Here is a 72,089-nt window from a genome sequence, read left to right as displayed (position 1 = left end):
TTGGAAGGAACCCTTCTCTTGATTTGTCTATGCAAGCAATGCCCTTCCCCCATTGAAGATTCCTTCTCTCCCAAGATTGAATTCATCTCTTCTTGACGGAGCAAAACCATTTAAGAGCTATAGAGCATGCGGGATCAAATTGGAGGTCTCATGAAGAACTGGAGTGGCATTAGTGGCTGCAATCTTCATCAAACAACACAAGGTAACCAAATCTTGGCTCTCATTGTCTCCCATTAAGCCTCTTGCTGAATCCTATCCACTTGTTTGAGAGGATGCATGAGTCCAAGTAGGTAATAGGAGTCCCAAATATTATATGCATGCTGAATATTAATCTCAGTCATTCTCATTTGATCCTATGGCATTGGAATGAATTTTATTCATACTGAAGCTTCATTGAGATTATATTTTTTCTTACCCATAACCCGTTTGGCTTCTTGTGAATTGGCTGAGCCAAGAATTGATTAATAAATCCATTGTATAAGGGTGAGTTGGCAGTGAGTCACTGCCGGTAAGCTCTCTATCCCTATTCCCAATTCTAATTCCATGCACTTCATGAAAAGCCAAAATTTCCATTCCTAAAATGCATCTCCTGCTAGGAACACAATATTAGTGAGTTTGGGAATCTCCCAATTCCCATTTTTTGAATACTAAAAAGGTGGCACCCGCATAACATTCCCATAAGTTTCTCGAAATCTTATGATGTGACCTATCATTGGAAAGCACTTGAAAAATGGAATCTAATAAGCTATAGAGCGCTCGATTTGGAGTTATAGTGTTCAAGTTATGACAAATCCAAAGATTTGACCACGTGTCCCAAACTTATGGAAAATTCCCATATTCCCCAATATGGTGTTTAGGTGTTTAATTAATAAATGTGTGCCATGTATATTCGGGGTGAGGAAAAGCCTGATGCCAGGCAAGGTGGCAAGACAAAAGAGGGGTGACCCCCCCTTGCCATCAAAGACCCTGAAGGGGTGCACAACCCGACCCGGGGGGAACTTTTCCCACCTCCCCGTGATCCGAAGCCCAAAACTCATTTGCAAGTGTAGGTATTTCTTGGGAAATTGAGAAATTGACTTGGCATGATGGAAATTTTGATGGCTATGGCATGACACACTCTTGTGTGCATGGGGTGTATGATTGTACTTCAGCAAATGTATCAGCAAATGTATCTTTAGATACACATGCAGCTATGTGTGCAATGATTTATGGGAATGTACTGCTTCACTTGGATTGAAGATGGATATATGTATCATGGGATACACCTATGCAGTCAATATATGCAGTAAGGGCAGTGGTTATGCATGTATGAGAGCCTATCTTGTTGGATATGGTCATGGGAATGCTTACTCTTATGCTCAGTAATGCTGAAGTAATGCCAAAAATGCTAAGGGATACTAAAGTGATGTATGATGCCAAGCAAATAGTGAATCCCACAGTGCAATAGAAGGGGAACCCAATTTCAACCCTCTTGTGACTATTTCAAGGTGCTGTAGAGAAATTGCTTGCATTTGCAGAGGTATTGCCACTCCCAAGAATTGAGGTGCTGACCTTGGAGAGTACCTTCAGGCCTTGCTAAGAACCCTACTTAGTTTTGGATACCCACTTGGAGCATACCATATACCTACAGCCCAAAACAGGCCTTTCCTGGGTGTACACAGGGTGTTGGACTACACAGAATAGTCCCACATTTCTGATTACAGAATTTTTTGTATAAAACATGGGAACATGTGCCTATCCTCATATCAAAGAGGGCATTGCTGCCTCCATTTTGAATAAAAAAGTAGGTCAATTGGAGTTGTACAGCTCTAGTTATAGCCAAAACAGTGGCAGGTGGTCTCACGGGACTGCACCTAGACATGACGGGTAATAGGAGGAAAAACAAAGCAAATGAAGATGTTCAGCAATAGATAAGGGATGCGCGCACCCGAAGGGATGACACCAACTTTGAGGTTGAAGAGGAAGACCTCTCTCATACCATGAGAAGTCTTAGTGCACTCAATCATACCCTCAGTTCGCACGAGAGTAGACATGTAGAGAGGCATAGGGAAATAATGGTAGGTCAAGCTCAAATGGTGACGGAGATGCGCCAAATAACCTCTACCATGGAAGTACTTACAGCCAAGTTCTCAATGTAGATGGATTACCAAATGAAAGGCAAGGAAAAAGAGGATAGACCAAGCATGCAAGCTAAAAGAGTGACCATCCCATACATGAATGCAGCCTATGCAAGTACCCAAGGTATTTTGGGAAGAACGGGCATTCCCAACATCAGCTTTGAGCAAGGAGAGCCCTCACAAAGGCATGAGAATCCCATAAACAATGGGACGAGGAGTAACTCTCAGCCACCACCTGTGCCCATGCCAGCTATGTGTGCTCAGCCATCTTTTGGAAGGAATCACTCAAACAATGGGTCATTTCTTGGCAGCCCAATGGATCAGCACCACTTTGGGTATATGGGACAGCCCCCCAATCATGAAAGGGAGTTGAGAGACAAAATCATTTTCTCAAAGTTCAATGGCTAGTCATCCTCCCCGGCTGGATTAGAAGAATGGCTCTCGAAGATTGAAGACTACTTTGACATAATGCTAAGAAATGACGATCAAAAGATACACTTTGCCAAGATACACTTAGAGGGCTTTGCCCACACGTGGTGGCGGTACATAAAGAGGGAAAATCAGCAGCTTGTTGACTTTGTGGTGGTGGTATTTACATAAAGAGGGGGCTGATTCAAAGCTCTTATGATTCAAGTCTTTGTATCTTCGGTTGAGAAGGAGAAGCTTGCAAGGCAATGGTATGGCTTAGAGCAACGTGAGATGACAGTGTGTGACTACACAAACCAATTCCTGAATCTCACAATGTATGTTGAGTCCATTAGTGACGATGCAAAGCTTGACCAGTACATTTATGGTTTGGATTCCCAACTCTTGGCTGATGTTTTAGCCCAAAGTCCACAGATTTGTTCAAGTTGGCTGAGAGGTACTCTCATAAGTACCGCCAAGATACTTCATTTTAGCATGGATACCAAAGAGGGGCATCTGAGCCACTATTTGGGTAGCAAAGAGGACCTATGCAATCACATTTTGAGCAGCAAAGAAGTGTTGTAAGGCCTGGGCAGTTTGGGGCAGGTTATGTTGGTGGAAATATGCCATTCAGCATACCAAAGATCCCCACATACCCTACCTTTAATGCCTGTAGGAAAAACAGTAATTTTAGGACTGCAAATCAAGGAAGAGCTAAAAATAGACAAGGGGACAACAAGGATAAAAATGCTTCAGCTTTTGGTGGTCAACACTCTATCCCGATGGAACTCTACAAAGAGAGGAAAGAAAAAGGACTTTGCTTTAAATGCAGGGAAAAGTATATAGTCGAGCATGCATCTAAATGTGCTTATAGGAATGCAAAAGCAAGGGTATGCTAGTCTTCGATGAATCTGATAAGGATCACGAGGATGCAAGTGCCTTTGCAATCACTGTCGAAAATGATGAGGTTGAAGAGGAATGTGGGCAAGAAGAACTCTTTGACCCGACTGACACCTTTCCATTTGACCCCGACGATCATGTAGATGTAAATATGGGTGATAAGAATGGTTCACATGCTACTGCCATTGTTTGTACTATCTCCCTCAATGCTTGGACAGGATCTAAGAGCCCCAACACTCTTTGTCTTCAAGGCAAGATTCTCAATAAATATATATTTGTCTTGGTAGATAGTGGTAGCACACACAGTTTCATAAATAGAGCAGTCATGGATAGGCTGAAATGTTTTGTCTCTGATTTATAGCAACCAATGAGGGTGCAAGTGGCCAATGGGAGTGAGTAAATTAGTAGTCATGTATGCCCAGCTATACTTATTAAGCTTGCTAAAAATTATGAGCAGAAAGTGGATTTGATTGCACTCAATATGGGACCGATAGACATTGTTTGGGCTACGATTGGCTGAAAACTTTGGGTACCATTTCCATGGATTTTTCATTGCTTTATATGTAGTTTTTCAGTGTTGGATAGCTTGTTCACCTACAGGGAATTAAAAACAACAGTGAATTTCAGCTTATTACAACCAAATAGCTCAAGAAAGAGTTCAAGAAATACTCCCAAATTTTTGTGCTGCAATTAAACAAGGAAAATGCAGATTAGTCCCAAAAAATGCATGATAATTCAGCCCTTAAGGCTCTACTTGCAAAGTTTGGTGACTTGTTTCAGTTACCTACAGCATTACCTCCCAAGAGGGCAGTGATCATCCCATTGATTTGGAGCCCCACTCCAAACCGGTCAATAACCCCCTTACAGGTTATTAAATGTGAAAGAGAAGAAGTGGCCAAGTAGGTTAAGGAATTAGTAGATATGGGATTCATTGAGCCTAGCTCATCCCCTTTTGCATCACCTGTCTTGTTGGTCAAAAAGAAAGATGGCACTTTCGGGATGTGCATAAATTACAAAGATCTAAATAAGATCACTATCAAGAATAGATACCCTATTCCTAGGGTGGATGACCTGTTAGATGTTTTGAATGGAGCTAAGTATTTCACAAAGATTGATTTGAGATCTGGCTACCATCAGATATGCATGCGTGAAGGGGATGAGATAAAGACTCCATTCAGGACTGATCGTGGGCTCTATCACTTCTTGGTCTAGAGCCCCAAGAGGAACACCAAGGAAAAGGGAATTCTCTTACAATAAAATCTATCTTGTAATATCAACAAGCTTTGAATTCATTCTTTTGATCATCAAAACAAAGAAAACAGCAATTCTTCACGCAGCATCATAGTAGATATCTCCCACGAATTTGATAGAATCAACCATAATCTTCAACATCTTCATAAAATTCTTCAATAGAACAAAGAACACAAAGGAATACACCATTTGTTAATGGAAATCAATCACATATTATTCATCTTCAATGTCTCCATAGTTCTCTCTCTTGATCTCTCATATACAGTTACACTGTTTTGATAGAATTAGCTATCTCTGACTCTCTCTCTCTCTCTCTCTCTCTCTCTCTCTCTCTCTCTCTATAGTACATCATCTCCTCACTACAATACTCTCATAATAACTCTCAATAATCCTTCTTAGGTTGTGGATGCACCTCCCAAGAGGTATGTCTGATATGAAGAGTCACCAGAGCCGCTACAGTGTCTTTTCACAACTCACTACTGTCATTGTTACTCAGTCTTCTCTTCAATCTTCAGCCACTGCTTTTTCCACTTGTTTTAGCTCTTTTGAACTTAGATTCATCCTTTCCAAATATTAAAAAACTTTCCCAAAGTCACACATACATTTTACAGAACACTTTCAGAAGGTCTACAGAATAATTACAATACAGCACCAGAGCAACTACAGTAGAGTTACAATACAAAGATAGAGCAGAGATAGAGGCTCTACAGAGGGTTATAGAAGGTCATCGGAACCTCATAACTCATACTCAAACCATTCCAAACTATCAAAAACTATTCAATAAGCTTCCAAAATATCTCAATCTTCATCAATCATCAATCCATGCTTCATACAGAAGACAATCAAAACAAAACAGATACAATATAGAAGGTATACAAAACCAATCAGAACCTCAATAGAGCTTCATATCTCCACTAAAAATCATCATGAACTTCCAAAACATAATCAATATCATCCAAAACACTCTCAAATACTTCCATTAACAACCATACATCACTCTAAATCCATCAAAAATCAATCATTCAGTCCTCAAAAACAACAAAATAGTCAAAAATTCAGTCTTTTTCCACTCTCAATATATCTCCACACTTAAAAAGGAAGTGTCCTCGTGACCTAAGGAAAAGAAGAATATAATTTCATTAAAGAGCTCAATTTGGATCTTCCGTCGGATCTTCAATAATCTCTTCAAAACACGACCCCAACTTATTACCTATATCTAAGAGAAAAATACTACTAAAGGAAAACTTCCGTTATTCATTAACTCATATAATTAATAATTTAAAAAGCCATAACAAATTTTTAAAGGATATAAGAGGTTATCTTCAGATTTCCACCATAGGCTTTCCATCCACCATAAATATTTTGAAAAGAGCTCTCGAACAGATGATGTTTAATCAACACGAACTCATCACATATAATTATTACAACACACACAAATACACGCACAACCATCTGAATGAAACCTCCAAAAAGAGATATATATCATTAAGAATCATCCAAGATACATTGCAAAGGCATCAATGAAGATGATCCCTTTTGAAGGCTTGGTGGTTTTGAAAACGATCCACGGAGAAGGATCCATCTACAAATGTCTTTGGAGGTTTTTGAAAGAACTACAAGCAGCACATCCTTTCTAGCAAAACAAGATATCTACTAGGTAGACATAGGGCATGAAAATACAGGACATCCAACTGGTGGGAGTCAATGTTCACATTGACATTCATACAAATTTTGGTAATGGCCTTTTGATCATTATGGGAATGCCTATGCATGTATTCTAGATACCAAGTAAAATGAGCTGTCAATCTCACTGGAGGATCTAGAGATTGTGAATATTGGTGAGCAAAATGAAGGTAGTTCTAGTATGCTTGACTCGCAGTTGTCCAATCTCTTGGAATTATTGGCCAGTTAATCTAAGGTCTTGTAAGAGAATCAGTCAAGCTCCATCCTCATCTTCTGGGAATCTGCTGATCAAACCCTTCATATTCACTAACCAATTGAGAGGGTTGAGAAATAGAAGTAGCAAGAGATGGAGATGAAAATGGAATAAGTAAAAGTGGATGAAGAGATGGGTAGGCAAAATCATAAAAGGAGGAATAAGTTAAAGAAGGAGTGTCTGAAAATTTTAGGGAATCAGTTAGGAAGGGTATCAATTGATAAACAAGAAAGGTAGAAGGTCATGGATGGATGGAGAAGGGCATGGTGGAGAAGGGGAAAATACTCTATCTTCAATTAAAGAACAATAGGTAAATATGAAAATTTGAGGAAAAGATTGAGGTTGGAAAAGAAGAGGTAAGATTGCTATTGAATTGGTTTTATAAAGGGAAAAATAGGTATCATAATGGTGAGCCATTTGTTGGTAGTACAATAGGCTAGGAACAGAGGGACCTAAGATAGATCTTCTTTGATAAGCATAAAAAAAGGTTGAATCAAATGGATGGGTTTTGGAAAGGTGAGCTGAGAGATCCACCCTCAATTCGTTAGTACTCTATACATAGGTAGAAGCTGTGTTCTAAAGTTGATTCAGGACCACAAAATCAATCATTGAGCACCAGGAATTGTCAGAGCAAGTAGCGACTTTTGAAGAGTAACTCTGAAACATGTCATCTATTTGCAACTCCAAATAGTTGACTTACAAAACAGCTTGCAAAACCACATCTCCCACATACTAGGCCATATCTACTTCATCTGGAATCAACAGATCACCTCGTAGATACATATATGACAACAACATGGTATGCGTCATCACAGAATCTTCAAACACCATACGGACCACTTTTGTTAGTAACTCAAGAGACCAAGACCCACTCCAACCATCCTCTAGAAGAGGAAGATCCATCGTTGAAAGCTTCATGTAAAAGGACCAACTTCTGCAATTGATAGTGGACAAAGAAAGAATGGTCCAGAGGAACATATTCTTAAAAATGCTCAAATGTAGACCATAGCAGATCCATCCTAGATTGCAATCTTTCCACTTTATCTTGGAATAAAGGACACAAGGTAGCCTGTCTCGGGAGAACTGCCAAGTCTTGCATTGAGAGAGAAGGAATTAGTAAACATTAGGGCTTGGAGGAACAGATCATGACTGCGTCAGTTGGTCTTGCAACTGCTTGATCTGGGAGGCTTGTGATTCCACTGTGTCTTGAGCAGTCTGTAAGGCTGAGAGTTTTGCATCTAAAAGAGTTTGAAACTCTTGTGCTTCTTTGGACATCCTCTCCTTCTCCTCTGAGATTTTAGTGACCTCTGATTGAGCTTCTGTCATAACTGAATCTTCAAAGAAAATATCTCTTCTCTTTGGGTCTCAATCATTTGGGTTTGTTGCTCCATCTGCTTAAACGGAATCTGCTAGTGTGTCTTTAGCAGAGGCTAACTCTGATGTTGCCTTATGCAACTTGTCTTTGGACTGCATCAGTTCCTCATAAAAGGAAGCATACAGCTGTTGAACATAGGCTATCATTGAAAGTCCAATTGAACTCTGGATGTCTTTACAGAGGAATGGAATGGCATCTTTCAACACTAGACTGTTCAATGAAGGGATTGATATGTCCAAGGAACCCTCTCTATGTGCTCTGAACATGTTGTTACATGTGAGGTAAGCAGGAAGGTCACTGCCACATGTAGCAGGAATTGTAACTGAAGGAGCTTTATCTGCCACACGCTTCAAGAATTTTTGCTGAATGACCAGTGGAGGAGGAGAATCCAAATCTTGTATATCAATAGGTTCCGACTCTTCTGAAGGTGGAGGGGGAGGTACTGAATCAGATGGAGGAGGTGGTAGCACACCCTTCTTTAAGCCAGAGTAGGTCAAGAAAGCATACAGGTAGGACCCATATGTGACGTTTGTGACATTTCCCCTTGTTACTTTGACAAAATGTTGATCCATCTTTGTGAGTAAGTAAGTGCTCCAATCAATAGCCACTCCTTTTAACACTATCCTGGAAGCTGTAAAGAGCTCTTTGGACAAGTAATGGGGTGGTGTTTTGGTAGGCATAAACTTGTCTTGGAGGAACTGGCAGACCAACTTCCACACACGATCACTGATCATGGAAAAAGAGACTCCTAAAGTGTTGATCACTTTCTTGACATCCAGAATTTCCTTGGTCTGCTTCTGTAACAGCTTGAAAATCTCATCGTTGGAGAATAGTTTCTAGCTGTAACAAAGGGCTCTCCTTTGTAGGAAAGAGACAAAGCCTTCCCTAACCATCGGGGTGTCAATGTCATGGAAGTACCATGGACCAGTCCGACTTCTTGTTGTATGAGGCAAGGAACTCATCACACATGGAGGGATCTCCTGGAATCAAGGGGAATGAAATACCCACAAAAGTCGTGAGTCCTGCTTTCACTATAGGCTTAGAAGTTGGTAGGGAAGAGTAATCCGTACTGACCAGGGGGACATACTAGATAGGTGGAGGAGCATGAGGCGCCATTCAGATGGAAAACACACACACCACAACACAAACAATCACAAAGAATGCCTGCAAAACAACCAAAGGGCTATAAAAAAGAAATCAATCAAAAATAAGGACACACATACATAGACGTAACTAACCCGTTGACCACCCCAAACAATACACATCCTAGAAAAAATTCGACATGACCTCTACACATATGCGACCGAAAACTTCATGTGATGCAATAAACAGGCACCCAAATCCCTGTATCAGGCAAGAAAGAAAGAACACACACCGTACCCATAATCGTAACACATAAACAAATCAGACTACCATAAAAATGTATAACCTTGACCATCAGGTTAAACTTAAAAGACTTTTACGTGCACATCCCATGAAGCATGTTTATTAAAAAGGAGGAAAAAGTGCAATGAGGGGGAATTATTTTTAATAAAGGTTTCATTTTAAGAAATTATTAACAATGGGTGTCATTTTATTAGGTTATAAACCTTAATAAGAAAACAGTGGTTCCTTTTTAAAATTTTAATTACAAATTATTAGGGTGAAACGGTGCTTTATCGCAACTCGGACTACGATTCCCAGACTGGGTTTCTAAATGCAAATTCCTTAATTAAAAATTAATAGTGATGTGGAGCACTTTTTTGCCAGTGCATTCTTTTTGTGACGGCTGGTTCATTTTTATTTAAAATTAAGGTGCCTCTGAAGCGCACGTAGCGCGTGCAAAGTGAATGGCTGGTTAAGTTTGAAATTATTATATTGTGTGTTTAGCACGAATGCGCGTGGAAAAGGTGGGTGAATAAATAGTTTATTTTAACAATTAATTATGGTTAAGGGGGTCATGAAAATAAATAAAGCTCACAAAATAAATACCTGGTAGGGGTGTGTATGCAATGGACTAAAGGCGCATGGAGTAGTCCCCCAAAAGTAATGAATCCAGTCAAACAAAGTCAAAGATCATTAACTGAACAAAAACTAAAACACCTTAATGTTTGTGTTGATTTTATTTTATTTTTATTTTTTGATTTTTTATTTTGTTGGTTTTGTATTTTAGATGTGTTTGTTTGGTGGATATTGTTTGGTTTGGGTAATTTGTTTTGTTCTTTTTTTTTCGATTCTGTGTGTATGTGTGTTTTTTTTAAAGAACAATTAAATCAAGATATATAACATATGAATATATGATGAAGTGGAAAAATGAATTTCCAACCATTTAGCAAGTGTCCACAATGGACGTTAATGCAGTCATGATTTTCAGCTAATTGTTTCTAGGATGTAAAATGAATTGTTATGAAGTGTAGTATTAAAATTAGGGTTTTGTGGCTTCAAAGAATATGTTGTGCCTTTTATGGAAATATTTTTAAGTGGGAAATTAGTGGAAAAAGGGCAAGGGGTTTGTCAAATTTTTTGAGATTTTTTTGAATTTAGTTCTGTATTTTTACTAAAAAACACGAAAAATGCATCCGAAAACACTCGGAAAAATTAATAACTAAAAATCCAGCAGGCGGAAGAGGGGGAAGGTAAAAGGAAAAACTGGGGGAAAGACTGGCAGGACACGGTTGTCAAGTTAAACTGGAACTCCGTGCTGAACAATGCACGAGGGAGACGAGGAACGAAGGAAGAGAGAGGAGAAGAGAGACACGAGACACCAGAAGTGGAACCCCAGAAGTGCATCAAGTAAGCACACATAGTTGGAATATATAGAGGGGACCAGGGATGTTATATATAGACAAACTAGGGATGCTATATATAGACAAACTATATATAACTAATACCCCCGCTCAAATAAAGGTCCCTTACTGTGGATGAAAAAAACCCTTGGGGACTCAAGGGAAAAACCCACAGCTCTATATAGCCCTACTGCTATATTAATATTGAAAAGATATTATTACAAAGTTAAAAGGAGCTAAATCACTCCTAAATATACAAGTGCTCATTTGTAGGCATCGAAGGAGCTACATCACTCCTGAATTACTATAGATAAATGAAGGAGCTACATCAAACTTGAATTACAATAGATGAAGGAATCGAAGGAGATAAAGGCCATGAAATTGCTTTATCTTGAGTATGGATACAATCAGCTATGCAACATAATCTGTGACATCAAAAACTTAATAGAAAATGTTATATCAACATTAGAACACAATCACAATGTCATAAATCAACTCAGCAGCTAGAATATATGATAAAAATGTCATCAGCTCATCAGCTAGAATATACAAAATAGCAGCTGGCATACCACCAGTAAATGGAAAGAAGAATGGACGAGATGAGCATTATCAAGATGAAAACATTAACTGCAACATCAGCTCCTTAGCTAGAATAGATAAAATATCAAGTAGAATAAACATAAGCTTGAACAGACGAATCAGCTGAAAATAGATAAACAACAGCTGGAAACAATGAAACATCAGCAGGAAAGAACAAAACACAACTGGGAACAACGAAACATCAACTGGAATAGATGAACAACAGCTGGAAACAATGAAACATCAGCTCATATATCATAAGCTAGAATAGACAAACATTGGAATAGAAAATGAAAAGAATGAAGCATTAGCTGGAACAACTCAAGAGCTAGAATAAAGAAGAATAAAGAACGAAACATGGTTTGGAACAACTCAACAACCAGCTACAATAAAGAATGAAACATCAGTTGGAACAACTCAACAGCTGGAATAATAAGGAATGAAACATTAGCTGGAATAACTCAACAGCTAGAATAAGGAATGAAACATCAGCTAGAACAACTCAACAGCTGGAATAATAATGAAACATCATCCCATCAACTCGAAACATTTCTTATTGAGGAGGGAATCTTGTTGGCTTTCCCCAACAAGATCTCCTTCCAATTGACGTGGTACGGGTGGCAATGAAAGACAACTTTATACAACCAACTCATGGTGTTCTTTTTTTAAGGGTAGGCCATGAAAAGAATTCAAAGAGTTTCAGCTCCTTTTCCACATCGAGAAAAAATTCTTGTCCCTAGTACCATGCCATTTCTATTTAGCATAAAATTCACATAAAAGTATATATTGCTTGGCCTTCCAACATTGGTTGGATTAGTATATAGCTCTCACTAGAAGCTTTATTGATCACATGCACAATATCTATCATTCTAGTTCATTAATCACGTCTAATATTGCAATATCTATCACAGTTAGGTTTAGCCTGTAAGACAAATGACTAGTATGCCTCTCTATTGGCTTCTCTCTTGGTAGATTAGCACCTTCCTGATTTCTACTCTATCCAATTCATCAACCAAAGATCATCAATTGGAAACATAATATCAAGACAAAACATTTGCTAGAAAATAGATAATCAACTAGAATATCATTAGCCCATTAGAGCTAAAACATAAAATAAGACAAAACATGAACAAAATATGATCAATTGGAATATAAATGAAATGAGATATCAAAATGAAACATCTGTTGGAACATCATCAGCTAGAATAATATATCAATATGAAACAATTGTTGGAGCATCATTAGTGAGAATATAAACTAAACAAATTAGAATATCATCAAATAAAATATCAAGACGAAAATGTTAGCTAGATCATTATTTCCTTAGCTGAAATAAATGAAATATTAATATGATAAAATAAGCTTACTAGGACAAAATAGGCTTACTAGAATATCCTAAAAGAGTGAAATGAACTCATTAGCTATAGTACGAAGACATCAACTACAAAATCATCAGCTAAAAAAGATGATCATTAGCTAGCATTATTTGAATTCATTAGCTAGACAAAACAAAATAAAACATAGCTAGAAGAGATAAGTATGAGAGCTAGAATGCTCAAGCTACTAGTAGCCTAAATTGTGCAAGTGAAAATGCAGCTGGAAAACAAAACATCACCTAGAAGCTTATTAGCTAGAATAGATGAACATTGGCTGGAACGAAACATCAGCTTGATTATCATTAGTTGAATATAGAACAAAACATAAGCTAGATTACTAGTAGCTGGTTAGCTGGAATATAGAGGGAAATTATTCAAGCCACTTATAGCCTAAATGGTGAAACAATAGTTGGTAAGAGAATATAGTAAACCATCATCTGTATTGGTGGAGTAATGATGAAATATGGAACTATCAAGTAAAGTAATGTTTAAAAAAACACATGAAAATTTCATCAACTACAATGACGAGTAGATAAAGTTGGAGCATTGAAATATCCACAGTGAAAAAAATGAAATAGTCTTATAGATGAAACAAAATGAAACATAGCTAGAAGAGACAAATCTAGAAGCTAGAACCATCAACGAGAGGAAGAAGACAAGTTCATCAAAATCGACAACTAGATAATCTTATCATATGAAATATGCCACCTTATAACTTGGGATACTTATGAAATCAGAAGCATGCTTAGATTTCATAGGATCAAGAAATACTAAGATAACATATTAGAAGACTTAGAAGACCATAGTTGTTGATAAAACCACTAGCAGTCCCCAATGGACCGAGCCACTAATTTAAACTATCATTAAAATATCAACTACATTGATAATGGAAATATCAACTTGAAATATCAAACCATGAGGTAAAGAAAAACATCATATTAAAAATATAGAAATGATAGAAAATTAATGATAGGCTTGCCTTACAAGACGAAATAATGATGATAAAATTACTAGCTTACCTTGCAAGATGAAATTATAGAAACAATAATATATGGAGATAAACAATGAGACAAGGTTAGATATCCACCATAGAGACAAGAATATATCAAGACAAACAATGAGAAGCTCAAAAATTTGTGAAACATAGATATATGTTTGATCAAAAATTGCACAAAATTTCATAATCATAGCTAAGGCAAACTGTCGTGCACATTTACAAATTTCAAACACCAAATCTCATCAAGAAAGCATAATATCCGAAATTGTGAAAACAAAATCATAAACCATTACCACATACATATTCAAGAACCACATATTTAAACGGAAAATACTTTCTAAAGCTTTGAAGCTTTGATAAACACAAGTCGAGAGTTAAAGCATCCACAAATTGCAATTCTTCTACGATCATGATAAGACTCAAAATAATAAAAGATTGTAGCCTTTTGAAAATCCAATTTTAATAAAGTTTTTTGTTGAAAATTGTCATGATAGTCACACAATTAGCACTACTTGGGGCAACCAACGTAAAGTATGTCATGACACAAAGTATTTCAAGGACAAAAGAAAGGAAAACTAATCCAATGTTTTTCGTGTGACAACCTTTGCTATTAAAACAAAGGGGTGCTATTTCAGTCACATGAAGACAAGTGTAAAGCATACGCAGATGCAAATCCACTAGTGCTAACAAAATATGGTGACTATGATGAAAGCGAAGGATGCAGCTGCTAGATGCCGTATTTTTCGTTGCGTTTACTGTGTCGTATGATAGGCAGTCCAAAATTATCAAGCCCTATCTAAAATAATGGACGAAAAACACTAAAAGCTTAGCAGCGATGAGATAGAGAAAAGAACGTTTATTCTTTTCTATCTTTAGTGCTTTTCAAGCGTGAACGAGCAACAATACTATTCTTGATATCGGAAAGTTTATTTAACAGCGATGAGATAGAGAAAAGAACGTTTATTCTTTTCTATCTTTAGTGCTTTTGTAGCGTGAACGAGCAACAATACTATTCTTGATATTGGAAAGTTTAGTCGTTGTTACTTGGTTCCTCGCAGGCCTCCCTTGGTACACCCCTGCCAAGGTGTTCTCCAAAATTGACTTGAGATCGAGATATCATCAAATATGCATGAAGGAAGGGGATGAATTTAAAATAGCCTTCAGGACGGAGAGGGGTCTTTACCAGTTTATGGTTATGCCTTTTGGGTTATCAAATGCTCCAGCCACATTCCAGTCTCTCATGAATAAGATACTTCAGCCATTGCTCTTTAAAACAGTTTTGGTATTCTTTGATGACATTTTGATCTATAGCAAGAATAAAGAAGACCATTTGCAGCATGTAAAAGAAGTCTTTGACATATTGAGGATACACAAACTGTTTGCCAAGGCCACTAAATGCTCTTTTATGACAAAGGAAGTTGAGTACTTGGGTCATATAGTGGGAGAAGATGGAATCAAAGTGGATCCTAAGAAGGTTCAGTGCGTCAAAGAATGGCCTACGCCAACCAATGCCACTTCATTAAGAGGGTTCCTTGGTTTGTCATCCTTTTACCGACGGTTTATGAAGAACTATGCTCATGTTGCAGCTCCTCTTACCGATCGGCTGAAAAAGGAGGCCTTCTTCTAGGATGAGATCGCTGACAAGAGCTTTAATGAGCTGAAGCAATTGCTTGTTTCAGCACCCATACTAGTTTGCCCTGACTTCTCCAAGACTTTTACCATTTATGCAGATGCCAGTGGTAGAGGTTTGGGGGCAGTTTTGGTACAGGAGCATGGTGTCATTGCATTTGAGAGCAGAAAATTTGATGACAAAGAGAGAGAGATGCATGTTTATGAGCAGGAGATGCTTGCTATCTTACATGCAATCAAGAAATGGCACCACTACCTTTATGGGACACACTTCAAAGTCAAAAGAGATCATAGGGTCTTGAGATATTTTCTCTCGTAGCCCAATCTTTCTCCCAAGCAAAAGAGATGGTTAGCCATTTTGCAATCATATGATTTTGAAATATCATACATGGCTGGCAAGGATAATGTGGTGGCTGATGCGTTATCAAGAATGTGGGCATGCAGTCTATCTACTGTGTCTACCATCTATAAGGATTGGATTGAAGACATTCAAGAAGAATATGTGCTTGATGAGTATGCTGCCCATATTTTACAGAAATTACAGCAAGGGTGTGATGCTGAATTCCCTAATTTTAAAGTGCATAATGGTCTCTTATGGTTTAAGGGTAAAGTGTACTTGATTCCTAGCAGTAAATTCAAGCTGAAGGTGCTTCAAGAGATGCATTCATCGCCAATGGCTGGTCATTTGGGCCTTTTCAAGACGTTTGATAGAGTTCATCAAAGCTTCTATTGGAAAGGTCTATGGAAAGATGTTAAAGAGTATGTATCTCAGTGCTTGGAGTGTCAGCAAAATAAGGATTCCACTCTATTACCAGCCGGCTTACTTCAGCCTTTACTCATACCTATGGGCAAATGGACAGATATTTCCATGGATTTCATAACGGGATTGCCTACTACCAGTCATGGATGGAACAGTATCTATGTGGTAGTTGATAGATTGACCAAATCAGCCCACTTTATCCCAACTAAAGTCCAATTTTCAGCAAGGCAAGTCACTGAGCAATTTATGGAAGGTGTGTTCAAACTACATGGTATGCCTATGAGAATAGTATCAGACCGTGATTCGAAGTTTATGGGAAACTTCTGGAAAAGTGTATTCTCATCTATGGGTACTTTCCTCACTCCTAGCATGGCCTATCACCCTCAGACTGATGGGCAAACGGAGAGAGTCAATCATTGGGTGGAAGTGTACCTTAGGCATTATTGTCATGACACACAAGCTTCATGGGATCGTTGGATCCACCTTGCTGAATTTTGCTATAATAACACGCATCACATGAGCATTGGGATGTCTCCGTTTGAAGCTCTTTATGGGTATAAAGTCCAACTTCCATCAGTTTTATTCCATGAAGATATCAACCCACAAGCAAAGGAAGAGTTGGAAAGAATGGAGTTGCTCATGAGGCAATGCAAGGACGGCATACGGAAAGCACAAGAGGTAATGAGGGTCTATGCAGATGAGAAAAGAAGACATTTAGATTTCAAGGTTGGAGATTGGGTATTTCTCAAAGTGCCCAAGACGCATTATGCTTCATTAAAGGGTGGGAACAATAAGCTTGCTCATAGGTTTTATGGGCCATACTTGATCTTGGACAAAATTGGAGAGCTTGCTTACAAACTTCAACTACCATTTTCTACTAGAATACATGATGTATTCCATGTTTCACAGCTGAAGAAGTATGTTGGGCCCGATGTACAAGTATTGGAAGAGTTACCACCATTGGATGAGGCAGGACTGATCATATATGAACCTAAAAGCATTATTGGAAAGAGAGAGAAAGTTCTCAGAAATCGTACTCTCATTGAGTATCTCATTAAGTGGAAGAATTTTCCCATTGAAGAGTCTTCTTGGCAACCATCCACTTATGTCAGTAACTTTCCTTGGTTATTACAGGATGATATATGATGCAGTATGCAGAGACTGTGTAGAGACAGCTTGTTGTATGGAATTTCTGCAGACAATAAAACTGTCCTGACTTCATTAAAATTTGATTTTGATGTTATGAGGTGATGCTTGGGAGTGTATACTTCGTTTCTACACCTCATACACCTCATTTGGACCAATATATCAAAAGTTATGGCAGTTTTAGTAAATCAGCCCTGTTTGGACAGCAGCCAGTTTTCTCACAGTTTGGCATGCAAAAGGTCTTCTTTTCATGGACAGTGCTTTCTTATCACTTGGAAGATGAATGGGCATGATTACTATCATCCTTGACTTGGATTTAGTCCATTACTTCTTGGTTTTGAGGACAAAACCATCTTCATGACGGGATGGTTTGTCATGAAGGAAAATACAACATTAATATTTGCACCTTGGATTAATTCCAGCCTTTGTAAATTCAGCCCTAGCCTATGTGTACATGTGTGAACAGCCCTTAAGTTTGGAAAGAGGGTTAGAATAAAAGGGACTAGAGGCCAAAGGCAAGACATCTTTTGATCATTCAATAATCTTGGCTTTACCATTTTCTTGGAGTTAGCTTCTTCTTAGCCTATGAAGCACTCAGCCATGGCCGTCATGTATTCTTGAATCCCCAACCATTAATACATGATGAGGATATCGTGGTGCAATAGATTTGTTAATTCTTTGTTGTAGCTTAGTTAATTTTCAATTTCAGGTAGATTTCATTCCCTGGTTGATTGCTTTCTTACAAAGAGTGACCTAGTCAGAGAGAGACAAGGAGTGACATGTCCATAAGTTATAGCACCAAGGATTCATGTCTTTACGCTTCCAACTCTCTCACATATGCCTTGAATCCTTGTTGTTGATTGTTGCTTTAATCTAGAATCTTGGGTGATTTGAATAGTGGTATTAAGTTATTAAATAGGGTATTTTTGTCATTTGGTGGGTATTTTATCATCGCTTGAATGGTGACTACAGGCCTTGGATGGTTGAGTCATGACCTACCAACTTAGACATCCAAGTCATTTGAATGACCACTCAGACGTCTGACTTAGACAGACCTAGCCGCTCATTTGGAGTGGCCAAACTTTGAGCCTTAGACAACCACTCAAATGCTTAGACTGGCAGCCCTTATCTGAGTCCAAGTCTCTAACCACTTGGATGGCTGAATCCTTTAAGAAGTCCACTCGGAGGACGGCTGAACCCACAACTTCGATGGCCAAATTTGGGATTTGGACCAATTGTCCAAAACTCTATTTTGACTAAATTTTTAACCTTTATGGGCTTGTTCTGCCAATTTTCAATTAACCAGCATAATCAAGTTGATGTCTTGACTAGTAGATCAAACCATAGGACTATTTGTACTAAAAAGAAATCTCAACCTAATAGTCTGTGGGGGGGCTTAAAGAGCCAACCATTGGTAGCTACTTGGGTAGATACCCAAGTTGACTCACTTGGAGAGACCATGTGTCATGACCTATAAAGAAGCTAATTTCAACTCTTAGGAGTAGCCAAATCCCCTCCAAAAGCATCAAGAATAGGAAATCAATTCATACAAATTGCTCCATTGAAGGTCGCACTTGGTAGGGTAGCCATTTAAGCCCATGTGAAAGCTGGAAAGCCTAATTTTGCATAGACATATCGAGATGCACTACTAGTATATAAGCATTGCACATTTGTAAGCTATTGGATTAACAAGAAACACACTAAGGGGGATTAAGCTAACAGAAAACCCACTAGTAGGAGTACAATCCCAAGAATTAGACAAGGGATCGAAAAACCTAGGAACCAAGACATAGAGGGGACTAAGCCAAGACCTTGACCTTGACCTTAACATGGCTAAGCACCCATATGACATTTGGTGACTTATCACACAATATGACCAGCAAACGAGGATATCACACCATGGGAGACTAGTAGCCAATGCCATAGCCAATCTTGAGTAAGAGAGGAGAGTGGCACAAATAGCACTCCATTGTGTTGTGAGTTATAGCCAGGAGTAAAGGGCTCAGAGGTTTCATCAGAAGAGAGATCTCAATGAGATTGAGAGGATCCTAGTCATCTTAGATAGGAACAAAATGGGAGGTAATGTCGATAGGGAGAGAGCCCTAAAAGTTGACCTTACAATAAGTGAGATACTCACAAAAAGATAGCTAGAAAATACCAACATTAAGAAAAGTGGGGTAGCCTTGGCAGCATCATCACTAGCCATGTGCGCTTGGAGTCACTCCAAATGCCATGAAACCAAACAAAAATATCCATAGTTGCAAAACAACTTGATAAACACCAGGCTAGCAATAACGCTTATAGCTTTGTTGAGTAGTTTGAGCAAGTGTGTGAGGCTAATAACCTCATAGACCTTTCTTAATGAGCACAAGCATTTAGTATTTGTTTGGGAGATAAGGAAGAGACTTGGTTCACTAGTCTAGACCACACTAAATGTAATGAGTTCACCTAGTTGAAGGATCTCTTTACATCAAGAGATTCTGAGAGGTAGAATACTCCAATAACTTCATTGTTAAGCTAATGAATGTTAGCCAAAATGACAAAGAGGAATTACGAGACTACATTGCACATGTGAGGAGTCTCTATAAGAGAATACCTAGAGCCGAGTAACCCAATGAGAGAGTAGTCTCTTCCATATTCATTAACAAGATCTACAACAAAGAACTCTATCAGGCCCTTGCAAGAAACTACTCAAACATGAAAATGGATATGCTTACAAGAGTCTTTAGGGAAGCCATGTGGATAGATAAATCACTTACGAATATAAGCTATTGGATCGCACAACAAGGTAGCAATGCAATTAGAAACACTCAAAGAGCTACAACAACTAGTGGTGCATGAGCAGCCTCTAGTGAAAAAAGAGGAAAGAGTGCTAATGAGACCCAAGCTATAGCTTACTTGAAAGAAGAGCTAGCCAGACTCTAAGAGTCAATAAAAAGACCAGTACGACCTCACATATAGTGTGTGCAATGTGAAGGGAACCACTTGCCTTTTGAATGTATCAATTCTAGATCAAGGCCTTGTGCCAATTGTGGATGATTCGGGCATGGGACCATGTACTGCTGGTTGCAAAGATGGATGCATTACTAGTAGCCTTAGACTCAGGTGTACTATCCATGAGTTAGACAACTATATTTTGGAAGGGGAGTCCCTTTGCCTCACCTTATATCTAATGATTCAAAGCTAGCCACCGCGAGGATAGACATAAACCCAATGGGAATCCTTAGACCTCTAGCATCTATTATGACCCATCCACGAAGCGAATTTCGAGTGCACTTTATAAAGAAACCCCTGGAGGATGATTCTTACTTGAACCCTTATGTCTCTTATGATGAAGAGGGAAATCCCATACTAATGAACTATAGTTATGTGTGGCTCATGGCCTTAGGAAGAGGAAGAGGTAGGCCTAGGAGGAGCTCAGGACCAAGAACCCATAGCATATTGGACATGTGGCAACCTAGGGCATACCTCATCTCCGTGCCTTGAAAAGGAGCAAGAAAATAGAGAGAAGGCTAACTTGAGGTGCCCCAAATGCAGAGTCACACATCTATTTAGTGATTTCCTTAGGCAAAAATCCTCTATTTTCTTGGATATTGTACCATCTATACCCCTCAAACTCTTTTGTGTCAAGTTAAGCGACAATGATGCTACACCTATTCCCCTAGATGCCATGATAGGAGCTAAAAAAAATCAAACCTATATCTCATTACTTGGACCTATCAACGTTGATGTATCCTTTATAGGGAAGAGAATTTGATGACGTAGGTAAAAGAGAACCGAGGCAAAAATAATGCTCAAGACCAAGAGTGAGACCGCATTAACCAAGGGCAAATACATCACTCATGCCGAAGCAAAAACATTTGCTCCTAAGATGAGAGAGAAGGAAAGTAGTAAGGTTGGAGAGTACCCTGATCCCAACCAAGAGTTGAGGGTTGTAGAGAAGGTGAATGAGTTGATAAAAGAAGTGCAAGCTCACCATCAAGGTGCCAAACCTATCATGGAGGACGATATTAACTACCTTTCAACCTTGAGCCCACTAGCCTCTCACACATATTTGAGGGCAAGAAAGGCAGCACCACCATGTGAAAAACTGCATGGGTAGAATATGAGGGGGTTGTAGCTATGCAACTGACTCACGAGCATTGGTAGGGAGCCCATCAAGCTAAGGAGTGAAAGACACATGGAAAATTTCTAACGTCAATAATGACAACTCTTCTGATGTTCTCATTGGAAGAATTTCTTAGGAAAAACTCCACACTTTTGCTGGAATTGAAGCGATGGGGGTAGAATGCAGTAATGACCATGAACCACTAGACCTTCTAGACCACAATGCCATGACACACATACCAAGACTAACAATCAATCCAATGTCTAAGTCCTCGTAAAAAAATTCATTTTCAAAGGGCACTGAAATGCACATAGTCTTACTAGTTGTTGCCTTAGGAGATACTACATGAAAGGGGATAGTGGACATGGGAGCAGGAGTTAGTGTACTTAGTCGTGCAACCTTGCAAGCTCGAGGAGACCCACCGATGGAGACTGAAAGGTTCAATTCCACTCTAGTAAATGGGATGAAAGTTAGACCCTTTCGAGTCCTAAAAAGGACTTGCCACTAAAGAAAGCAGGAATTAAATTCTCAATGAATGTCATAGTTATGAAGGGAGTGGATTATGATATCTTGCACAATAGACCTTGGATGAGAAAAGCCAGAGTAATAGAGGACTAGGATAATGACTTGATATTCTTCAATAATAGATTAGAAGTAGTCTGAGTAGAGATGCACACACTCCTGGACCTAGATGCTATCACTACCCTACTAAAGGGTGACTCAAAGCCTAGAAGAAGACAATATAGTTTCTCATCTAAACCCCTTAAAGTGCCAGTTTTGGATAAAGCATGGTTGCAACTTAGGGCATCTTGTGTTGAGGAATGGATATCCACAGACTTCTCTAAAGTCAAGGTGATTATAGACATTCCACTTGTGACCAACTTCAAGGGACTTGAATGTTTCTTAGGCCACACAAGTTAATACCAACGGTTTGTACTGAACTATGTATTGATTGGCTAGACCTTTGTACAAGCTAACAAGTATTTGAGTAGACTAAAGAATGTCAACGGGTCTATGAAATGCTTAAAAAGGCTCTAATTTTAGCTCCTATCTTAAGAGCCCAAGATTGGTCCATTATCTTTCATGTGCACATTGATGCATCAAAATTTATTGTGGGGGCAATGTTGTGCCAAGTTGGTGAACATAACCTCGACTATCTAGTGACCTTTACTAGCAAACAACTACCACAATACAGCCCCAATTGTAGTGGCCAATGCTATTCCATGATGCAACCAAGTTTGTGAAGCATTGTGATGAGTGCCAACAGACCAAAATCCCTACTCATAAGGAAAAAATGGAGTAAACCCCAATGATCACGCATAAACCATTCGGGAAGTGGAAAATTGACTTTATTGGTCCAATCGACCCTTCATTAGGGGAGTTTTGAGGTCTCGAAATGCCTTTTAGGATGTGGAGAGAGAGTGCTCTAGACCAATAAGAGCAAAGCCTCCGTAACGGAACTTCTATTTTAAAAAAATTAAAAAATCATTTTACACAAATATATAAATATGATAATATTACGAATTTGTATTTTTATTATGTATTTTTAGTCTCTTATATTCGTGATTATGACATCTTTTGCATTAATGGCATAGAGTCTCGACTACTTTTATTTAATGATGTTTCTAGATTAATGATAATGACTAATGTAATCGAAATTCAAATTGGTGAAAAGCATGGCGCTCAGTTTTTTCCCTCCTTTCTTTTATTCCTCTATTGTTTTTCCCTCCATTATGGTAGCCTAGTCCTCTCTCTCTCTCTCTCTCTCTCTCTCTCTCTCTGTGCATGTATCTCTCTCTTCTACCATGGATACAGAAATTCGACCTTCAACAAGGCGTCCAAGCTCCCAAATCACATCCGTATCAGTGTTTAACTCATTCCAAACTGATGGAAGACGGATTCCTACTATCATTAGCAAAGGTAGTTGGATCACCATGCAACAAGCAAAACGTGGAAAAAGGCAAAGACATGAGAGCTCATTTATCTCTTCTTGGAAGGGAAGAATCCGAGATTTTAAGCTTGGAGCAAATAAGAATAGCATCAAAGAGGTACTAGTGCAACATGTATTCATGCATAGAGAGCTGTGTTTGAAACCTGGATCTTCAAAGCTTCCAATGCATAGACCAAATTGTAAGAATTTGATTCTTAAAGTTTTTCCTTTCTTAAACATGGTTTAGGTTTTTCCATTATAATATTTGTTTGTCTTGTAGATATCTATCCCTCTAATCTTGAGGAATGGCAACCAGTGGAATCTATAATTGATGTTATTGATGTTATACATGGTTCAATTGGAGAAGAAATGTATAGAGGCAGAAAGAAGACAGAGCTTGCAGAGAATGGAATATTCTTTTATGACCATTCTTATGTTATTCCTATGCGGCGTTACCAATGGGGATCAATAAAACTCCTTCCTTTGCCAGATTTTTCAAGCATTGAGTGGCCTTTGCCGAGTCTAGCTACTAGTGAGGGCTATAGATGTAAGATATTTTCTGAGATCCAGAAAGCACTAAAATCTAATATCTCAAGTAGGCTAAGCAAAGTTACTTTATTTATGCCTATTAATATATTTATTGATTTCTTCTCTAATATGGAGATAAGAATAACAAAAACCATGCTTTCAGTGAAGAGACTAACATATGATCATATCATACAATTTGTTGATGAAGGATGGGATACAAGGACAGAAGGAAAAATTATATGTAAGATAGATCAAGACTCTATAGCTTGTAAATATATGATTGCTACTCAAAATTTTATCCTTAGCTTTTAATATAGTTGATGGCATTTTGTTGGTAGTAGTCTAGTTGCTTTAGACCAGAATCTTAATGATTTAAGCAAGGATCCTATAGTGGATCTTGATATTTGGTTCAACGAGGATATTATTGCAATCTTAAAGATCAAAAAATCATGTACGCTACATCAAGTGAGGATGGATTTACAAAATGAAGACATTGAACTACCATGCTCCTTTGTATTCCAACTTGACAAGAAACGAGTAAGTTTTCACATCATATTATATCTACTTAGATGTATATCAAGATCTCACTTTCTAACTAGCTAACATTTGTAATTTATTTTTTGCAGATATAAAAAAGGAGAGAAAATAATATACACTGCAATGACATTCAAGAAAAGATATATTTACTATCAATATAAAATATATGTACAAATTTTGTAGCAGATGTCTATCTGCCATCTCTATGAGATATACAAGGGCTGAAGGGCAAATTTCTATATATGAAGGCTTACAAGGCGATATGGAAAAGCTATTTCTTTTTTTGAGAACTATCCTTTCTAGGAGTCCTTTTGCCTTTCTTTGATGTCTTGGGTATAGAAGGTGTTGAAGCTGTGGATTTGCCTTCCGTGGTTATAGGCACCGCATCTCCTTCATGGTGCAAATCCCCACCAATCTCTGTTGTTGGTTGTATACAATTGACCATTATATACTTCAAGAGCTTTGCTCTGATGTACCAAACATGCTCAGATATATAGCAATCCTTCGAAAACTATCACACATTTATAGAAAAAAGAGTTTAAGTTCATTATTGTTCTTACAATAGACTATATTTTTATCATCAATGGACTATTTGCAATTAATATCTATCTTAAAGTTTAGCATCTTTCATATTACCTTTACATGTTTATCATCATTAAGATAAACAAAGTTAACCATTCTTCTAGCATTTGCAATCACCCTCCAGCCCACAAGAATGGCTATCATCCTGATGGGGACACTGCAACCATCAACACAAAGTAAAACTATAAAGAGGACGAATGGTAGTTCATAGAATAAACTCATGTTTCAATTATTTTAATGAATAACTTACCGCAACTTGTCTATATTGCATTGTTGCAAGCAGATCAGACGGCATAGGGGGTCTTTTCTCTAGCTCTTCAATTAATCTTTTGGCACCTCTGTATATAAAATATGTTGAAATTTAGAGTACTTACAAAAAAAAGAATTGAAATATCAAGGAGCCCTTGGATAATATAACTTACAATTTAGCATTTCCATGGCTTCCTTTCATAGAGTTGATTAAAAAGCATTGCTTATCCACAAGGTCTATTGCAATCAAGCTCCAATGAGAACTAAAAGCGATCATATCTCAACAAATTAGTAGGATAAAATCTCAAAAACTCTAATAGAATATTGAATCACTTACTTTTCATTTTATGGAATTATAAGGAGCTCCAAAGTATCGAAGTTAATCAAATTGAGCCAGTGCTCAATAAAACTTGTATCAATCTCATTCCTCATAAAGAATGAGATAGATGGATCAAGAACCTCAATTTTTTGTTGTATATCCAAAAAAAACTCATGCATTATACACCTAGAAAAGGCATAGAAATAGTGAGTATAAACAAGAAAAATCTTATTGTTTAAACAAAATAAAAAAGTATAAGTAATTATGGATGGACATACCTTAGGCCAACAAGAATAATACTGTCATTTACTTCTCTTGCTTTATCCTTAAGAATCTGAACACATGCAGCATCAAAGGGGATAACCTCAGTTCTTTTGCCTAAGTCACCAGGTAAGAAACAAAACACATTGAATCCTTTTGGATTAGCTGCTTCAAGAAGGGTGGCTAGCTCATTTTCAAAGGACTCTAGTTGCTCTGTTTCCCTTTCTTCAACCCTTTGCCTCCTATACTCTCTCCATTTATCTGCTTGTTCCTCTTTAGCTTTCTCCTCTTTTTCATGTTGCCTTGTATCCTTCTCATGGGTGACATCCTCAACCCTGAGACCAGAATCATCTTTCTTTCTCCTAGCTGGGGGCACATTAAGGATATTAAATGTCTTCATATCAGTGAGGGGAATTGGCTCAAGGACCTTTGAAAATCTATATCTTAGTCTCCTAAGAATTACCATGTCCTTGTCCATGAGTGTGAGCCTATGAGCATGAGCAGCACAAATGTAGGCATCTTGAAAAAACTCAACTAAAAAATCCTCTGTGGCTTCTTGTATACAATTAAGAGCTGTTCTTGTCCATCTAAAACTATCCAAACTATATCTGTCACAAATTTCCCTGACAAGCCTCTGAAAAGACAACTTTGGAATTGCATTGTCAAGAGCATTTACTGCCTTCCTAATCTCCCTTAGGCACCTGACATTTTGAGAAAACTTTCTCCTTGGCTTTGACTTTCTAGAGAGCTTCTGAGGCTTTGAAGACTGATGAATCTTTGATTGTAAATCCCTAGGATCAATCTTCTCTTTTCTTGCTGTTGCCTTAGTCCTAGCCATCTTCCAAAAAAAGGCATGTTACTTCTTCTCCAGCATGTCCAGTGAAACGCGAGTCCCAGACAAGAGGTATCCATGCTGCATGGCGTTTTCGCATTTCAGCTGAATTTTTATCGAGATGTCTAGTGAAACGCGAGTGTCAAGCAAGGGGCCTCCTTGCAGCTGCTTCTTTTCACGTTTCACCGGACTTGTTGTCCATTGTGTCCAGTGAAACGCGAATTTAAGCCAGGAGACCTGCTTGAAGCACCTTATTTTCGCGTTTCACCGAACAACTCATGAATAGCATAAAAATCAACAAAACCAAGAAAAAAGAGCTTTAATTTAAGGAAAGCTTTTAAGATTACATAAAATATCCACAGAATTAGGGAAGAAGTTTGAAGATTTCCTTAAATCTCCACAACATTAAGGAATGCTCCCACTTGGAAAAAATTCTTCTGTAGTGGTCATAAGCTCATAATAACATAAAGGATTAAGGAAAAGTATCAAAAGAATGCATTTAATGGAGCTTGTTATTGAAAAGCAAGATGCAGAAACCATACCTTCTTTTTAGCTTGTTCTTCACAATCTCGGCCTAAAGACAACAATATGCTCGAAGGTTTCCTTTGTTGGGGAAGCAGTGAAATGCTTGGAGATTGGAAGGAATACCAAAGGTAAAGGTGGAGTAGTGATGAAATGCGATGAAAGGCGAAGGCAGTGAATTTGCATGGACTCAACGTTCTTGGCAAAGTGTTTATAACACACGTGTGACGTACTCTCGCTTACCGAAATTTTTTTTTAACTTGGAAAAGGGTTATGTAACACACGTGTGACGTATTTTTGGAAAAAAAGAGTGCGTACGTCTTCTGAGGAGTTTGATACGGTGTGTTAAGTGAGACACGTGTACACGTAATTTTCCATTATTACACAAACTTTTTCGTTGAAACTATCACCACATGCTTAACGGTCAATATAAAAGCATTTCAAAGCCATTTCTCCGACATTGTCTTCTTTTTTGCCGAAATTTCGTCTCCACTTCCCTTCAAGGTCCTTGCTTCCTGTGTGGAGAGCAGTTCAACAATCTTTGATAGGTAACAATTTTTTTTTATTACAAGTATTTTAACAAAATAAATTTAATTAATATAGAAAGATTTTTTTATAACACTTGAATAATTACAGATGTTATGTGCTTTGTATCTTTTAAAAGAAGCATAGCTTTTCCAAAAATGATTTTATCATCAATTTCTGTGTCTCCATAGAATTAATTTATAGTTCATGTTTCTCTCCTTGATTTGCATCTTTTGACCCCAGTGAAACGTGAAACAATGTCCTTGTTAGTGACATTTTGCTAAGTATCGTGTTTCACCGGCGAGATATTGGAATAATTTTTGTCTTCAAGATAGTGTCCGGTGAAACACGATTTCTTCACAGGCATTTGCCTTGGACACTTGAATTTTCCCGTTTCACCGGTTAACTTAAAAAAATTCTCCTTTTTTGATTTTTTTGTCTTGGAAAATCAATTTTGGGGCCTCTTTCCATGGTTCCATCTTATTTTATTGGATATTGGTTCTATTCTGCTTTTTTTTCAGGGATAAATATTTTCATGGTCAAGATGACAAAGAGGAAGCTATCTCTGGAAGGAATGGATGAGGAGGAGATAATTGAGACATCTGATGATAGGCTCTTTGATTTCTTACACACCACTGGAAATTCTTTCAAGTTTGGCTATATCAGGGAAATTTTCAATGTTCCTTTTGATTTGAAGGAGTTATTGGAGGATCTTGAAGATAAACTTAAGGAGTACAGATGTTTTTATGATAGACATGTGCAAGGTTTGGAAGTCAATGGATTTGTTCATTATAGTGATGTCATGGGAGCCACCAATACATCCAGGTCAACTTTGCTAGGCAGGTCCAACCTCATTGAAGAGGAATTCAGAAAGAAAGAAACATGTTGCCCTTTCCACAGGTACCAACATCAATGCCTTCTGATCCACAACGATGTTGGATTTATTGTGTATCTTCAGTACATGGAAAATTCTTCTCCAGATATAGACCAACAGAGAAAGCTAGAGGATATTGCAAGTATGGATAAGGAGGTCGAAGAGAAGGAGGAGATGTTCCAAGAAGATGTTGAGAATCAACTTGTCCAAGGTTTTGATGTAGGTTTATTCAAGAGTGACAATATCACAATGGTGGAAGAAAAGGAGATCGAGCCAAGTGCACAGGTTGATGAAGAATGTCCTCTTGCCTGTGTTCCAACATTTCCCACTTATATTATCAACAAGAAGAGATATGTGTTGCTAAATGATATTCAACATCTTTTTGATCTTAGAGAAGATTATTGCTTAGCAATCCTTGCAGGTTGGGGCAAAAATGACATGAATTTTATAGGTTATGAACAAGAACCACTAGCAAGTCTTGATGTTGAGGGAGAGAATTTCCAGGATAGCTCTATAGCCTTACATACATGTATTAATCAGATCATAGAATACGAAAAGGGGGGGCTACCTATAGAAGAAGACTTCTTGCAGGTCCAGAAGAAACTTCATATTGATGATGTAGGGTATGAAGAGAGATTGAAGTCTCCATCAGATGAGAAGCCCAAGAGTTCAATAAATCTTTATGATGATAATCTTCTTGAAGAAGACGAACACCCTAAGGTAAGAAATATAATTTGAAGTTACCCATTGAGTTTATGTTAGACTTTATTATGCATTATAGATAAATATCTTATATCTTGTATTGTTGTGGTTTGTTCTATAGATTGAGATTGAAGATCTGGACAACTTTCTTGGAAGGGCCAAGGGCTCTAGGCCAATGAAGCTTGGAAAAAATCAAAGCCTTGGCCATTATATTGGAAACTTAAACAATCAAACAATTGTAATATATCATAGTAGATTGTCAAGCTCTCCAAGTCTACCAATGATGGCTTTGAGAGCTATCTCAAAGGTAATTGGATCTCAAGTTTTCAGCAGAGGTTTGGACAAGATCATTTTGGTGGAGAAGGAAGAAGCCATAAGAGTTTTTATCTTCATGCCTGGATACAGTGGATCTAGAGCTGGATATTTTGGAGTTCTTGGCTCCTATTTGCTCTCTTATGTAGGAGATAGTAAGAATTTGAAGCTTCTTCCAGGCTATCGGAAACAAGAGTTTTTGAAATACAGAGGTCTTATTGAGTGGGATGAAACAAAAGATTCCTCTAGAGGCCCTGTCGAGCTACCTGACACCAAGGACTCCTCTGAAGGCCCTATTGAGGTGCCTGAAACTAAGGACTCTTCTGTAACACAATCAGACTAGAAGATGCCAAAGATTAAGGGTTTCTTGAAACCCATCTTTTCCCAACTCTTTGTTTGGTTTGTAACCATTCTGTAAATCTTTGCTTTGCGTAAGAATTTAAATATCTATCTTTTCTTCTTTGGGTAACAATTTGTATAGTCCTTGCTAAAGATGATGTATTGTTTGATGTGGTTGTATCTTTAAGCTTGAATTTATGCTAAATTTGTCGATAGAACCATTGAAAGACCTCTAATAAACTGTTGGCTTTGTGTCTTCCACCTCCATGTCTTGTGTGTCTGAAATATTTTGTTCTTGCTTGATAATGTGATTTTTCCATACCTTGGGTTGACCAGATAGATAGAGATCCATATTGTTTAATAAAGTATGGAGCATGGTTGTATAGAATATACTGCATAGTCAACAAATAAAGAAAGTTATTAAAAAAACATTATATGAGTTCGACAATGAAGAAACAAACATATACAAACTTCTTACCATATAGTGAGTAAAGTGTTGATCACCCCAAGTTTCTGTCATCACCTTTTTGAAAAGGTTCAATTGGTTTTTAAAGTCTTTGAGATCATCATCATTCCATTCAGTCTTATCACAATAAAAAAACACTTTGTCTAGTGTTTCCCAAACTTTAGCTTTTCTATTTCGAGCTTCTCCATTATCAGTGTGATCCTTAACTGCATTATGTAGGGATTTCCACTGATTAAATTTAATGGTTGAGCCACCATTTCTCGAGTTTATCTTGCCAAGTCTCCCATGAAAGCCTAGAAACCTTCTAGCCTTCACTCCACCAATAGATGGTTTTTTTGGGACACAATTACCATCCTTAGACTTTTGAAAATCTGGTTCAATAACAACATTGCCACCATGCAAACCAATTGCAGAGAGAACTTTTTCAACCTTTGTTATAGCATCTGTTCTAGTTGATAATGGCTTCAACTTCCATGCAAATCCTATATAGAGATGAACAAGCTTTTCAATTATCCTGCAAAGTGCATGAAGTGTACAAATATGGGCATTCGCTAAAGGAATGTCCAAGATTGGTTTAGACTGTGGATCCTTATTGTGCCTAGAGGGAGCTCTATTCCAATTGCTTGATTTTAACTCTGCAGCTGGTGACATGCAGTATAAGCAAGGAGATCTCGAGTTAGCTCCCTTTGATACATTATACATACATTTGAGTGTCTTTAGGTCACCAGCTATGTGCCACTCAATCCTGTAGTTCCCAAATCCTTCAACAAATAGCTCTTCTCCTGCTTGTTGCCTTTGAATAACATTAGGTATTGATGTTTGATTAAAAAACCCAATATAATAAATCAAAATTCTCAGTATCTACCTCAAATGCTCCTAGCCACCAGATGTTATATTCAGATTGAACACTAAATGATGTTGAGTGATTGCAATGACCTGACGAAAGTGCTCTATTCATCAAGGTGATAGAGATTATCTCCAATTTTTTACATTTCAGAATCTCACTTTCATCAAGTTTAATCACAAATCTAGCCACTCCCTATGCCTCTGCTACTGACAAGTCATAAAATTTGATCATTAAGCATTGTAGGGTGGGAAAGTCAAGGAAAATATTGTTAAATTCATTGAATATAACCTCCTTTTTCTTGCCCTTGAAGCTAGCCTTGATATGAAAAGGCTCACCTAGAATCTCCATCACTTTGTTATTAACTCTCTGTCTGATAGTCCTAACCACAAATGGTTTCGGAAGTATGCAATTGTGTACCTGTCCTTGCTTCATATTTGATTGTAAAAGATGGAAAAGTTGCATATAAGCATCTCGACTGATACCAATACTATCCAGTGTCTTCTGTACTAACTCAAAATCCAAAGAATGATCCTTTACAAATGACTCCAAGCATTGTTTCTTTGCCTTTTTAAATTTCTTCTTCTCCAAAATATCCTTTGAAACTACTGAAGGAAGAAGATGATAATAAAACTGAGCTGCTCTTAAAGAATCTCTTTCACTTGCATTTGGTTGTAGAAGAGATCTAAGCAAAATTAACATCACAAATCAATGGAAGTAGTTTAAATAAAGCCATATTTAAGATTTTTCAAGTGAGAAAAAATATACCTTGCTGCTTGGATTCTTTTACCACAGCCTCCTCTTCCTCGTTTGAGATTCTCAATATTTTTAAGAGCTCTTTGTCGATTTCGAAGGCCTAATAAAGTTTGCTTTTGTTGGTAAGCTTTGATACGCTTTTCCAATGAATGAATTTTTTGTTGACAATCCTCTAGCTTCTGCAACAACTCCATATTGTGTTTCATCAAAAGATGATTCTCTAGTCCAAGGATATCCTTTTCTGCAACAAGATTAAGTGTATAACCTAAAAATCCATTGTAGCCATCACCAATAAACCTCATTAATGACGAGCTATTATAGAAAGGAGGAGTGCTATTTCTGCTAGGATCTTTGGGATATAGCTTTCCATCTAGCCAAAGATCAATATTCTTCTTTCCTTCAAACCTCAGTATATGTTTCATAGACTCTGTAACCGTGATAGATTTTGTTCTCTTTCTTATTGGTTCATACTCACTGTCCAACTCAATATGAAGATGATAGAGAGATATTTTATGAGAGCTACAGAGATCATTAGATGATTGATCCATAACTAAGTTACAGAGATCATTGGGTGATTGATTAGAAGAGACTAATAAGGAGAAAAAAAGAACGAAAACAAAGAAGAGACTAATAAGGAGGAGAAAAAAAGAAGAGAGAAACGATGGAGAAACGATGGAGGGAGGCAATCGAGTATCCACCAAAATTCAAATTGAATATTACTTTTCACTTTAATGAGGAGAGGTAAGATCTTCATTATGACAACCTTGCTAACTTTATGGCGACCTAGATTTCCAGGTTTGATGTGACCACGAGAATATCACGACAATGACTTATTAACTAATTTTGATATTTTAACTTACCAAAATATAAACCTTTTAAAAATTCTATAAAATGATTTTATTTCGTAAATTGTTTTCTCTCTCTAGGATCTCTTACAAGGCATTTTCGAGACCTCAAAACTCCCCTAATGGTAGCTTAATACTCCCTAGCCAAGTTCATCATTTTTCCATAGACTATCTCACCAACAAGTGGGTGGAAGCTTGAGTAACTCACAAGAATGATGCTAGGACCATCACGAAGTTCCTTTGGGAGCAAGTAATCTCACAGTTTGCTTGCCCCATAGAGCTGGTTAGTGACCAAGGCACACACTTCATCAATGAAGTGATTGCTTACTTATTATCTACCTTCTTAATAATCCATAGAAAGTTCTCTCCATATTATCCTTTAACCGATGGTCAAGAAAAATCCATGAGCAAGATCTTGGTGGGTATTCTAACAAATTTGATCTCTACCTCACATAGTGACTAGGACAAAAAGCTCAAGGTAGCTTTATTATGGGCATATAAGACAGCCTACAAAACAGCCATAGGAGGGACTCCATTCGCATTGACCTATGGAATGAAATCTGTTTTGCCAATGGAATTCTTTGTTCCAAGCTTGAGAATAGTAGCGCAAGAGAGATGGGAGGGCTAAGAAGCATGGATAAATTTGTTAGTAGAGTTAGAACACCTATCTGAGATTCTTGTCATCGCAAATCATGCTCTAATTTACAAAAAGGCACGCCACAAGAGTTGATTTGAAAAATACGTCAAATAACGAGACTTTGGGCAAGGAGACTTAGTCTTGCTATCCTCTATCAAGGGACATAAGCTAAAAATGAATTTTAGGGGATTGGGACCCTTCAAGGTTTGTAATGTTAGTAGAACAAGGAATGTGAAACCTTGTGTGAAACTTGAAACCCTAGAAGGAGAGAGCATAGGCCTCTTCAACAGAGGCTGCATTAAAAAATATTACCCTTTACTACATCCACTTCATGAACCTTTGATGATAGAACCACCGTCAAACATGAGTGTTGCAATCATCATAGAACGCAAGGAGGTGGATGAGGAAGTGGTAGCACCAACCTACCTGCAAATCACTATAACCTCCCAAAAACTATATACTCTTGATCTGCTAATTAATGAGGGGGTCAAAGCAAATGTCTTAACATATAAGCATTGAACCACCATGTGTCAACCCCAATTGCAACCTACCAATAGGAAACTTAGCCTATTTGGGGGGTAGTCCTATCCACTCTTGGAAAAATTCAAACTAATGGTTTCTATTGAGATTGAGAGCATATCCATCATCTTTTACATGCTACTTAACAAGCAAAGTGCTGGTAAGGAATCACTGCTAGGGTGCATGCTAAAAAAACAAGTTCATTGTAATATTGATTATGACTCATACCACATCCACATTGCCATCAATCATGTTAGAATAGTAACGGCTTCCAACAAGGGCACCATAGTTTTCAGAAAGCTTGTAGTGCCAATGGTAGCTAAACGTAATGTCCACCCTAGCACATCACAATGTGCTCCCATAGTACCTTCACACCCGCATTAGGGAACCACAATGCACTCAATTGGGTCCTTAAGCATAGATAACAATGTCAAAAACATCAATAAATGGGAATTCATAATTTCCATGCCTCAAACTCTAGGCCTAAATGATCCAGTTGGTGCTCTTATAGTTCACATGTGATTGAGCAGCACTTGGTTCCAAAAGCCATGTTGCATGCCCAAGGCTACCATGAGTATACCACCTTGCAAATAATAAGGGAGAGAAAAGAATATGAGTTTTTTTTGGTTGTTTAAAAGGGTTTAAGGGTTCCCATCAGTGAAACAAGTATGTGGCTTAAGCGACTGTGAAACATGTCACATAAGCCACCATTTGATTTAGAATTGGTTCCGTCGAAGTATGAATCAAGGGATTTTGTCTTGTAAAAAAGGGATTTTTGCTGAAAGGCTCACAAGATGGAGGTTTTATCCCTGAGCTCCATATCATTGACTACGTTTGTAATTCTCATGTGCACTTTAAGAGGTTGGCTCGTGATTTTTAGTGAGTAAAGAGAGAGTAGATTCACAGCTACACTATCTAAAATACTACAATAACCGTGGGTGTCTAGATAGGCTTTTTAGCACTCTTTGTATGATCCTCAATCTCATGCCCTAAAAACCAAGCTTCCAAAACATCAACGGAAATAGGGGAAGAGAAGAACTAAAAGAAAGGGTGCTCAATCGTTGAGTGCTCGAATGGCCTATCGACCCAAAGCTCAACCAAAAGTCTACAAGAGACTGCTCATGAGTGAGCTCCCATCTAATGACTCCAAGATGATCACCACTAAAAAATCCAACAATAAAGTGTCAATCGGACTTCAAACCTCGCAAACCAATCCTATCACACCCTCTAAGAATCTTCAAGTGGAAGTACCTTGCATCAACTTGTTTTGATTAATTAAACCCAAACCATCAGCAAACCTTAGCCCACTACCATCATGACGAACCATTCTTGAAGTGGCTTCCAATATGGCCATGGACAAAGGGGATGACTTGGAAACATGCATCCAATGACTGGATTCTACTTTCACATTGTTTTCTTGAAGTTACAAATGTTAAGACCTAGGCTTACTTGACGAATCCATAGCAAACAAGGTATGTTCCTTGTTGTGTTCCTAGGAAGAGTACAAATTCATTTTTCTTAATACTTTCAGTATTGCAAATGAGATGATCGGCAATGAGATTTCACAAGAAAAGGCCATAAGCCAAGACTTGATCACATTCTATAGGAAAAGTAAAATTTACATGCCACCATAGGAACTTTCTGAACTCCAATGACTAGTAGAATTTGAGTCCAATGCCTTACACAAGTGGTATAATTTAAACCTTTCATGGGCTCAAGAGGGTTACCAAATCATGATCAATGTCGAGCAATAATGTACCATCAAGACTTCTGAGTACAACCCAATCTATGTGGTCCCCACCTTATTAAGAGTGTTGGCTATAACTAGGAATCGACCATTAGAAAACAATATAATGCTTCACCCATACTTGGATAGAATTATAACAGAGGAGGAACTCCACATTGTAAGTGGACTCAAATCCGGTGACCTCTTGGCTAATGTATTAACTGATATCAAGCAAGTAGGCATTCGCCCACAAGATATGGATTGTTATGCAACCTGAGAGTGTAATTCCAAGTTTTATGAATGGCTCTTGAGCAATTGAGGCACATCATGGAAGCATTGAGTGCCCATACACCTTGATTTCCACAACCTTAAGGAGGATTATTCATCTTTTCCAAGAAAAAGAGAAGTAATGAATGAAAACTCAAAATAGGAATTGAATTTTAAAGGGGAAGAATGAATGTGTAAAAATCAATGGATTGAATTGTAAGAGAATTCTCATTTTGTGGGTTATATTTGATTATTGAAAACTAATCTTTCTAGTAATTTTACTTTCTGTGCAAGAAATGTCCTTTAAGAAAACTAATTGTGGGATATTGTGTGACAATGATAGGAACCAAAATGGTAGGATAATAGGATAAAGGCAATACACTCGGCATACAAGACATGGATTAGCCATGGAGATCCAAGCATTCAATGAATTAAAATACCACATCATCGACAATCTCGAAGGAGTGGTGACATCCAAAGAGGTAGTGGCATAGATGATAGAACAATGTAACCTTGCTAAGTACCTACAAAAGGTGGGACAAGACATCGAACATAACAAATGTATAGAATTCTTGCGAAATTTTGATGCCCAAAGGAATAGTGACACGATGACCATCATGTAAGGAAAAATCTCTAGAAGTTGCCCTTAATCCAGAGATTATGGAAAATGCACTAGGATTGGCAGATAAGATGGACAAAATTCTAAAGAGAGATATGTATGGGATATTGGGGATGGATAAAAAGAAGGTATACAAAAATGGTGGACTCAACCTAGTTCACATTCCAGACCCCACCATTCCATTATAGGCTAAAATGGTCCACACCCTTTTCTCAAGCTAGAGATATAATGCTCTCATGAACAGAATATGTGTACCATTGGTGGAGAGTCTTGCAACCAATGCCCTGGATGAGGTGAATTAGAATGCCTACATCTAGAAGACAATGCAAGCATCAACAAAGGTACTAGCCATAACACTAAGGGTGGCAAGAGAGGAGTCTCTAGCTACCACAATGGAGTCCGAGAGGAAAGGACTGCCTCCAAGGCTTCGACTATCGACTTTGGAGGAGTCTTAATGACCATCATTTAGGAAGCTCTAGGGGAGGTAAAAAGAGAAGTAGTAGAGGCTTGGAAAAGTTACTACATGTATATCCTCTATATCAGGTGTGTTCAAAGCCTATTTATAAATATCCTTATATATAATTTTTTCTAAATAAAACATAACCCTTTTCTATTCAATTTATAAATAACCCTTTTATATTACATCCTTCTATATGTAAAAAATGTATAAAAATGGTATTTTAAAAATACCCTATTTTGAACCCATGTGATGCACACATATATTATTGAGTAACTTAGCCGAGAGTAGAGGAGACCCTAGAGCCATCACCAATTCAAGAGGAGCGTCTCTCAACTACCCCAATAAGCTCAACCATCTCCCTTTCAGTAGGATAATAAGGGGAAGATGAAGTCCACAAGGAACAACATGACAACACAAAGAGAGTTCCTAATGAAAAGAAGAAGGATCAACCATCTCAACAGCAGGAAGCCTCAAGTGAGAGGACAATTAGTGAGTGAGCAACAAGCAAAGGGAGAAGGAAAAAGATCACAGAGAGTGGAGTTTTGAGCCCGAGATGTGCCTAAAATTTGCTGAAAAATCTGGCATTTAGGGAAAAAATATTTAACATCGAAGGCGACGGCTACAGCTAGGAGGATTTTAAGGACCAAGTGAAAGACGACTTTTAAAAGGCGCCCGAGCGACACTTGTGGATTTTGGATAAATTTTTAGTCTATCGTACGGGATGCCAGGAGTTGCCAGTCAGTGTGGGATGTCAAGTCGGACGCCCAGGATTTTTCAAAGCTCGAATCGGAACGAGGAAGTGGCCACAAATTGGTCAAGATACGAAGAGGTGGACAACTTGGAGGACCAAAGGGGGGGTGCCCTTTGGAGCCTTGGACCGCCCCCCCTAATTTTTTTCATGCAAATTGTGATGAAGAAGATGAAGAAAATGTGGAGAAGCATGGCGTGCAGATGGCGCCGTTTTTTTCACCTCCTCCCATCATGATGAAGCATGGAGGTTGCAAGTAACCCATCTGACAGACATTACCCCTCAAATTCTCTCTCTTAGCTGATGCTATCGCCAGTCTTTGCGCGAGGAATGGCTGTCCGGATGAAGTGAACAGATTCTAGTCTTTCTCTCTCCTCCCTCTCTCTCTTCTCTATGGGTTGTTCATGTGTACCACCTTGATGAAGGAACCGGGGAAGGAGAATGAAGAAAATGGTGATGGAAATTGATGGAGATGCTGAAGATTGAAGTGCAGCATTGGATTGAGAGCAATGGAGGCTCCATCTGCTAGTTATGCAGTCATTCAAGGCATCTCGGGTTACATAAAAACACGGTATGACCATTTTTATGAAGAAAATGAAGGATTTTTGCTAGTTTATGATGATAATTATGTTCTTATTGGATGAAAATTTTTGTGTGTGCTGTTTGCATCATGAGTAATTACTGTTTATCAAAAAAATTTGGTTTTGCAATGATCTAATGCTCTCTTTAATCCTCATAAACCTGAAATGCGGTTTTTAAGTGGTAAAATGGTAGTTTTTCCGTTTCGGGTGGGTAAAAGGTGTTCCCATGGGGGCAATATGAAAGATAAATTGAATGTTAGTATACTAAAGTGATTGGAACAAGAAAAACAAAAAAATAGCATATTTTATTGCAAAATAAATCAAGAAAATAGGAAAAAATAAGGGAAAAAATAGAAATACGTCTTGAAAAAATAAGAAAAAATATAATGATTGTTTGTGGATGAATGGTAGTGGCAAAGAATGAGGTTTGGACTCAATTTTCTCTATCTCTTTGTCAAAGTTTGTGATGTATTGCTTTTTATACATCAAAACATGGCAAAATGAACCTCTACACCTATGTAACGAAAGCAATACCTAAACGTAGGGAGTTGGGATGTTTGGATGGTGTGATTTGCATGCTGATTGTTTCTGATTTTCTAATGCATATCATATTATAGAGTTCGTGGTATGTTAATTAAGAGGATAGTAGCACGAGTGGTCTCAGTGCTATCCTTGCATCGCTGCAACGGGTTAGTGAAATGAATGGAAAGCCTGGTTGTGCAGCACGTGTTTCTGATTTAAAATGATGTTTGAGAACTTTAGAATCATTCACCTTTGCATGTGCATGAAGATCATGGTATCGAAAAGAAACCTAGATGCATAACACCTATTTTCAATGACAATGACCTACGTTTGAGTGTGGAAAGGCATCCTAAGCTGTAGGATAGATGTTCGTTTCTTGGGGGATTATTTTGTAAGGACACATGGTGTATCTCCTGGAGACGTTTAAAATGAAAGAGTGGAGTTTGTTCGTTTGTTTTATATATTGAGCAACGCATCATGGGGCCAATCCCTGCAATGTAGAAGAGCTGCAGTGGGGCCGCGGTGTTTCTACTGAGAGGTTGCCTCCATGTATGTGATCATCGTGGCATTACCAATGTGTATGGGTTCTCCCTTTGAGGAGTTTATAGAAAGGGAAACGTTGGACTACAAAACTATAAAACTATAAACGCATAGATTAGGCTTTAGTCCTTTAGCAGCAGATTGATGCTCCTGGTCCGTGAGGCCATGAGGGTGTGTTTGTCTATTATGAGTATGAGGTCTGGCTAGTGCCATAGCCAGTGCCGGCCCATTTAAGGTCCCATCAATCACTCTCAAAATCCCTATAAGAAGACCTCGATCCACCTTTGAGGAAAGTAAAGAACTGCAAAGGATGGATGAGGAATTGAAGAGACTAGAAGAACAACACATGAAGAGGCAATAATATGAGAAAGAAGGATTAAGACAACATGAAGAGGAGGAGGAGATTTCCCTAGCCATTCAAAGGTCTGTAGAGCAACCCTCTTGATCTCAAAAATTGGCGATAATGAGCCCAACATGAGGTGATACGCCAAGTACGAGCACAACAACTCAAGAGCTAGCGGTGGAGGAAGAAAAGGGTAAAGTCCCTCTAGACACAATCCCACTAGTCATAGTCACACCAACAATCACTTCACATAAGGAATTCCAAAAGGGGTAGTCAATGAAAGCAACATCATGGCTTGGGTACAGTAGTTAGTTAGCTAAGTCCAAGAAATTGCACCTACACCTGGCAAAGGTGCCCTTGAAATAAGAAAAAATATGCCAGCAATAGAGCCAATGCAAAATCGTACCAAGGGCTAAAGGTACCCCTCTTCAAAGTGTCAGCCACTTTTGGTGCCTTCAAGCATGTGTAACAATGAAGATTAGGAAAAATTGTTAAAGGAACTTCAAAGCCACTTAAACAACGCAATAGAAGAGAAAAAGGCCGTACTTTTGCAAAGCTTGAAGAACAAAAGATTGCATTAGCAAATTACAGGGTGGAACAAGAAAGAGTGATGACCATCGTAAACAGAGATGTAATCACACTAAAAGAGGCCTTGAAGGCAAGGGAGGGAGAAGAGACTCTAAAAGAGTTGTATGATGAAGAAAGAGAGAATTGCAACTCCTTAGAGAATATGTGTGCCTTCAACTCCCAAGAAAACAAATGTGTAGAGCTAGAAAGAAAGAAGTTGAAGAGGCAAAGAGAAGAGGCAAGGGCAGAGCCAAAATTGGTAAGGAGCCAAAGAGATAAGGAGACCATGAAGAAGTTGATAGAGTTGTGCAATCAACTTTAATCAACAAAGAAAGGCACTCCACCTAGCCGCATGTATCCCCAATATAAGTCCAGCGACCTCTCCCTCCTATGGAATGCAGGGTCTCTCTAGGCATCTCGTGCTCCTACTTCCAGTAGAAATACCTCCAATGCCTCTTGCTCCTCTCGAGCCATGCCCTAGTAGTTTTTTGCTCGGCCCTACTGGTCCTCCAAAGCCTCCAGGTTGTTTAAGTCTCCTCCAACAATCCACGAGTCCACCTCTTGGAGTCCATCCGTGATCTCCACCTAGAACCTGTGGCATGCCCTAACCTTTGTATGGGCATAGACATTGAGGAATCCAAGGCACAAGTCCCCAATATCTAGTCTGATCCATAGCACCCTCCCTACCACTATCCTCCCAGGATCTTGAACATAGGCCGTGAGACGGGGGCCGATAGAGGTGCATACACCTCCACTCCTACCGTGGGCACCTAAAGCGTGCTCCCACTAAGTGCAGGAGCTACCCGCGAGTACCTTTCCAACCCGCTGGGCCTGGGTGGGTGTGAGCTTGTGCTCTTGTAGAAGTAGGATGTTGATCTTGTCAAGAATCACGTGGTGGGGGGAGTTGCTCAAGATGCTGCATCGAACACACACAAAATGCACAAGGAGAAGCTCACTCAAGAGACAAGAAGAGAGATGGAGGCCAAAACGTTTTCTTGTTGGTTTCTTCTTCTTCTTCCACACACTTTTACAATGTACACAAAGTATAGATAAGATATAACATAAAGGAAAGTGGCCTACTAAGTCAAACAATGCATAACTGACTACACTAGTCGACTGGTGCTATAACTATGCCAGCTATAAATAGGTGTAACAACCTGAATATCAGTGGCCATGTGTAAGTCATAATGACCACCGACGTGCTAAGTGTAGACGTGTGGACCCATCTAACCACGCAGTCCATCATCAATGTCCGCATGTGTTGAGCTTGTCATCTCAACACTCCCCCTCAAGCTCAACTGCATCTCTGCAACTCCAAGTAAGCTTCAAAACTTTTGAAGCTTCTCTGTACCCAATGCCTTTGTGAAGATGTCAGCGATCTGATCCTGTGTGCTGACATACACCAAGTCAATCTCACCTGCTAGTACCTTCTCTCTCACAAAGTGATAGTGTACCTCAATATGTTTTGTCCTGGCATGGAACACAGGGTTCCTAGCCAACTGTATATTGCTCATGTTGTCACAATAAATGACAACTGGACCTTCCACCTGCACATCCAAATCAACCAATAACTTTTGCAGCCATACTACCTCACATGCTATAATAACAGCACCTCTATACTCATCCTCTGTACTCGACAAAGCAACTGTAGATTGCTTTTTGCTGCTCCATGCAACTGCTGCACTACCAAGAGAGAACATGTATCCGCTGGTAGATCTTCTATCAGACATACTACCAGCCCAATCTGCATCTGTGTATCCAAACACCTGTATATCTGTACCTGCCTCATAGAAAAGTCCATAATGTAATGTGAACTTCACATAACTCAATATGCGTCTGACTGCATCCAAATGTGGCTTTCTAGGTACTTGCATAAACTGACTCACAAGACCAACATCGTAGCTCAAGTCTTGCCTTGTCATGGTCATGTAGATCAAACTCCCCACTATCCTCCTGAACATAGTATGATCGTCTATCTCATCCCCAACATTAGCACTCAACTTTACATTCTGCTCTAACGGGACTGAAAGTGGTTTGCATGCTGTCATACCATACTTGGACAACATATCCAAGCCATACTGTCTTTCGGACAGCTATATACCATCATCACATCTGATCACCTCAATGCCAAGGAAGTACCTTAGCTCACCTAAATCCATCATCTCAAACTTCTTCTTCAAAAAATTCTTGACTTCAGCAATCCCACTATCATTATCACCTGTAATAATCAAGTCATCCACATAGATGACTATGATGACCAAACCTGCATCTCCCTTTCTCACATAAAGTGAGTGATCAGCATCAGAAACATAGAAGCCAATATTGGCAAGATACTCTCTGATCTTGTCAGACCATGCTCTAGGTGCTTGCTTGAGCCCATAGAGCACTTTCTTCAACCTGCACACATACGTGGGATGCTCTAAATCTTCATAACCTGCTAGCTGATCCATATACACTTCTTCCTGCAAATCACCATGCAAGAAGGCATTCTTCACATCCATTTGCTGCAACCTCCAACCTTTGGCTGCTGCCAAAGCAATCACACATCTCACAGTTGCCATCCTAGCAACTGGACTGAAGGTTTCATCATAATCTATGCCATATGTCTGGGCATAGCCTTTTGCAACCAGCCTAGCTTTGTACCTACTAATAGAACCATCTGTGTTGTGCTTAATCTTATAAACCCACTTACATCTAATAGCTTTCTTGCCCTTTGGCAATGATACTAGATCCCAAGTCTTATTGGCCTCTAATGCAGCCGTCTCCTCATCCATTGCTGCATCCCAATGAGCATGACCAACAGCCTCCTCAAAACATGTGGGCTCAACATCCTCAACTAGTTTCACCATATAAGCATAATGGTGAGCTGCATAACCTTCAAAACCAAATCTTTTAACAGGGTATCTCACCCTGCTAGACCTGCGTATCACTGGATCACTGAATGGAGCCTTTACATTATTATGAGCTCTCTGTACACCTAGTGTCTTGACAGAAGGAATACCAAGCTCATCATCTAAGGTCTCTGAGCCACTGGAGTCTCCATCAAAAACTGTATCAATGCCATCTGACACTTTATTCTTTCCTTTGTCTTTACCTATAGTGCTAGTAGATGTACCTGGAGATGTAGAGGTACTCCTTAGTCTCTCGGACCAAGGACTACCAGATGATGTCTCCGGTCCACTAAGAGTTCATGATTCTTGATTTTGAGCCTGCACATGAGTGCCATGATCATCATCATCATCCAATGCATCACCACTAGATGCATACCAACTACTCATTTCATCAAAGATGACACCCCTGCTCACTCTGAACTTACATGTGACAGGGATGTAACATCGATACCCTTTCTACTCTAAAGAGTATCCAATAAAGACACACTTTTCAGCCTTTGGATCCAGTTTCTTCCGCAACTCATCTGGCACATGAACATAAGCAATGCAGCCAAACACTTTCAAGTGTGAAAGATCAGGCTTCTTACCTGTAAAACATTCTTCAGGGGTCATACCATGAACTGCAGCTGTGGGAGTTTTGTTCATAATATAAACAACAGTATGAAAAGCCTCAAACAAAAAATGCTTAGGCATATTCTTTTCAGCCATCAAGGCATGTGCAACTTCTGCAATATGCCTGTTTTTTCTTTCTGCAACCCCATTTTGCTGTGGGGTATACCTGCATGTGAACTATCTCTTTATCCCATGAGACCTCAGAAAATCACTGAACTCATTTGAGAGGTACTCTCCCCCTCCATCTGACCTCAAGCACTTTACTTTCAAGCCTGTTTCTCTTTCAACTGCAGCCTTGAAAGTTCTAAAGTGCTCAAACACTTCACTCTTTTCCTTCATAAAATATACCCACAAATTTCTAGAACAATCATCAATGAATGTGACAAAGTATGAACTGTCTCCAAGAGATACATTTTGTGTAGGCCCCCAAATGTCTGTATGCACAACATCAAGGATATTTCTGCTTATATCTCTATCATGTGAAAAGGGTTGTCTTGCCTGCTTACCAAACTGACATGCTTCGCATACCTTTTGAAATTCTGCAACTCTAAATGTAGGTAAACCTGTAATCAACCCTTTGAACTGCATTAATTTCAGCCTTTGTACATTTGCATGTCCAATGCGTTTGTGCCAAATTTCAATATCTGCTACAACACCTTTTCCTTTAGCATATATACAGCATTTATAGTAGGAATTCCAGCATCCAGAGTAAACAAACGTCCAACTCTAGTTCCCTTTGCAACTAACCTGCACTTGTCATTGAAGTCTTCTACAAAGCAGCCCTTTGCATTAAATCTGACTTGCAATCCTTGCTCTACCATCTGACCCACTGACACCAACTTCTTTGTAATAGACGGCACATGTAATATATCTGAAAGACTCTTTGTCTTACCATCATGCAAGGACAAGGAAACTTTTCCAATGTGTGAAATTGGGTGGCATGAATCATCACCCATCTGCACATAACCTGCATTTTGCAAATTCTGCATCTCTCCAAACCATTCTGCATGGCTGGTCATATGCTTGGATGCACCTGAATCAACATACCAAACATCTTCATGTGTTCCCTTTCCTGTAACAACATTCTGTTGAGATATCGAGCTCCATGAATAATAGCTACATGATAGCTATCCTTATCTACTCTAGTTCGTGGCTCAGTTAGTATGCCACCTTAGTTAGTTGAGTTTGGTTTGAGACCCATATATAGGGTTCTTCTATTTCTTTGTACGTGAGTTCTTTTTGGCTTACACAACTAAGAAGAAAAACTGTTTTCAGCCTCCACGTCTGTGTGTATTCCCCCATTGTGCAAGCAAGAAAGCTACAAGTGAGACTCCTTCCTTCTCTCCCACAATCTTGACATGGTATCAGAGCCTTGTTCATAGTAAGGAGCTCAAGAAAGCAAGCCAAACTCGCGGTGTTCTGGTAAGAGGAGCAGTGTTGCTTTCATTTTCTGTTTTGGGAGCAGATCTCTGTAGGTAGCACAGCCGGAAAGTGCAGGAGTGCATTGTCTCAGGTTGAGACCTTGTTTTTTTTTATTTGAGGCCATTTCGGGGCCTGTTTTGGAGGCCGACGTTTTCTGCACCCACTCAGGAAAAGGCCCAGTTTTATGCTGTGCAGCTACTGTTCTACAGGTCGGTGAAAAGTTACTGTAGAAATTGCATCGTATGCTTGTGTGCAGAGACATTGGGAGTTACAGAATCATCCCTATTGCCTGTTGATGCAAAATCGTCACTGGGAAGTGACTATGTGGTCAAATACCACTTTCGTCAGTTTTGCAGATTTGCCTTTGTGAGGCTGAAGCTGTGTTCTTTGCAGTGACAGAATTTTTTGCAGTGTTCTGTAATGGCGTCTGATTCTCTCTCACAGATTGTCACTGAAAAGCTTGACAAGAACAACTTACAAGCATGGAAGTTTAGAATGACGAATTTTCTTATGGGAAAAGGATATTGGGAATTTATTGCAGGAAATGAAGAAGAACCAGTTCTTCCTGATGTTCCCAATCAACAGCAAATGCAGGAATTTAAAGCATGGCATGAGAGAGCCAGGAAAGTTATGTACTGGCTGTCTATCAGCATTTCAGACTGTATGATTGTGCATATTCAAGATGCAAGTACGCCAAAGGAGGCATGGGATACTTTGTCAAAAATGTATAACGCAAGCCAGGAAAATGCAGCTCAAGCAAGAGTTGCACAATGTGCAAAGAGAAAGTATGAGCATCAATGACTACCACATGAAGGTGAAGAAGATTGCAGATGCACTTGCTTCCATTGGGTCTCCAGTGGAAGATGATGATTTAGTCTCAGTGACCTTGAATGGTCTAGGAAAGGATTATGCACAGTTCTGAACATCCATTTCCGTTCGTGAAAGATTTTCTGATTTTGAGGAGTTGATTGCTCTTCTAATTTCTGAGGAGCAGAGAAATGGTGGTGCATCTTCTTCAGGAGGAACTTCAAAAGAAGCTGTCTTCTACTCAAATGCTAGAAGAGGTAGAGGCAGAGGTAGAGGAGGCCGATATGGAGGCCGTGGTAGAAATCAGAATATGCAGCAAACTCAAGAAAACCAGTCCTATGGAGGAGGACGTGGTAACTCTAGAGGCAGGGGGAGCCAAAGAGGTCGTGGTGGATGGCAAAGAGGCCAAAATGCAAACAGTAATGTTGAATGCTACTACTGTGGTAAAATGGGTCATATGGCTAAAGACTGCTATAAAAAGCAGAATGACATCATGAATGGAAAACTGCAACAAGGGAATTATGCATCTTCTAGTAGACAGGGTGGTGACAGAAATGAGCATTTGTTTATGGTGCAGCACATGAACAATTCTGTGACAAGTGCAGAAGAAAGCAATGATGTATTGTATGTTGACTCAGGTGTATCAAACCACATGACAGGTCATGCAGAATGGATGGAGGATGCAAGGAAAATGGAAAAACCAAGATTTGTGGAGATTGGTGATGATACTGCACATCCTATTGTGCAGATTGGAAAAATTCATTTGTCTATGCAGGATGGGAAAAAGAAATACCTGTTCGATGTATTTCATGTCCCGAATATCACCAAGAATCTGGTTTCTGTTGGTCAAATGGTTGAGCAGGGCTTGCAGGTCAGATTTAATCCTCATGGATGCTTTGTTGAGGATATGAAAAATAAAGGTCGCTTGATAGCAAAAGGAAAGAAGAAGGGCAGAATGTTTACATTGGATGCAGACATGTCTGAATTGAGTGCAGCAATGTTTGCACATGGGACTGGTGTAGTTGCAGATATTGATATCTGGCATAAACGCATTGGTCATGTTAATGTACAGTGACTTAAATCAATGCAGGCCCAAAATATTGTTGCAGGATTGCCCAAATTCAAGGTTGCAGAAATGCATAAGGTATGTGAAGCCTGTAAGTTTGGAAAACAGGCAAGGAAACCATTTCCTAGACATGTTCAAGAGAGTGAGAAGCCATTGGAATTAATCCACTCTGATGTGTGGACTACTAAAGCTGCATCTCTTGGAGGCTGTCATTATTTTGTCACTTTTATTGATGACTATAGCAGAAAATTTTGGGTGTATTTTATGAAAAAGAAAAGTGAAGTTTTTGGGCATTTCAAAACTCTTAAAGCTATGGTTGAAAAAGAAACAGGCCTGCAGATAAAATGCCTAAGGTCAGATGGAGGGGGAGAGTACCTCTCAAATGAGTTTGCAAGGTTCCTGCAGGAGCATGGCATAAAGCAGCAATATTCATGCAGTCATACCCCACAACAAAATGGAATTGCAGAAAGGAAAAACAGGCATATTGGAGAGGTATCTCGTGCCATGCTCAATGAAAAAGACTTGCCAGATTTTTATTGGGCTGAAGCAGTTGCTACAGCAGTCTACATAATGAACAAGACTCCCATTGCAGCAATATATGGAATGACTCCAGAGGAGAGGTATACTGGTAGGAAACCAGATATTTCTCATTTGAAAATTTTTGGTTGCATTACCTATGTACATGTGCCAGATGAGTTGAGATCCAAGTTGGATCCAAAAGCTGAGAAGTGCATCTTTATTGGCTACTCTCTGCAGAAGCAAAAAGGGTATAGATGCTATAACCCTTCTACTCGTAAGTTTATAGTGAGCAGAGATGTTGTTTTTGATGAGATGAGTAGCTGGTATAAACCAGTAAATGTGATTGATGATGTAGATGCACAAAATGGTAATGCTGTACAGAATTCACAGCAGCAGTCACAAAATATTAGTGGACCTGGAGCGTCCTCTAGCAGTGGTTCACATTCTTCGCCATGGACAGGCAGATTGAGATCGGGAGAATCTTCTCAAAGCAATGCAGATAGTGGTATGAAGGTATCACGAAAAGGAAAAGAGAAGGTTGATCAGCCCATGTTTGATGTGAATGCAGGTCACTCTTATGTGGATGGTGAATCCAGTGGCTCAGAATAGACCATTGATGATGAGTTGGGTATTCCTTCTATTGTTACACCTAGAGTAAGAAAGACCAGGGATGTTTTGAGAGCACCTGGGAGTGAACCTACTTTGCGCAGCTCTACGAGAGCTAGGTATCCTGTGGATAGGCTGAAATATGATGGATTTACAGCCATTCACTATGCATATATGGTTAAAGTGATACAAGAACCAGAACCCACTTCTTTTGAGGAAGCCATGGGAAAAGAAAAATGGAAGAAAGCCATGGATGCCTTGGAAGCAAATGCTACATGGGAATTGGTACCTTTGCCTAAAGGTAAAAATGCAATTGGCTGTCAGTGGGTTTATAAGGTGAAGCACAATGCAGATGGTTCTGTGAACAGATACAAGGCAAGATTAGTAGTCAAGGGATATGCACAAACATATGGCATTGACTATGAAGAAACATTCAGTCCGGTTCCAAGGATGGCAACCGTAAGAGCAGTCATTGCTATGGCTCCATCAAAGGGATGGTCTTTACATCAGATGGATGTAAAGAATGCCTTCTTGCATGGTGATTTGCAAGAAGAGGTCTATATGGAGCAGCCACCAGGTTATGTGCATGCTGTTCATCCTGAGTTTGTTTGCAGGTTGAAGAAATCCTTGTATGGATTGAAGCAAGCACCTAGAGCATGGTCTGACAAGATAGGATAGTATCTTGTCACTATTGGCTTTCAAATTTCCAAGGCAGATTTCTCACTTTATGTGAGAAAAACAGAGAAAGGTATTATGCTACTTGTCATTTATATTGATGATTTGATTATGACAGGTGACAGTGATGAAGATATCCTTCATGTGAAAATGCAATTGAAGCAGAAGTTTGAGATGAAGGATTTGGGAGAGTTGCGTTATTTCTTGGGCATTGAGGTGATTAGATCACCAAGTGGGATACAGCTCTTGCAGAGGCAGTATGGATTGGACATGCTGTCCAAATATGGGATGACAGGCTGTAAGCTTATTTCAGTTCCTTTGGAGCAGAATGTGAAGCTGAGCACAGATGCAGGTGAGCTTCTAGAAGACCCTACTATGTACAGACGCATAGTAGGAAGTTTGATTTATATGACTATTACCAGGCCAGATTTGAGCTATGCTGTTGGATTGGTAAGTCAGTTTATGCAGGCTCCAAGGAAACCACATTTGGATGCGGCTAGACGCATACTCAGGTATGTGAAGTCCACATTGCAGTATGGACTATTTTATGAGACTGGGGTTCAGATACGGTTGCATGGATACACTGATGCTGATTGGGCTGGTAGTATTTCTGATAGACGATCTACCAGTGGATATGTGTTCTCTTTTGGGAGTGCTGCAGTCACTTGGAGCAGCAAGAAACAGCCTACAGTTGCCTTGTCGAGCATAGAGGCTGAGTACAGGGGTGCAGCAATGGCTGCATGTGAGGTAGCTTGGTTGCATAAGCTACTTTATGATATGCATCAGTCTATAGATGGGCCAGTTGTCATTTATTGTGACAACATGAGTAGTATACACTTGGCAAATAACCCCGTCTATCATGCTAGAACAAAGCACATTGAGGTGCATTATCACTATGTGCGAGAGAGGGTTTTACTAGGTCTTATTGATCTAGTTTATGTCAGCACAGAGGATTAGGTAGCTGACATATTCACGAAGGCATTGGGCGCAGAGAAGCTGCGCAAGTTCAGAGACCTGCTTGGTGTGCAGGAATTGCGATTGAGCTCGAGGGGGAGTGTTGAGATATCGAGCTCCACTCGTGATACGCCAGGGTGACCGTTGTGTATTTATGTCACCGACTTGTCAGTTGCAGACACGGTTGGTACACCGCCCATGAATAATAGCTACATGATAGCTATCCTTATCTACTCTAGTTCGTGGCTCAGTTAGTATGCCACCTTAGTTAGTTGAGTTTGGTTTGAGACCCATATATAGGGTTCTTCTATTTCTTTGTACGTGAGTTCTTTTTGGCTTACACAACTAAGAAGAGGAAAACTGTTTTCAGCCTCCACCTCTGTGTGTATTCCCCCATTGTGCAAGCAAGAAAGCTACAAGTGAGACTCCTTCCTTCTCTCCCACAATCTTGACACATTCAGCATATGCTGCATAACAAACAAACGTTCATTTTTGTCTTCATTCTGTCGTGAAGACGATGCATAGTTTCCTTGCTGCAACTTACCATTGCGAATATCATCTTTCTTAGCATAACATTGGGCTGCAATATGACCTGTTTTGCCACAGTAATGACACACAATACCAGAATTGTTAGAGCCTATGTTCTGCCATCCACCTCTTCCTCTAAAGCTCCCCTTGCCTCTAAAGTTACCATGACCTCTTGAAACCTGCATATCGCCAAATTGCTGATTTAATCTGTTTTGCTGGCTGTCACTACCACCTCCTGTACCATGGCCTCTTGAAGAGAACCTGCCACGTCCCCTTCCTGAACTGGAGTAGAAAGCCTGGACCTGTTCACCACTTCTTTCAGATGTCTCACTCTGCATATTGATCTCTTCAGTGATCATAAGGGAGACCAACTCATCAAAATCTAGAAATGGCTTTCTAACATATACTGAAGTTACAAAAGACTTCCAAGCCTTTTCATTGTTAAGTCCACCCAAGGTAGACGACACCAAATCATCATCATCGGGCATTGCATCAATCGCTGCCAAGGCATTTGCAATGCTCCTTACCTTCAGTGCATACTCATTGATAGACATCTTCCCTTTCTTCAATGAATTCAACTCTTGCTTGAGTTGAATCTTTTGTGCCTTTCTATTTACAGAAAATATACTTTCAAGTATGGTCCAAGCTGCATATGAATTCTCTGCATTTCTAATATGTCCCAGCATATTATTATCAATTACTGCAGACAACCAATACGTGACCTTTTTATCTTTTGCATTCCATTCCTTTTGTGCCTTTGTCTCTTCTGCAGTTGGAGGATCACTCACCTCCGGCTCCTTTTCTTCACCTGAAACAAACTCGTAGAGGCCTTTTCTAATAAGAAAGTTCATGACACTGAACTTCCATGAAGGGTAGTTGTTCTTGTCGAGCTTCTCAATGATGGGGCTTCCACTGTTCTCTGCCATTATCACAAAACTAATACCAAACAGCAAGCAAATCTTCTGCAACCCTCGACCTGTAGTGCACAGCAATACACCAAACAGCCTTTTTCACTGTCTGCTTAACAATACATGCAATCTATAACCAGTTTGCAGATAAACCTTGTGTTTACTTGTTAGTAAACACCTTTGAACTTACAGATCTGAAATCTGTAACTTGCGCACCCACTTTCAATCAATATAGTCGAAGTCACAATGTACCCTGAAACTGTTGTCCGCAACCTTGCGGCTCCAAAACGGGCCCTGAAACAGCCTCAGATGCCCAAAAAAACTGCGGGAAAGCCCTAAAGGGCTGCTCTGTAGAATAGACAACGCTCTTTGCACACACCAAATCTCACTGCAATCTGAGATTTTTTGCTCTGCCCTACTTTCGGTGCCTCCACAGGCACTATCCAAGAGAAAGAGTGGAAGGATGGGAGAGCTTCTTACCCGTGGCTTGCTTGCTCGAACCTTTCTTCTTCTCCTTCGCTTCAACCTTCGAAATCAGCCTCTCTCAGTGGCGCGGCTCTAATACCATGTCAAGAATCGCGTGGTGGGGGGAGTTGCTCAAGATGCTGCACCGACACACACATAATGCACAAGGAGAAGCTCAGAGAGATGGAGGCCAAAACGTTTTCTTGCTGGTCTCTTCTTCTTCTTCCACACACTTTTACAATGTACACAAAGTATAGATAAGATATAACATAAAGGAAAGTGGCCTACTAAGTCAAACAATGCATAACCGACTACACTAGTCGACTGGCGCTATAACTATGCCAGCTGTAAATAGGTGTAACAACCTGAATATAATAAGTAATGAGTCAATGGCCATGTGTGAGTCATAATGACCACCGACGTGCTAAGTGTAGACGTGTGGACCCATCTAACCAGGCGGTCCATCATCAATGTCCGCATGTGATGAGCTTGTCATCTCAACAGATCTGTCTAGCAAGGGTAGGCTACAACTCTTGCCGAAAAATCAACTTTCTAGAACCGCATGCTCCACTGTAGTGGAGACTCTTCACATTCCAAGATGCAAGGTGTAAGCTCAAGGGGAAACCTATGACTCGCTGAATAGGAATCTATTCGGTGTGGAAGTTGTTGAAGAGGAAGAGAAACTATGGAGCATGCAAGTGTGCTTTGTCGCAAATCGGAATGGTGAACTCCACTCAAGGGTCGTCATCCAAACCCTTGAGTGGGAGGATTGAAAGAAAAAAGCGTAGTTTGGTCCATTTGGCGGTGCTAGTAGATGGACCTTGCCCCTCCTTGACTTACAAACCACGAAGATCCCCACCTCTAGAGATAGTGGGAACTCTCTGCGCTCTGCAACTCTCAGATAGAACCATGGACCACTATGAAAAAAATCTTATAGAAATACCTGTGCATGTCTCAAAAAAGTGTGACTGACGACAAGGGCAGATGAGCTGGTGGTAGTGTGGGAGGGGGAGAATTGCTAGTGTGAGGAGGGGGGTGTGTTAAAAGGAATATGGGGGTGAAATACGGGCTCACAAGAAGGGACTTATAACTTTAAGTACGGGGAAGGGATTTTTGGGTTATGAGGCCAAGGGGTGTGGGGGGTTTAACGGCCCCTCGAGAAGGGTTAAGGCCTTAAGACCGGGGCGGGGTGAAAGGATTTCTAAGGGGTAGAACGGGGAGGGGGGAAAAGGGTAAGGGAAGGGTAGAGGAAGGGGGACTTGAGGGTTTTAAAAACCTAGGGGGGGGATGAAAGAGTAGAAGGGATATGAGGGGGTGAAAGGGGGCTTAATTAGCCCCCCCTTAGGAAGCTTCTTCAAGGAAGCTTCCCTCTCCCACGTGGCAGGAGGGGGGAAAAATCTGGCGATGATGGGGGGTGAAAAGTCTGTAGGTGGCAGACGATGGTACGTGGGGAGAGAGGATAGAGGTGATAGGCGGCAGCGGCAGCTCAACAGCACCAGGCGGCTTCTCTCTCTTCGTCCTCCCTCGATAGCAGCACCAGCAGCGTCAAGGCTTCGTCCTCTCCTCCCTTGTAGCCTCCCCTATCTCTGCTGCCCACCCTCGACTTTATAGGGGAGGGGAGGGAATCCCCTCCCCTCGACGTGTCCAACAACATGCTATAGGGAGCCGAGCAAGCTCCAGCGAGGAGCTTGCTGGCTCCTCTATCCACCCTCTACACTTCCAGCACGATGCGCCGTCGCCTGAGGAGGAGAAATTGAGAATATATATATTTGATATATTACATTCTCTCCCCCTTAGAGGAATCGAGATGTCCTCATCTCGAGATAAACTGGGGATATTGATGGTTGAGAGTGTTTTTTTCTATCCAAGTGGCATCCTCCTCAAGATAATCTTTCCACTGGACGAGGCATTCTCTCAAGATTCTGGATCTTAATTGTCTCTCCCTAACATCTAAGATCCTATCAGGCCTTAGTTCAAGGACTCCTTGACTAGGCATTACAATTTGTTGGTCATCAAGTACATGGTTAGGGTTGGGTACATGTTTTTTCAATAGGCTGATATGGAATACATTGTGAACCTTTAGGTTCTCAGGGAGTTGCAATCTCTAAGCATTAGGTCCTAGGCATTTGAGGATCTTATACGGCCCACAATACCTTGGACTTAGCTTCCTGCAATTTCCTAAGACTAGAGAACTCTTTTTAGGGTGTACACGAATGAAGACCATGTCTCCTTCTTCGAAGACCCTTTCTTGACGCTTCAAATCCGCATATGCCTTCTATTTATCCTTGGCCGCTTGTATGTCCTGTCTTATTGACTTTATTTGATCATCCATGTCTTCCAACATCTGTCTTGAAGCTTCAACCCTTAAGGTTGGATCTGAGAAGTTTAGGGGACTTCTGCAATCATGACCATATAATGCTTGAAAAGGGGTCATTTGAATGCTCTGCTGGTAAGAAGCGTTGTAGGCAAATTCAACCAAAGGCAAGTATTGAATCCACCTCTTCGATTCTCGAGAGCAGTATGCCCTAAGCATATCCTCGATAACTTGATTTACTCGCTCTGTTTGGCCATCCGTTTAGGGATGGTAGGCGATGCTAAAACAGAGTTGAGTCCCAATAGGTCAGCATTGCCTGTTGTTCATTTCCTTTGAGAAAAGTTCCTTGTTGTCCATTTCGCTTGAGAAAAGTTCCCGGACAAACGGGACCATCCATCCGTAGGACGGACCCATGGCCACATCCACCACACTTTCCTCAGGGTTGTTTTAGTTGTCTAATTACCTACCACATTTAGTTAGATATGCATAAAACAACTTCCTTAATTAGCCAGTTGGACACTGGTTCCTTCACGTAATCTTAGCACTTGACATAGAAAAATAGTACCAACAAGTTCCTTTACATCAATTGATCTTATTTATCTTTGGAAAACATCCATATAATCCATAATCCGCCCAAAGGAAATCTAGTGATCCACAAGGATTACTAATCCAAGATTTCACCCGTAGACTAGTATGCGGACCTCAAGATCCAATCCTAAGTCACGTTGGCCTCTTGTGCAAGGCTCGAAAGGCAAGGGATTTACGACCAGAACCCCCCTGGCACCCAAGCATCCTCCTGCTCCAAGTAGTTCCCAATGGAAAGACCTCTCACGGGGGGTTCGCTCCACATTCCTGGTGCGGCTAACAACACCCTTGGTTAGGGTCAAGCAGACAGTCGGGGGTAACTAATGCTGCCTCTCCCTTTAGGCCTTCAAATTGAAGCATTAGTTATCTTTCCATCCTTTGGTTCCTTGAGCAAACAATGCAAACAGTGCTCCTAAACTATTACAAGCTCAATCAATCTAGTGGTCGTTTATTTGGCCAACTACTAAGGAGTGAATCCTTATCTCCGAATGCATCCAACATTCGATCTGGGATCAGTTTCGACCTCGCAAGATCCCCAAGGGTTTGTTTGTTTACCCTTTTGTCCTTGGGTTAGGGTCATACCCTGTTAACCCAACTTAACCAACACCTTAGGTTTCATAAATTAATAGTAAATCTTGGTGACCATGTCACTCTAACTTGATTGATCCTTTTCTTACCAAGCAAATACATATCCTCCCTTAACTTGGAAAATCATCCCAAGAAAGGTGATGTAGCAGGATGACTACTCATCCTCTTGCAAGTTAGACTTGCACTAGAACCTGCCAACCTCATTCCAAGGAATGGAAAATCCATCTTGTGATTAAACCATAAAGCCATGCAATGTTGCAACTTGTTACACAAGTTCACACCTAACTCATGGGATCATTTCACCATTGATCAGCGTTTCCAGGTCAAGGAATTTTGTTTAGACAATAAGCAGGGTTTAGAGTGTCTTCTTATCCAACCCAACCCTAATTGTACTAGGCTGACAAGGTTTGGTACTAGGGTTTCCAAACTCAATCCGAGTTTTAGCATTAGGTTGAATGATCCTTAGGGTAGAAACCCTAGATCTTCGTTTGCATGAGCATCCAATTGACCCAAACATTCCGTGAATGTGGGTAGGACATTTGGGTTTGAGATTTTTGACTTGGCATCCAAGTAACTTACATAGGACCTACTAGGTTTTACATCGAAGAATCATGCCTACAACCCTTTTGTCTAAGCTTTAGAACTTCATGCTTTGATAAGACATGCAATCTTTTCTAAATGCAACTTTATGAAATGAAATTTACGAATATGTAACATGCGACCCTTTTCTAAATACAACATTGTTAATGAAGTTCATGTGACATGAAACCCTTAATCCGTTTGACAAACATCTTTGCAAGCAACGTGCAATGTCCATTGTTTCATTTTCATGTCGTGCAACGGAAATTAACGATTTCCTCATGCTAGTCATAAGGAAGCAAGTTATTGACTAAATGCAAGACTCTCTTTTCCTTAACAGCCAATGCACTTAACAATTTCCTCTTTAAGCCTAGGCAATATGCGTTTTAGACTTCCACTTTGAAAATGCACGACAAGGCAATTTGTGACTAAGTTCATAGGGTGGGTAAGTGATTTACATTTATAACTTTGGAGATGCAAATGATCTAATTGCATGATATGCACCAATCCTTATTCATCGTTTACAGAGATACTTTCACAAATGTACTTTTATCACTACTACATGAATTAATGATAAGCATAAATGCATTCTCCCTATGGAATTAAATGTGCTTAAAACATTTCTTTATGTGGAAAAAAATTCGTGGAACCTGGGCTTGTGGATCTGCGGTGATGTCCACATGTAAGTTCGGGGAGGAACCTCTCGAGGGTGCGCCTTGCATCTTCTTGGGATCCATCGTAGAAGTGATTATGGACTCTGGTTTTGTCTTCGCCCTTACGCGGTCTACGAATTCCTTGCAAACCCCAAAATCTGGTCTGCTTATTCCTTATGCGGGAATACCCTCTATAATTGTGGGTTATAAGCCCCCGGGTAAGAACCGTGTGCACAAGGCTTAAGGGAGATTTTGTCTCACTTGGAAGAAAAGGCAATGATTGAAAAGATTATGGCGATGGAGGAAAGGGGGACTATGGTGTTAATGGCAAGGACGGTCATGGCAGCCTGGCAAACTGGCGCAGCAAGGTGGCATTTTTTAGAGGCAGCACGGTGGTAGTGTTTCCTCAATATGGCAGCTTCTCTCCTCCTGTTTGATCCTCTTGAGAAAGCCCCGTGGATAAGCTCCGCTAGGCGCCGAAGCCCAACGAAGGCATTGAGATTCTTTGTGAGAAGCAACAGGGCTTCACGGCAATATGCCAATTGCTCCTGCGACAAGGTGATGTTGCCTCCTTCGTCCTCAATATGGCAGCGTACCCTTCTTCTCTCTGATCTCCCCTCCTTTTTCCACGCTAAGGAGTGTTCTTAAAGTGCAAGGGGGGAAAGTGGTAGCCACCACATGGCCATGCATGGCTCCCCCCCTCATGCAACCCACACCACTCTACCTAGGCCATTCCTCCCCACACTCCCTCTTCTCTAGCCATGCATTGGCTGGGGGAAGGGATAATTATAAAAAATTTTGACTTAAATTCCATCATTATCCCAATTTCCCCTTCAAAAGGGGTGTTCTTCCGCGGCTATGCGGTCTTGAATCCCTGGCCTCAATTACTCAATGTGGAGGCCTCATTTTTGTGTGTGCGGGGTACGGACTAAGCTGTCGATAATTACGATGTGGGAGATAACCTTGCACAGGTTTTACACGGTCTTCGAGGAGTCAAGTTCAACAATATTTTTGAGCGAAAATGTTACATTCTCCCCCTCTTGGAGGAATCGAGATGTCCTCATCCCGAGAAGAACTGGGGGTATTGTTGCTTGAGAGTACTTTCATCTATCCAAGTGGCATCCTCCTCGGGATAATCTTTCCACTGGACAAGACATTCTCTCAAGGTTCTTGATCTCAATTGTCTCTCCTCAACATCTAAGATCCTGTCAGGCCGTAGCTCAAGGACTCCTTGGCTAGGCATTACAACTTGTTGATCATTAAGTACATGGCTAGGATTAGATACATACTTCTTCAGAAGGCTGATGTGGAATACATTATGAACCTTTAGGTTCTCAGGGAGTTGAGGTCTATAAGCATTGGGTCCTAGACACTTGAGGATCTTGTAGGGTCCACAATACCTTGGACTTGGCTTCTTGCATGGCTTCTTGCAATCTCCTAAGGATAGGGAACTCTTCTTTGGGCGTACGCAAATGAAGACCATGTCTCCTTCCTCGAAGGTTCTATCTTGACATTTCAAATCCGTGTATGCCTTCTGTCTATCCTTGGCGGCTTGGATGTCCTGTCTTATTGACTTCATTTGGTGATCCATATCTTCTAGCATTTGCCTTGAAGCTTCAACTCTTAGGGTAGGATTTGAGAAGTTTAAAGGACTTCGATAGTCATGCCCATACAATGCTTTAAAAGGGGTCATCTGAATGCTTTGTTGATAAGAAGCATTGTAGACAAACTCAACCAGTGGCAAGTATTGAATCCTCCTTTTTGGTTCACGGCAGCAATGTGCCCTTAGCATATCCTCGATGACTTAGTTGACTTGCTCCATTTGACCATCGGTTTGGGGATGGTAAGCTGTACTAAAATAGACTTGAGTCCCAATGGCTTCGAAGATAGCTCTCCAGAAGTGTGATGTAAAGAGAGAATCATGATCACTAATGATTCTTCTGGGCAACCCATGCAGTTTGAATATCTCCTTGATGAACAACCTTGCAATGTCAGAGGCTTTATAGTCTGTCTTAATAGGAATAAGATGTGCAACCTTGGTGAGCATATCCACCACGACCATGATGGAGTTGTATCCTCCTTGAACTTGGGGTAGGCCAACAACAAATTCCATATTGATGAATTCCCATTTCATTTGGGGAATGTCAAGTGGTTGCAACTTTCCTGGAATTTTGACATGTTCGGCCTTAATATGTTGGCAAGACAAACACTCAGTGACATATTTGAGAGCGTCACCTTTAAACCTCTCCCAATAATAGCGCCTTCTGACTGCATTGAAGATCTTGGCATAGCTAGGATGTCTTGAGAAAGGGGAATCATGAGCTTCCCAAAGTATCTTTTGCTTGAGTGACTGGCTTGCCAGTATACATAATCTCGTTCTATAGTAGACAAGTCCACTATTGATAGAGAATTCTTGATACTTAGCATATAGTTTCAGGTCCTGATCCTTGATAGGGATCTCTATTAGCATCTTTTGATAGGTTGGATCATGGCATGCTTCTTCTCTAGCTAGCTCAAGTATTGGGTTGTTTGGTATGGATACCTTGGTGGCTGGAGATCTAGCTGTTGATGGATCTTGCAAGATTAGAGAATTAAGGAATGCCTTGCAACTGAGTGCATCGGCAACTACATTCTCTTTTCCAGGTCGGTATTTGATTTCAAAATCATACTCCTCTAGCACTTCAATCCACTGACTTTGCCTCATGTTGAGCTCATTCTCGGTAAAGATCCACTTGATACTTTTATGATCCGTCACTAGGGTAAACTTGTTACCTAGCAAGTAGTGTCTCCAAAGCTTGAGAGCATGGATGAGAGCTAACAGCTCTAGATCATGGGTAGCATAATTCTTCTCATGGCTCTTCAGTTTCCTTGAAGAGTATGCTATAGGATGACCTTCTTGCATAAGCACACATCCTAAGGCAAGGGTGCTAGCATCAGTTACTACTTCGAACTCCTTACTCAGGTCCGGAAGTTTTAGGATAGATGCTAATACCGAACTTTGCTTTAGTCTATCAAAGCTAGATTGTTCAGCAGTTGACCATATAGTTGATGTTTGCTTCTTCAGTAGATCTGTCAGAGGTGTTGCAATTAAGGCATAGTTTTCGATAAAGACCCTATACCATCCTGTCAAACCAAGAAAACTGCGTATTTCCTTGATAGTTGTTGGTATTGGCCATTCCACAACATCTCTAACTTTGGCCAGATCCTCTGAGATTCCTTCCACTGACATGATGAATCCCAGATATTCAATCTGACATTTGAAGAATGCACACTTCTTCATCTTGGCATAAAGCTTGTGTGTCCTCATTCTCTCAAGGACAATGTGAAGCTCTGGTTCATGATCTTCTTCCTGTTTGGAGTAGACTAAGGTATCATCGAAGAAGACAAGTATAAAGTCGTCAAGATATGACCTAAAGATATCCTGCATTAACTTGTTGAAGGTGGCAGGTGCATTTGTCAGACCGAATGACATGACTAGGAACTCAAAGTGTCCATATCTTGTGTTGAGTGCCGTCTTTGGGATATCTTCTTCCTTCATCCTTATCTGATAGTATCCAGACCTAAGATCAATCTTGGAGAAGATCTCTGCACCTTGAAGACGGTCAAGAAGTTTAATTATTCTTGGAATAGGGTACTTGTTCTCAATATTGGAGAAGATCTTCGCACCTGGAAGACGGTCAAGAAGTTCATCTATTCTTGGAATAGGGTACTTGTTCTTAATGGTTGATTGATTCAACCCTCTGTAATCAATACATAGCCGAAGCATTTCATCTTTCTTCTTCTGGAATAGCACTGGAGCTCCCCATGGTGAACTATTAGGATGGATGTAGCGCTAATCTAAAGTTGCTTGAGTTGCTCCTTCAACTCAATTGCTTCTGGGATGGACATTCTATAAGACCTCTTTGCAATTGGCGCATCTCTAGGAACTAGCTTGATCTCATGATCAACTTCCCTTTGAGGCGGAAGTTCTGTCAGCTCTTCAGGAAATACATCTGCGTACTCCTTTATCCATGAAGGTCCTTCACTAGATTCCTGATTCTGATCTAGCTTGTTAAGCTTAATCAAGTAGACAGGTAGTCCCTTTCTAACTCTCTTTATAATCTGAGATGCTTTGGCCAATTGAATTTTTGGCTTTCCAGCCTCTCCTTGAGTTGTAACCAATTCCCCTTCAGAGTTTCAAAAGAAAACTTGGCCCTTTCCACAATGAATGTGGGCATCATTAGGTTTAAGCCAGTCCATTCTGAGCAAGCACTCATGGATGCCTAGGTTAATGACCCTGAATCTGACCGAAGTAGACTTTTCTCCCAGAAAGAAAACCACCTTAGTAGTTTTCTTGGTACAAGTGACCTCATGACCATTTGCTAGTTCCACAAGCAAGGTAGGTGCTTCTATTGTGGCTATTCCTTATCTTCTTGCACAAACTGGTGAGATAAAGGAATACGTATTGCCACAATCAATCAAGGTTTTGAAGCCTTTACCTTGATAATCCGATGGTGTCTGAATCACCTAGAATTGGCGATTTGGGCCTTTCTTGTGAAGGGCAGCATGGACTGTTGCCCTCTCAAAGTCTACTTCCATGGTCGGGTCTTCTTCATCGCACACTTCCCTGTTGGCAACACATGCGGTTCTTCCTCTGCCTCGGGTGGTGGCTCCTTGGCCATGGGCGGTTCCTTGGACTAGTCCTTGATGTTGTCCTTCACCAAGTTTGGAACATTGCCTTTTGAAATGACCGGGCTCGTTGCAATGGAAGCAACAGAGGTTGCGGCCATTACTTTGGGTAGGAACAAAGTTATTGACATTTTTGGTCCTCCCTTTCTTCCGTTGTCCCGAGTTTTGACCTTGAACTCTCTTTGCTTGGGACCTATACACTCCTTTGTTCTGATCATTATAAGACCAAGTCTTGTTATTTCTTGGTTTGGTCTGCACCTCTTGAATTATGGGCACAGCTCAAATGAGTACGTCCTGAAGGTCTGTTGGGCGTATTGATTCGAGGCGGGTATTTACAGGTGGGTTTCATCCGACACAAAACTTCGACACCTGTTGTGTCATATCCATTTGTGGCTCATACTTTAAAAGAGAGATGAACTTTGAGTAGTATGCGTCAAGAGTCAGACCAAGTTGTTTCAGCTCATAGAACTCATTCATCTTCTGTGTGCGATATGCAGGTGGTAAGTATCTTCCTTGCATAGCTTTTTTCAACTTTTCCTAGGTAATGGACCCTTTCAAGATCCCTTGGTCTTGTACCATTGCGTCCACCAAAGTCTGGCTTCGCCAGTGACCCTCAGCTTGGCGAGCATTACCTGGTTGGTGGGTGCAGTACCGGCCGCTTCAAAGTAATCTTCCATGGACTCGATCCAAATCTCAGCATCAGCTTGGACAATCCTTCATTTCCCATCAAATTTTGGCAGCTTGATCTGCTTGAGAAGAAACTTCTTCTCCTGAATCATGGCGGTACTTGGTGTAGGGGTCGGACTAGGAATCTGTACCTAAGGTTGTACTTGGGTATGAGATTCTTAATGTTAACAACTCGCTAAACGTTACTTACATTACATTTCATGCCCAACTCAGCTTTCAGCCAAGAAACCTAATCACTTAACTTTTTATCAATACTCATAGACAAGATAATCATTGATAAAAAGAAGTCTTATTTCATTCATATGGGCATATCCCTTTCGGAGTACAATATTTCTTGGGATGGTAGAGCAAACTAATACATTAATTTGGGGAGAATAAGGTTGTGTTACATTCAGCTACGGGAATTGGGTAATAGTATGGATTTGGGTCATGGATCTTCAAGAATTGATAAGTCATTGGAAGATTAGGGTATCCTTTCCTTTGGTACCCATTCTTCTCGTAGCATCCCAACACCTTGATCTTGCAGCAGGGATTATGCGGGTCACTTCCTCGTACATGTTAGCTATATATAGTTTGTCTATATATAGCGCCCCAGGTCCCCTCTATATATTCCTATCATGTGTGCTCAGTTGACACACTTCTAGGGTTCCACTTACGGTGTCTCATATCTCTCTTCTCTCCTCTCTTCCTTTCGTCTCTCGTCTTCCTCGTAGTTTTCAACATGGTATTAGAGCGAGGTTCTACAACATCAAAAAGCTTTCAAGCATTAGTGTTTACGCTAGATACATGTTGTTGGCATCATCTTCCAATCCAACAGCAGCTGTAGTGGCAGTGCAGGGCACGGCACTGCTACTTCCTTCTCCAGTCGTCGCGGAAGTGCGGCGAGGCACGACAGCCGCGGAGTCTAGTGATGCATGCGTGCTGGATGAGGAGGCGGCCTCGAGCTGCACTAGAGAGGCCTGTGTCGACAATGATGTCTGCATCAAGGCATCCAACGGCATCGCCGTTGCTCCAACCATGGCGCTGGGAAGGCTTGTGCAGAGTGTGGATGGAGGGTGGGGCGCGGCATGTCGTGGTGATAGAAGTAGGCCTAGCACGAGACAGAAGCAATGTCGGAACAAACAAAAAATGTTGCAAAAGAAAGATGCATGCAAGATACACACAGTCAAGAAGAGGCGATTCCTATCAGCTCTTGATTGAATTGAAGCTGCAGATGTCGTCCATCGCCAACCCTCACGTTCTTGTTGCATTGCGTCATAGGCGTCTCCTTGTGCAGTCCTTCGTCTATGAAGGTTCGTACTATCTCAAGCTTGTGAGAATCTTGCATGCCTTTTCTACCATGGATTAGTTCGCCTGCCTGTAGAAATAATTTGCCAAGAGCAATTGTTAGTGGGGCTAAAATCTGCAGGAAGACTACTTTGATGGATTAGAGTCTGAAAATGGCTTGCATGTGACCATCTTTACACAGTCATAGCGATTGTATTTGGATAGATCAGATGACTGTCTTTGGCGTTCACTGTAAAACAGTCATAATGGTTATATTTGGACACATCAGATGACTGTCTCTGGCGTTCATTGTAAAACGGTGCCCTTGCTGATTTGTTACTTGCTTCACTTGACGCACTCAACGTATGGGATTGTTGGACTGGTCCAAATTGGACGTATATGGCCTTTGATAATCAAGCCATCTCTTACTTGACATGTGCTGACTTCTAGAGGATAGATTTTCTTATGAATATTAAGATATGTGCTTAGATCACATCCCATATAAATAGTTGAGAAGAAGCTTCGAGAATTGAAAAATCAAGGTGTAATTTGGAATAAATTGAGATAGAGATTCTGAAGAGGCATCTATAGTCTGTGTTAGCTATATATAGTCTGTCTATATATAGCGCCCCAGGTCCCCTCTATATATTCCTATCATGTGTGCTCAGTTTTGACACACTTTTGGGGTTCCACTTCTAGTGTCTCATATGTCTCTTCTCTCCTCTCTTCCTTTTGTCTCTCGTGTTCCTCGTAGTTTTCAACAGTACACATATTGTTCAGCTTGACCTTTCGACCTCCGACATGTAAAGTTGCGTATACATGAGCCTCAACAAAAATGAATAGCTTCACGATCTTCAGGTCCTCCAACCACTCGATTCTCTTTACGTTGGTTCAAAGGTACGCAAATTGGTGGGCAGCTATGTAATAGATTCCTAAATCACACATCCATCTCCGTTCCAAGTACAGAGGCAATGGATTGTAAATGCGTTCTAGGATGTTTATCATATCGATCCTTCGTCGATAATCCGAGGTTTGCATCACGGTCATAAACATGACATGGAATACCATGAATCTATTCCATGCTTCATGACTCTGCAAGACAGCATAGTAAGGAAATGTTCTTAATAGCAACATTTGCTTTACTTCTTGTTAAGTTTTCTTATAAAGACAGATCCTTTGTTGGTTCGCTCTGATACCAACTGTAACATGTCCGCCTCTTCACTTGCAGGACATGTCTTAGCAACCCATCGGAAAGAGGGTCTAGAAGGCTCCACCCGACACTCCCATGGAATGTTACGGGGTTTGCGATGTAGGTATTTTTGAGTCTGCCATGTAGTAGAAGTATTCCAACCGTTCCCACTTAGGACCGACCTGAATCAGGGTTTCCTCTTGTGGTCAAATTCCTAGAGAGTAACTAGCATTGACCCCGAGTGAACTACTTCATGCAGAAACGTTAGGGTCGAAGCGGATTCATGCTGCACTTGGTTCAAGGAGAATGGAAAACGAGAGGGATGCAAAGCTCGACCTCTCTACCCATAAGGCATAGTCCCATTTTCGTCCCCTAAAACAACATAAATTGGAATTCTAGCAACCTGAACTCAAGGTCAGCATTGCCTGTTATTCATTCCCTTCAAGAAAAGTTCCTTGCTGTCCATTTCGCTTGAGAAAAATTTCCGGCCAACCGGGACCACCCATCCGTAGGACGGAGCCATGGCCACATCCACCACACTTTCCTCATGGTTATTTTAGTTGTCTTATTACCTACCATATTTAGTTAGACATGCATAAAATAGCTTCCTTAATTAGCCAATTAGACACTGGTTCCTTCACATAATCTTAGCACTTGACATAGAATAACAGTGCCAACAAGTTCCTTTACATCAATTGATCTTATTTATCTTTGGAAAACATCCATATAATCCATAATCCGCCCGAAGGCAATCTAGCAATCCACAGGGATTACTAATCCAAGATTCCGCCCGTAGACTAGTATACGGGTCTTGAGATCAAATCCCGAGTCACGTTGGCCTCTTCCGCAGGGCACGAAAGGCAAGGGATTTATGGCCAGAGCCCCCCCTCGCACCCAAGTGTCCTCCTGCTTTAAGTAGTGCCTAACGGAGAGACCTCTCATGACAGGTTCGGTCCACATTCTCGGTGTGGCTAACAACCCCCTTAGTTAGGGTCAGGCAGACAGTTGGGGGTAACTGATGCTACCTCTCCCTTAAGGCCTTCAACTTGAAGCATTAATTATCTTTCCATCCGACTCCTGCCACCCTTGGCATTATGGCTAGTACCTTTGTTGATGCTTGCATTGTCTTCTAGATGTAGGCATTCTAATTCACCTCATCCAGGGCATTGGTTGCAAGACTCTCCACCAATGGTACACATATTCTGTTCATGAGAGCATTATATCTCTAGCTTGAGAAAAGGGTGTGGACTATTTTAGCCTACAATGGAATGGTGGGGTCTAAAATGTCAACTAGGTTGAGTCCACTATTTGTGTAGACCTTCTTTTTATCCATCCTCAATATCCCATACATATCCCTCTTTGGCCTCTTGTCCAGCTTCTTTGCCAATCCTAGTGCTTTCTCCATAATCTTTGGATTAAGGGCAACTTCTAGAGGTTTTGCGTTACCTGATAGTCACAATGCCACTATTCCTTTGGCCATCAAAAGTCTGCAAGAATTCTATACATTTTTTATGGTTGATGGCTTGTCTCACATTTTTCAGGTACTTAGCAAGGCTTCATTGTTCTATCATTTGTGACACTACCTCTTTGGATGTCACCACTTCTTTGAGATTGTGGATGATGTGGTATTTTAATTCATTAAATGCTTGGATCTCCATGGCTAATCTATGTCTCCTTCGCTCCTCCTTTGAGAAGGAGGGTCTATTGCCTTTATCCTATTGTCCTACCATTTTGGCTCCTATCATTATCACACAATATCTCACAATTAGTTTTCTTAAAGGACATCTCTTGCATAGAAAGTAAAATGATTAGAAAGATTAGTGTTTGATAATTAGGAAAATTAACCCACAAAATGAAAATTCGCATACAAATCAATCCACTGATTTTTACACATTCATTCTTCCCCTTTAAATTTCAATTCCTATTTTGAGTTTTCATTCATTACTTCCCTTTTGCTTGGAAAAGATGAAGAATCCTCCTTAAGGCTGTGGAAATCAAGGTGTATGGGCATTCAGTGCATCCATCGTGTGTCTCACTTGCTCAAGAGCCATTTCTAAAACTTGGGGTTACACTCTCAGGTTACATAATATTCCATATCCTGTGGGCGAATGCCTACTTGCATGATATCAGTTAATACACTAGCTAAGAGGTCACCAGATTTGAGTCCACTTACAATGTGGAGTTCCTTCTCTATTAGAATTCTATCCATGTATGGGTGAAGCATTATATTGTTTTCTAATGGCCGATTCCTAGTTATGGCCAACACTCTAAATAAGGTGGGGGCCACATAGGTTAGGTTGTACTCAGAAGTCTTGATGGCACATTATTGCTCCACATTAATCATGATTTGATAACCCTGTTTAGCCCATGAAAGGTGCAAATTATACCACTTCTCTGTTTTAATTCTATCCATGTATAGGTGAAGCATTATATTATTTTCTAATGGCTGATTCCTAGTTATGGCCAACACCATAAAAAAGGTGGGGTCCACATAGGTTGGGTTGTACTCAGAAGTCTTGATGGCACATTATTGCTCCACATTGATCATGATTTGGTAACCCTCTTGAGCCCATGAAAGGTGCAAATTATACCACTTGTGTAAGACATTGGACTCAAATTCTACTAGTTGTTCGAGTTCAAAAAGTTCCTATGGTGGCATGTAAATTTTAATTTTCCTATAGAATGCGATCAAGTCTTGGTTTACGGCCTTTTCTCGTATAATTTCATTGCCGATCATCTCATTTGCAATAGTGAAAGTATTAAGAAAAATGAATTTGTACTCTTCCTAGGAACACAACAAGGAAGGTACCTCGTTTGCTATGGATTCGTTAAGTAGGTCTAGGTCTAAACATTTGTAACTTCTAGCAAATACTATGAAAAGGCATTGGATACACATTATCAAGCCATCCCCTTTTTCCATGGCCATATTGGAAGCCACTTCAAGAATGGTTCATCATGGCAGTAGTGAGCTAAGGTTTGTTGGTTGTTTGGGTTTAATCGATCAAGACAAGTTGATGCAAGGTACTTCCACTTGAAGATTCTCAGTGGGTGTGATAGGATTGGTTTGGGAGGTTTGAAGTTCGATTGACACTTTATTGTCAGGTTTTGTAGTGGTGATCATCTTGGAGTCATTAGGTGGGAGCTCACTCATGAGCGGTTTCTTGAAGACTTTTGGTTGAGCTTTGGGTCGATAGGCCATTTGAGAACTCAACAATTGAGCATCCTTTCTTTTAGTTCTTCTCCTTCACTATTTTCATTGATGTTTTGAGAGCTTGTTTTTTAGGGCATGAGATTGAGGATCATACAAAGAGTACTAAAAAGCCAATTTGGACACCCATGGTTGTTGTAGTATTTTAGATAATGTAGCTATGAAGCTACTCTCTCTTTACTCACTGAAAATCATGAGTCAACCTCTTAAACTACACATGAGAATTAAAAACAAAGTCAATTATTTGGAGCTAAGGGATACATCACGAATTTTGGTAATAATAAAACCTCCATCTTTTGAGCCTTTCTGCAAGAATACTTTTCTCACAAGACCAATTCCCTTGATTCATACTTTGAAAAAAGCAATTCTGAATCAAATGGTGGCTTATGGAACATGTTTCATAGTTCATATTCTTTTCTCTTCCTTATTATTTGCAATGTGGTATACTCATAGTAGCCTTGGGCGTGCAACATGGTTTTTGGAACCAAGTGTAGCTCAGTCACATGTGAACTATAAGAGCACCAACTCCGTCATTTAGGCCTAGATTTTGAGGCATGGAATTTATGCATTCCCAATTATTGATGTTTGTGACATTGTGGTCTATGCTTAAAAGACCAACCCCCCAAATAGGCTAAATTTCCCATTGGTTGGTTGCAATTGGGGTTGACCCATGGTAGTTCAATGTTAATATGTTAAGATATTTGCTTCGACTCCCTCATTAATTAGTTGATCAAGAGTATATATCTTTTGGGAGGTTACGGTGACTTGCAGGTAGGTTTGTGCTACCACTTCCTCATCCACCTCCTCGCATTTTGTGATGGTTGCAATGGTCATGTTTAACTGTGGTTCTATCATCATCGGTTCATGAAGTGAATGTGGTAAAGGGTAATATTTTTTAATGTAATTTTTGTTGAAGAGGCCTATGCTCTCTCCTTCTAGGGTTTCAAGTTTCACACGAGGTTTCATATTCCTTGTTCTACTAACATTACAAACCTTAAAGGGTCCCAATCCCCTGAACTTCATTTTTAGCTTATGTCCCTTGATAGAGTATAGCAATACTAAGTCTCCTTGCCCAAAGTCTCATTATTTGATGTATTTTTCAAACCAACTCTTGTGGCTTGCCTTTTTTGTAAACTAGAGCATGATTTGTGATGACAAGAGTCTTAGATAGGTGTTCCAACTCTACTAATCAATTTGTGCATGCTTCTTAGCCCTCCCATGTCTCTTGGGCTAGTATTCTCAAGCTTGGAACAAAGAATTCCATTGGCCGAATATGTTTGGTTCCATAGGCCAATGTGAATGAAGTCTCTCCTATGGCTATGTTTTGTAGGCTGTCTTATATGCCCATAATAAAGCTACCATGAGCTTCTTGTCCCAGTCACTATGTGAGGCAAATATCAACTTTGTTAGCATACCCGCCAAGATCTTGTTCGTGGATTTGGCTTGACCATTGGCTTGAGAATATATGGAGAGGACTTTCCATGGATTATTAAGAAGGTAGATAACAAGTGAGTGAACACTTTATTCATGAAGTGTGTGCCTTGGTCACTAACCAACTCTCTCGTTTCCCATCCTCCTTGAACCAAGTGTAGCATGAATCTACTTCGATCTTGACGTTTCTGCGTAAAGTAGTTGGGGTCGATGCTAGTTACTCTCTAGGAATTTGACCACAAGAGGAAATCCTGATTCAGGTCGGTCCTAAAACGGCCAGAATACTTCCACTACGTGGCAGACTCGAAAAGACCTAGATCACAAACCCTGTAACATTCCATGGGAGTGCTGGGCGGAGCCTTCTAGACCCTCTTTGCAATGGGCTGCTAAGACATGTCTTGCAAGTGAAGAGGCGGACATGTTAGAGTGGGAGCATGGGCAATAATGTCAAGTGGGTGATGGGGCCTCTCAAGTTGATGGTTTGGCACATCTTGTAGTATCTGAGAGGAGAAAGTGCGGTGCTCTTACCTAAGGGGAGTGTCTGCCTTACTATGGGGTGCCTTGTGCTCCTATTGGTGGAATAGGGAGCTGGGTCTAACCACAGGTAGGCCCAGGTGATGTCCCACACTTGAGGACCTGGTTCGTGTGGTAGGGAGGTGTGGTGAGTTTAGCGTAGGGTAATAGGTCTAACCATAGGTGCATGTTACCTCCCTAGTTGTGTCCTACCCTTGGTGTACCCTAAGCGTGAAGTGGAGGCAAAAAGTGGCTAGGGGGTTAGGAATGGGGCCAGCCCATCGAGGTCACGGAACGCACCTAACTTAAGGACCCCTAGGTGGAGGGATTGTGAGCCATGTGACACAACCTGCATGCGGATGACTTTTTTTTTGGGTTGGGTTTAGTAGTAGGGAGTTGTTAGTCCTCGTCCTCAAGGGGGTGGTGAAGAGATTTAATGGAATGGCTCAAAAAATCTCCAACTTTGCAAGAAATTCTTAAGGTTCAAGTGAACCTGGAGGGAAGTGGTGGAAAGGAAAGGATGGCTGTAGTGAGTGAACCAGTTGTGGCTCATGTCTTCAAGAACCGTGATGCAAAAAAAAGGGACAAGGCTGGCTCGCATCATGAGGCCGGTCATCGCGCAACTATCCATTGCGTTAGGATCAAAAAAGAGCGAGGGAAGGCCACATTCCGCTAGGGTGGGGTCTTGCTTAAGTAGGATTTTTAGGAGCCTAAGATAGTTACAAGTGGTGATGAAGGTGGGATCTGGGCTGGAGGAGAAATCAATGATAAAGCATGTCATGGTGGCATCTAAGTTGTGCAAGGTCAAGGTGAGGGCTTGGGCTAAAGTGGTGGTACACGGGTTGTATATTACAGAGAAGTCGTAACGGCCATGGGCGTTTGCATCGAAGTCTTCTCCTATTTGTCGAGGGTACGCCATGTAGGGAGGGTCGTTCCTCTCCAAAGGGAGAGTGTTACAGAAGGCCATCCATGCGAATAAATTGAGTCGTAGATGCGCCTTCGCCACAATGGTTGGCACTCATATCCGGGCATGGACCGAGACACCTCAAAAACTTTATTCTGCTAGTATTCTGCATCCTCGCTGACCCAGAGGGTGGGATTATTCTCTCTTTTCTTCAGCCATTGTTGGCTTAGGTGGCTTCCGACGTTGATCACCTTGTCCATGATTTTAGTGGAAAGAACTCTACGCAGAGCATTGGGAGTGAGGAAGCTGAAGGTGAAGGGTTGCTTCTCCTATTCCTGTCTCTCCCAGAGTATGAGCTCCGCATGAAAACTGGGGGGGCACGTCATTTGGGCATGGCGGGAGGGGTACAGAGGGCTAGGGCATAGGGTTAGCTCTTAATCTTTGTCTAACTTCTTCCACCAGTTTCCTCCTCTTCTCCCTTAGGGTGATTTTCCTCCTCTTCTCCCTCAGGGTGATTCTCCTCTCCGCAGATGCTTCTGTTGGTTGCCCTTGCCCTTCAAGATGGGGTGAAGGGTATTGTGGAACTACTTCTTCAAATCTGCCTAGGTCGATGTGCAATTCTGTCTCACTCCCTGGCCGCTCTTGTTGTTGCATCCCTTCCACGAGCCCTAAGGCATCAATTTCCTGGGGGTTCAGGCTGGCTGATAGTAGATACCTACATTGTTCCCCTAGGCTTAGCCCCACTATAATGGGTTGGAAGGGCATGTGTAGCCCTGCTCGCAAGGCTCTACGTGCTATGATTAGTTTCTTTCTTACTGCCTCCAAGGATTCCCCTTCCTCCTCATGAGTGGCATCCACCAAGGTGTTCAAGAAGATTTGTTGTTGAGTGTGGAAGGCTACTTGGGCTTCCTATGCTCTGCCTTCTGCTAGGATTTTCTCTTTCTCCAATAGAGCCAAGCAATGCGCCAAGGTCTTCACTGTTTGCTCATTCTAGCCTGCCCACTCTTTAGCCCTCTTCTTCATTTCTTCCATGCCGTCTCACTATCTTTGCACCAAGCTATGAGACTCTGCTTGATCTTCCAACTCTCTGCTCATTTGCTCCTATTCTTCTCTTTTGAGGCTCAACCTTTCAGACATTGTTTGCATTTCTCGATGGTGGTGGTCTAGGGCATTCAACATTTGATTATAAGGGTTACTTGTGCATGAGCCAAGTATAGAATTTTGGGTTATATTCCAATTGAGCCTTGGGGTCCAAAGCGAAGGGTCTGATACTTATGTCTATGATGTAAGTGAGGACATCGATTAGGAAATTGCAGAAATTGACGCAGCTAGAGATGTGGAGCTCTTCCCTGGTCAAGAGATGATCAAGATATAGGTGTCCCTTGACATGCTCTTCCATGGGTCGGACACAAAGAGTGGTTAGCACTATATATGAGGTGGGTGTGACATAGGTTGGGTCGTACTCCGATGTCTTGATTGCACACAACACTGCTCAGCGTTCGTCATGATTTGGCATCCTTTGAGTTCCCACTGCAATCGCAGAGTGTACCAGTTTCATGAAAATGGGGATTCGGTATTAGCTAATTCTTTCAACTCCTCGACTTCTTTGTCATTGATGGAAGAAGTCATACGCTTATCGTAAGACGTAATGAGGTGTTTTTTAATGCCTTGTTCTCTTGATATCTCAGTGCGTAGCAACTCCGCAGTTGAGTGGGGTGTTTTGAAAAATGAGAATTCGAATGTTTCCCAGGAACA

This window comes from Lygodium microphyllum, unplaced genomic scaffold, assembly GCF_053477565.2.
Source record: "Lygodium microphyllum isolate KBCC unplaced genomic scaffold, Lygodium_microphyllum_v1.1.10 scaffold_31, whole genome shotgun sequence".
Lineage (NCBI taxonomy): Eukaryota > Viridiplantae > Streptophyta > Polypodiopsida > Schizaeales > Lygodiaceae > Lygodium > Lygodium microphyllum.
This window is presented reverse-complemented; position numbering follows the sequence as displayed.